Source organism: Rhinatrema bivittatum, chromosome 9 (genome assembly GCF_901001135.1).
Source record: "Rhinatrema bivittatum chromosome 9, aRhiBiv1.1, whole genome shotgun sequence".
Taxonomy (NCBI): Eukaryota; Metazoa; Chordata; class Amphibia; order Gymnophiona; family Rhinatrematidae; genus Rhinatrema; species Rhinatrema bivittatum.
The window spans coordinates 260,537,681-260,609,769 of record NC_042623.1 but is presented as its reverse complement, the minus strand read 5'-3'; positions in this window follow the sequence as shown (position 1 = coordinate 260,609,769).

The window sequence follows — 72,089 nt, the reverse complement described above, 5'->3', positions numbered from 1 at the left end:
CACACTATCTCACATGAACTAATATTCTTTGGCACATTGGGCATTCAAGTCCTCAATCTGGCCAGACCAAGACAAGATGGCTTAGTATTATCATTCATAATTACGAACCAGTGTGCACAGTGAATGTGTGTTGTCAAAGGCAGGTGTCATCCTGAGCTCTCATTGCTCAAGGCTAGTGCCACAGTTGATGGAAATGCTGGTGTTTAAAAATCAATATGCCTTTAATTGGGTTTCTAAAATGTCCATGTGAGTGATAAGATGACTGAAAGTACCTTCAAGGTCTTGTTGCTTCATTTCCTATGTGCCAAGCCCCTGATATACTACATTAGGGGTCTTGCTACTACATGTCTACTTGCCATGCCCCAGATGTACCACCTGAGGATTCTTGTTTCTACCATTATACCTTCCTGCCAGGGCCCACATATACCACTTAGGGGTCTTGCTGCCACTTTGCCTAACTGCAATGACCCATATATATCACCTTAGGGGTCCTGCAGCTACATTGATTACCTGCCATGCCCCAGATATAACACCTTAAGGGCCTTGCAGCTACTGCTCTGCCTATCTGTCATGCCCCTGATATATCTTCTTAGGTTGAGTGGCAGTAAGACCCCTATCTGCCATGCCCTTGATTTTTTTACCTTAGCCTACTTACTGATACTCTGCCTACCTGTCATGCCCCAAATGTACCACTTTAAGGGTCTTATTGCTGCTCTGACTATTTTCCTTGCCCCTGATATACCACATTAGATGTCTTGTTGCTACTACTTTGCCTATCTGCTTTGCCCATGATATACCACTTTGGGGCTCATGTTCTTAATATGCCTACCTGCCATGTCTATGAAGTACCAATATATGAGTTTTGATGTGTCCATACTGTTTGCTGTTTGGATCTCAGTCTTGTTATCCCACCATATTTCTTTGTTGGTTATACTGAGATGTTTTATCCCCCCCAAAAAAAGTGTGAAAGAAAAAATGTTTCTCTTCTCACCTCACCTCTTTTACTGGTTCTTAATTTTGTACTATCATCTACTGGATCAGCCTAGTTCTGCCACCCTGATTGTTTGTTAGATACACTGGGGCACTTTGTACCCAGAAAAAAACAAAGGGAAAGAAAAAATTCAGGTGTTTTTCTTCCAACCATGTCTCATTATTTTTCATCTTGTTGACTCAGACTTTGTGCTATTTGTGATGGGCCACATGCTGCACTTTGGGGATTTAGATAATTTTGTGCTATTTTCAATCCTCCACACCATGCCTTGGTGGTTTAGACACCTTTATGCTGTTTGCAATTCACTGAACTGGCACTATACACAATGGGGCCTTCGAAACCTCTGCTCAGCTTTCAATTTCCCATATTGTACATATTGGGGGCTCTGATTTTTTTATGCATACTTGACTTGGGAGCTTTGTTGCCTTCATGCATTTTGTGATTCCCAGCACTATATCTTGTGAGTCAGCACTCACTGATATGTATTACCTCTACAGTTACCACAGTTAAGAAGTAATGGATAGTACCATAAGTAATTAAATGAGGCAATCACAGTTTCACTATACTGGCTGTGTTTAACACATGTATGACTTTATCTGTACAGTCTGACAGAAGCATATGGTAGTCTATTGTTAGGATCAAAAACATTCCTCCTACTGACAAAGGTATCCACCATTCCATCTGTCTTTCAGCTTCTCTTCTAAATCCCCTTCCTCTATGATAATTACTGATTTTTGGTCTTGCCCTAGCCATTCATTGCTTTGCATGCCTGATGTACCACTCCTCGACATTTTGATATCATTATTTCTCTGTCTTAGCCTTTGAGGCAGTGGCATAGCTACGGGTGGGCCTGGGTGGGCAGTGGCCCACCCACTTTCAATTCAGGCCCACCCAAAACAAGGGAGAAAAAAATTAATAAGACCGCGGAGCAGTCTGTGCGCACTGTGTTGGTGGGGTCGAAGAATAGAAGAGCGGCGCAGCTAGCCGCCACCGGAGACCAGGCCGACGGGGGCCGAAGAAAAGAGACCAGGCCAGCAGGGGCTGAAGAATAGAAGAGCAGTGCAGCTAGCCACCACCAGAAGACAAGGCCAGCGGGGGCCGAAGTATAGAAGAGCGGCGCTGCCAGCCACCGCCGGAGACCAGGCCGGCGGGGGCTGAAGAAAAGAAGAGCAGCACTGCCAGCCACCACTGGAGACCAAGCTGGAAGGCTGAAGATGAGCTGTTCAGCTGGGGGCCTTTGTGTGTGTGTGTGTATTTGAGATCAGAAGGGTGCTTCTGTGTGTGGGTGGTGTGTATGTGAGAAAGGGAGGGTGCTTCTGTGTGTGTGTATTAGAGATGTGAATCGTGTGCCCGATCGTCTTAACGATCGGGTTCGGCTAGAGGGGGGAAAAAATCTGATTGATTATTTATTTATTTATTTATTTTTACTTTTTATATACCGAAGTTCTTGTGGGAATTACAAATCACTCCGGTTTACATAAAATGATGAACTGCCCAACAGCGGAAGGGGGCTTTACATTTAACTGTAGAACATAAGGAACAATAAAACCGGATGTCATCATGGGTGATGTGGGTGATGTGAATCGGAATTGGTTCTGATTCACATCATTATTTTTTTTTTTTTTTGTGAGGCCCGACCTTTAAAATTAACCCCTTACCTTCCCCCACCCTCCCGAACCCCCCAAAAACTTTTTACGATTACCTGGTGGTCCAATGGGGGCACGGGGACCGGTCTCCCACTCTCGGGCCATCGGCGCTATTTTGGCTGCCACTCAAATATGGCGCCGATGGCCCTATTAAAAAAAAAACCCCACCCGACCCTTTAAAAATGACCCCTTAGCTTCCCCCACTCTCCCGAGCCCCCCAAAATATTTTAAAATTACCTGGTGGTCTAGTGGTGGTCCTGGGAGCGATCTCCCATTCTCGGGCCGTCGGCTGCCACTCATAAGGATGGCGCCGATGGCCCTTTGCCCTTACCATGTGGCAGGGTATCCGTGCCATTGGCCAGCTCCTTTCACATGGTAGGAGCACTGGATGGCCGGTGCCATTGTTAAAGATGGCGGCGGCCATCTTTACGACAGTGGCGGCCATCTTTAAATATGTAAAATGTTTTGGGGGGATCGGGAGGGTGGGGGAAGCTAAGGGGTCGTTTTTAAAGGGTTGGGTGGTTTTGTTTTTTTTTATCGGGCCATCGGCGCCATTTTTGAGTGGCAGCCAAAATGGCACCGATGGACTGAGAGCGGGAGATCGGTCCCCTCGCCCCCACTGGACCACCAGGTACTCGTAAAAAGCTTTGGGGGGGTTCGGGAGGGTGGGGGAAGGTAAGGGATTCGTTTTATAGGGTCGGGGTGGGTTTAGGGGCTTTTTTGGTGTGCTGGTTTTCCCCGCCCTCCCCCTCCCCGATTTATGATTTTTGATGATAAATCGGGGGAATTTCTATTGTATCACGACTCTTAACAATTTTTGACGATTTAAAATATATCTGACGATTGTTTTAAATCATCAAAAAACGATTCACATCCCTAGTGTGTATGTGAGAGTAGAATGGTGCTTCTATGTGTGTGTATGTGATGTGTATGTGAAAGTAGAATGGTGCTTCTGTGTGTGTGTATGTGATGTGTATGTGAAAGTGAAATGGTGCTTCTGTGTGTGAGACAGGGAAGGTGCTTCTATGAGAGTGTAATGTGTATGTGAGACAGGGAGGATGCTTCTGTGGGTGTGTATGTGAGAAAGTAATTTTGCTTCTGTGTGTATGTATGTGAGAATGGCATTGTGCTTCTGTGTGTGAGACAGGGAAAGTGCTTCTATGAAAGTGTAATGTGTATGTGAGTCAGGGAGGGTGCTTGTGTGTGTTAATGTGCGTGTGCGAAAGAGAGATGGAGCATGTGTTTGGCTGGCTGTGGCTGTGAGAGAGGGGGCATGTGTGTGATTGAGAGCTTATGTGTAAGTAAGAGAGAGCGAGAGCATTGTGTGATTGAGAGAAGCTGGCCAGAGAGGTGACGTGTGTATGTGTGAGAGAGACTGATCAGGGAGATAACTGGTATGTGTGTGCTTGTGTGTGTGTGAGAGAGAGAGAGACTGGTTGGGGAGATGATTGGTGTGTGAGAGACAGAAACTGGTCCTGAGGGTGTGACTGGTGGGTGTGTGTATGTGTGTGTGTGTGTGAGAGAGAGAGAAGATACTGGTTGTGATCCCTAAGGAAGAGGACCGTGAGGACAGCTTCAGAAGCTACTGCTGCTTCTGGTGTGGCCTGCAAGGGAAAGGAGTAGGAGAACTGCTGGAGAGGGTAAGTAAAGGCTTTTTAAGTTAATTTTTCTTGATTGACTACCATTTTAATTATTGGGTAGTATGTGAAGTGGCTGCTTTTTTGAAATAATTTATTGGTGTTTGGTAAAGCTTTCAAAATTTGCATGAGTCTTTAATTATTGGATATTCTATTCATCACCTGTTTTGAAATTATATTATTAGTAAGATTTTACTATTATGATGATTAATAAATCTTGATTTTATTGCTTGTTTCATGAGAAATTGTGACATTTTTGTTTTTCCATTGTTGCACTGTATAGTAGGGATGTGAATCATTTTTGTGACAATTGAAAATATCGTACGATATTTTCAAACTCGTCAGAAATTGGGGGATCCCCGCAATCGAAAGGAAAACACCACAAAATTGTTTGTGGGGTTCTCTTATCGTTTTGTTATGTTTGCCCCATTGCATGTCTTTGAACTCTTCATGCCACCTTTGGTGCCATGTCAACATAGTCTTGATGCATTGTCATGCCTTCACCCTTTTGATGATGTCTAGCCACCAGTTTCATTAGAAATGATTAGAAAGTCCCAGTTTGGAAATCAAAAATAGACTGTATTTCTTCTCTTATTAACTATAATGATAAATGAATGAACAAATAAAATACACAGATATTTTTTTTTCGTTTGAAACTAATACAACAAATGGAGGTGCCCTACAAAATAAATGAAGGAAATGAAACAACGTTTTTTCCTCCAAACGTCCTTATGGGTTTTATGTTCAAAAGATTGCCTCCTCTTACACATAAGGGAAATATAAACAGAAAAATAAGGAATTAGCTGATCATATATGTTGAAAAAATACCTAGGGAATGTGACTTCCCAAACCCAAGGCACTTATGTAAAAATATTATCTTCATAATACTGCAACTCATTTAAAAAACAAGTCCAAATGAAGGCAAAAGTGGGACAAAGGAAACTAATACCAGTGGCATGACCCCCACCCTCACCAATGCTGCATGAGAGGGGCAAAGCAGCACCAAGTATGCCATGAATAGCTCAAGGCTCAATGAAGGGCGAAAAAAGCACCAAAAAAGGCAGATAATCTCAAAAGACAGTGATAGAGGGTGAAAACGAGGCAATGTGGGGTGCATCAGTCATCTGATTGGCTGATGTGTAACAGCTAGTGCCCACTGGCCAGAGTCCATCCACTCTTGATTGACTGAAGGGCACACCTGGCCAGCTCACTTGGTCAGAGGTTCATCACTTGTTTCTGAAACATCATTCTGCTTTGTGTCTGGTTTGCATTGTCTGTGCACTGTAGACATCTCGCAATTGGCTGGACATTTTTTTTTTTTTTGTTTTTAACTTTAGTTCAAACCATCTTCTTGGCCTCTGACTTTTCCAGTTTGGCTTGTACCTACACTGACCTATCTCCGGCTACCCTTATATGCTTCTTCCTGTTGCTGTGGTTTTCCTTTGATATGAAGCTTGCAGAAATTTACCTAGCTGTCAACTGCCAGATGGCTTTGCAAAGCCTGTAGAAAATATGTGACAGCAAGGAACTAGTGAGCTTCAAAGGTCAGGAAAACAACTATTTCTACTCTTCAGGAAAAAAGGCTAAACTCTTGTTAAAAATTCTATGTATAAGATGACTAGTCCTATGAATAAAAACATACAAGTAAATTGATTGCTGTGACCACTAATGAAAGATCCTTTGCTGAATGGTTAGATAGAGCTGCTGAAAAAAAAATTGGACTTGTCAGAAGGCAAACTGAGGTTGGGATGAAGTGGTGGAGGTTGGGAGCAATATGCTTGTATATAAAATGTTTAAATATACCTGTATATTTTGTAGTGTGTAGCCCATGCTTGGATATAGAAGGAACAAGTTGTGTAGATGCTTTTGTACCCATTTTAGCAAATTTTCATAGAGAAACTACCTACTAAGCAGCTTGTAAAGAATCAAGCCCTATCTGCATAGTTGGGAATGATATATGGGTACATGTTGTATCATGAATTATATGGTACAGGTAGGAGCAAGTAGATTAATTTCCCACTGGGATTTATGCCTCCCTCTCTTTTCCTTTCCCCTTTCCCTTAGCTATCAGTTTATCTATCTGTTTACTAAAGCATAGCAGATCATATGAAATGCTTGGGAGAACAAGTTTGAAAATATGAAATGTGTCCTTGAAAAACAATTCTTAAGTGATTTGTTAGAATCGTTTAAGATTCTTCCTTTATGAAACATAGATAATCAAGTAAATATTTAAATACACTGACCTTCATCTATAAGAAAAAATATGATTAATAAAAGGCATTTTTTATTTCCCTAGTACTTCTGCAGCATTGCTTGATAATGTTCAGGATGTCTTCCCTTTTCATAGTGCATAAAGGGGTAGGCAATTAATTTGCTGTACAATTATGTACTTTGCCATATCAAATACATCAGAAATGCAATATATTGATAATTGATTATATTTTGATGTTAAAATATCGCCATCAAAGGAATGTGTCCAAGTTAAATGCCAGCATTTATTGGAAAACTTCAAATAGACAGTTATATATGTACAGCAGCACACTGAGTAATATCCTTTTTGAAATCTGAATCTTGTCCCTATTTCGAAACATAAGTTATCCAAAAGCATGACTCTGCATAATAAAGTGAAACTATACTAGAGTGAAGTGCTTATTGCAAAATCAGGCAGAATACTTTGGTAAGTGGCTTAATACTCAGTTCTCATAGTACTCGTAAGAACATGTGTTCACACCTGATGAAATGTATTAGTATTATGCTTGAAACCCAAAGCGTGTTGCTTCTGCATCTATATATTATTTTAACCCTTTTTTTTCCAGTGGTTGCATTCTGTCTTATTCACAGAAGATGGTATTTAAAACCTAGAACTCATGCTTGGGAAAACGTGTAATTATCTCTATTTCTTTATTTTCTATACACATCACCTGGACCAATTCTATCGGTGAATGGATAAAGTACTGAGTTATATAATGAAAGTAAGCATTTGATGTTTTGTTACATGTACCACAATATCTCCAAGGTGATTTATTAATCACTTTTCTAATGTGCAAAATCATGGAAATAGAGAAAAAATAATACAAACTAAAAAATATATGCAAGCTGGGCACAAACTAGGAGAAATAACTAAGAGTCATTGTGGACAATCTGTTGAAATCCTCAGCTCTGTGTGGCAATGTTTAAAAAAGCAAGAAGGATTTATTCGGATGGGACTGGAGAATTAAAACTGAGACTCTCATAAAGCCCCAGTATTCATAAATGATGTGACTGCATCTTGAGAACTGTGTGCAGTTTGGGCTGCTAATCTCAAAAAAAGCTATAATGGAACTCAAAAAGGTACAGAGAAGGGCAATAAAAAGATAAAGTGGATGGAACAGCTACCTTATGAAGAAAAGCTAAACAGATTAGGGCTCCAACTTGGAGATGACTGAGGGAATTGTATAGAAATTTGTAAAAAAAAAAAAAAATAAATCATGAGTTATATGGAAAAGATAAATAGAGAATGGTTATTTAGCCTTTCAAAGAGAATTAGGACTAGGGGGCACTCCATGAAACTAATTTATAGGAAATTTAAAACAAAACTGAGGTAGTATTTTTCAGTAAACATACAATTAAGGATGGATTTTAAGAGTCCACATTAAAAGGTCCATTTATGCGGGTATGCAGGCCAAGCCTGAGCAACTAGTATTTTAAAACAGTCCAATTATGCACGTATATGCGTGTGCATGAGACATCCAAGTGCAGAGAAAAGGGGCAGAATTAGGACATGTCAGGGGCATTCTGGAGCAGAACCAAAATTTATGTACATAAATCCGGATTTTAAATCCCACATCCGCAGCATGCATCGGGCTTTTACCTGCTTTTACTTCTGTTCTTGATCAGGTGTAAGTCTAGGCATATGTGGGCGCACATGTCCTGTTTTAAAGTTACTGTCCCTGCATGCACATTAAAATGATCTAGAAAGATGTTTGCACGAGCCCATTAGAATTGTAATGTAGATGAAAGGACCTCATGTACAAGTAAGGCTTTTATTAGAGATGAACTTCGTTTTTTCGTATCGGGTCAGATTTTGGTTCAGGCCGTTGAAAATTTCATTTTCCCGTGGATCGTTTTTTGGCGGCATGGATCAGGAAAAACGAGTCGGGAAAACAAATCGAAAAAAAAAAACGAATCGGGGGGAAAAAAAAAGAATTGGAAAAAACCACCCCAACCCTTCAATTTTACTTTATTACACCCCCCATCATCCCAATCCCTCCCCAAGACTTACTAAAAGCCCTGGTGGTCCAGCAGGGTCCTGTAAGTGATGTCTCCCTCTCAGGCCGTCGAGTCTACCATGAATCAAAATGGCGCCAGTGCCCTTTGCCCTTACTATGTCACAGGGGCTACCGATGCCATTGGTCGGCCCATGTCACATGGTAGGAGCACAAGATGGCATGGGCCGTCCATTGCTCCTACCATGTGACAAGGGCCGACCAATGGCAGCAGTAGCCCCTGTGATAGTAAGGGCAAAGGCTATCGGTGCCATTTTGATTACTGGCAGCTGACGGCCTGAGAATAGGAGATTGCTCCCAGACCCCCACTGGACCACCAGGGACTTTTGGCAAGTCTTGGGGGACCCTCCTGACCCCCACCGTTGGTCCCTGTGACATAGTGAGGGCAAAGGCTATTGACGCCATTTTGAATACTGGCAGCTGACAGCCTGAGTGCAGGAGAGCAATCCTGGACCTCCACTGGACCACCAGGGACTTTTGGCAAGTCTTGTGGGGAATAAAACGGAAAATGTCATAATGCCTCTATATCACTCCATGGTGAGACTGCACCTTGAATTCTGTGTACTATTCTGGTTGCTACATCTCAAAAAAGATATAAATGCGATAGAGAAGGTACAGAGAAGGGCAACCAAAATGATAAAGGGGATGGAACAGCTCCCCTATGAGGAAAGGCTGAATGCTGTTCAGCTTGGAGAAGAGACGGCTGAAGGGGGATATGATAGAGGTCTTTAAGATCATGAGAGGTCTTGAAAGAGTAGATGTGAATCAGTTATTTACACTTTCGAATAATAGAAGGACTAGGGGGCATTCCATGAAGTTAGCAAGTAGCACATTTAAGACTAATCGGAGAAAATTCTTTTTCACTCAATGTACAATAAAGCTCTGGAATTTGTTGTCAGGGGATGCGGTTAGTGCAGTTAGTGTAGCTGGGTTCAAAAAAGGTTTGGATAAGTTCTTGGAGGAGAAGTCCATTAACTGTTTTATCTAAACTAGTAATAAAATATACCTCTGTAATATGTTTAACTTAGGGAATAGCCACTGCTATTAATTGCATCTGTAGCATGGGATCTTCTTAGTGTTTGGGTGATTGCCAGGTTCTTGTGGCCTGGTTTGGCCTCTGTTGGAAACAGGATGCTGGGCTTGATGGACCCTTGGTCTGACCCAGCATGGCAATTTCTTGTTATGTTCTTAAGTTAGTAAAGATTGTATTTAGCATGCAAATCCAAACAGCACTTAATGTCATATGCGGAGAGGTAGAAATACAATGTGCTCAGTAGTAGCAAAGATGGTAAACCAAAAAATCTATGCTGTGCATGGCAATACCATGTAGAAATCCTCCTTGTTAACTAGTTCCTTTTCTGTGGCTCAGTTAGCAAGGGCTGTTTCATTCGCCAACTTCAGTGATCCCCACACACAGAGAATGAAGAGGCCACACTGCCATTAGGAGAAGATTTCCCCAGATTGCAGGAAATGTGAAAGGAGGAGTAACATTTGAATTATGCTTTACAATTATCAAGGTGATCTCTTATATCAATCCCACTTTGGAAAGGATAGGGCTTTATAAAAAAAACATGTTTAAATATCTGTCTGGCCACATATAAAAAAAATATATATATATGTAAGTTATCAATGCAACTTCCAGTCACATTCTATCTTTCAAGCTGATGACTCAAATCCATACTTGCAAATAAATATTGTAAAAATAGATTTGAACTTCTAAACACTGTTTTATCTAAACTAGTAATAAAATATACCTCTGTAATATGTTTATCTTCACATTTTAACTTGACAAATGTGATTGTTCCGCTGTACTGTTAGCCTTGGTTATTCCAGAAGTGTTTATCACAGATCATGGGTCTTTTGAGCATGGTAAAATACTATAAAACCAACATAGAGTAAAAAAAAAAAACCACAACAACTCACGCACACACACACCGAAAGCCCTTAGTTTATCTTTTGCCTTCATCTCATTCTCCAGGAGCGGCACAGCCCAATATGCGAACTAGGGATGTGGGTCCGCAAACAGAGCCCATCCCACTCACGGCCTAGAGTAGTAGAGACTCGGCGGGCCACCAGCAGAGCCTATCCCGCTTGTAGCCAAGAGGAGTAGAGACTCAGCGGGGCATGAGCAGCAGAAACACAGTGGGCCATGAGCAGCACCAAGGGCATATTGGCCTATCTGGGGATTGGGCATACCTCGGTGAGCCGGTCGCACTGGTCATATGGTCTTCATCTCAGCTCCTGCTGAGATGAAGTCGTGGAACAAGTTCTTTTTCTGGGTCTGCAACACCTGATGCGGCCCACGGGAGGTGCTGGCGGGGAAGCAATGGAGCCCAACACATCACGTCCCAAGAGAGGTCTCGGCGGGGTTGCGCAGCCCAAGGGAGGTTTCTGCGGGGCCGTGATGGAGCCCATCCCAATGCAGCCTGAAGAAAGACCTACAGGCTCAGCAGAAGGATGCATCTGGCAGTTGCAGGGCTGCTTCCTCCCACTTCCCCTCCGGCATTAAATGAGCAAGCGCGGGGGCAGCCAAGATCCAGAAGAAATGAAAATAACTGAGAGGGAGATGTGTGTGTGTGTGTGTGTGTGTGAGAGAGAGCTTGTGTTTATGAAAGAGAGAGAACCTGCATGTGTGTATGAAAGAGAGAGAGCCTGAATATATGTATGAGAGTGAGCCTGAATGTATGGATATATGAAAGAGAGAGAGCCTGCATCTGTGTAGGAAAAAGAGAGAAGCCTGAATATGTGCATGAGTGAGAGCCTGAATGTGTGAGAGAGCGTGCCTACATGTCTGTATGAGAGTACCTGCATGTGTGCATGAGAGAGTGTGTACAAGATAGCAATGGTGTTATTGAGAAAGAGGGAGGGAACCTGTGTAAGGGTGCGTGTGTGAATGAGACAAGGAACCTAAGCGTGTGTGTAAGAGAGGGGCCCTGTCTGAGTGAATGAGGTTGGGGCCAAATCCGGGGCCTGGACTAGGTGGAGCAGGGCGGGCGCAAGGCAGAAGGTTTGCCTGGGGCACCTAATAGCCTTGCACCGGCCCTGCATTTCTCCTTTTCCTCTCCCCCCCCCCCCCACCCTCCCCCATGGTGTGCTAATCTCTTGGAAATTTCTCAAAAATGAGGCAGCAGTGTTTCAAAAAACAATTGCTATTTTCTTTAACTGCTTCTAGTCAGCTTGGGAGAAGTGATCACTTTATTGGAGACAAAAAAAGAATGGGTTAAGCTACAGCTAATCTCCAACGGGCCCTGAAACTATGATTAAAAAAAAAAAGCAATACGAGTATCAGCTCAGCAATGATGTTATCAGATCTAGGTCAGTGAAGTTTAAAGAAAAACAAAGGAATATAACAGATATGGAAAAAATGTAGCCAGAATCTACATTGTGTGATCTAGGAGAACCTGTCATCTATTTTGCTTTTATGAGAAATTTTGTAGCATCCCTCTGTGTAAATCTAGGTCACTAAATTATTCTTTCTGGAATCTTCATCCACAACATCCATACCTTCATTTTAATTTAGTGGTCCATCTTTAGAACTCTACTGATTTTTTAATAAAAGTAATTAATATATGACAAATTCTATATATTATATTTTAAGAAGAGCATATACCTTGCAAACATGAAAACATGCCTGACAGCATTATTAGAAATTATAATACCCCAACATATTCCAACCTAAAATGTCCAACTTAAGGGCAAAATTCATGAAGCTTTTCTCCCATTTTGAGTCTGTGGGAAAAACCCAGGGACGGTAACTTTTAAACAGGAACACAGGCACACGGCCATTTTATAACATACCTGCATATATGTGTGCATTTTATAAAATAGTCTGACCATGCACACAGGATGCTCGCCTATGTGCACCAATGCCATTTCTACCGCATAACTGGGGGGATTTTTAAAAGCCATGAGCGCCGATGCCATTAACTATTTTCCCAGTGTGTTCCCACTTTTCCCAGTTAAGGGATAGGACTTCCAAACCACCCCATAGTTTAATAACCTCCCTTGTCCCCTGTTAGACCCGATGCTTAAAACCCCACTGATCCATCTAGAGTTTTTGTTTTGCAACTGACACATTGTCCATAGCAGAAGTAAAGTTATGTGGCAGAGGACCCTGGTGCACGCTTGTGAGCGTAAACATGTACGCACTAATTTCAATGTGAAATCCAGGAATGCACATGCCCCACCCAGACCACACCCATGCCCTGCCCCTTTTTTCAGAACTTTTCAGTTGTGTGTATAGCGGCAAGTGTGTGCAGATATGGGCTGCTTTTAAAATGCCCTTGGCGTGCACCAGCCCAATATATTCAAGTGACTTCCAGCTTTGGAGTGTGCCGGGCTTTTCAAACTCACCTTTTAGTGAATTAGGTACTAAGAGCATTACAGAAGATGATGAAGGTCTCCTCCCCCTCCACACAGTGACATTCACATTCACACACACACTCACACTCACACTCTTACACACACACACACACACACACACACACGTACACAGAGGCACCAAATGAGATTAAGTTATTTTTGAAAGAAGTCTCATAGCTGTTTAATTGAATTTAAGGACTTTATTTGAGGGGCAATATTCACAAACTTGCATAGCAGCAAAGTACAGAAAGGTCTCAGACTTAAACACAATTGGCTCCTGAAAACTGTTTCTTAAGTCCAAACATTGTAAGTCAAACCTGATTGTCCCATGAGAACAATGTTATAAATAGTGGATTGGTTTCAGCACCAGAGCCAAAGAAATTAGTTTCACCAGAATAACCCAGAGTGTGGTCATATATATGGAATGTAGTACATGATAGGACAAAGGCAAACAATTTTATTGGTCAGCTGGCGCCATTTTGACATGAGCACACTGGATCCTAGCGCCCTAGAGGGAGCTCCATCCCCCCCGGACCATCAGAGCTTCTGAGGTAATGACTGGGAGGGTTAAGGAGTAAGCTAGGGTGGATCTGGGTTTGTTGGGGTTCTTTTGCTAAATGGGAGGAGTTTGCCACGGAAGGAGCAAGGTCTTGCTCTGGAAAGTTCTAAATGTTTCCATTTTTCATTTTGTCTGTCTAAAGGGCAGCAGTGGAGCATGGGGAGCTTCAAGAGAGGTCCTGGCATTTTGGAACACTTGGGGGGGGGGGGGGGGGAGAGGTTTCAGGCCCCTCCCATCCATATCTTTAAATCATGGCAGCCCCATAACCCAAGGCTGCCATCATACAGGTTTTCAAGGGCTCTGCTAAACCACAGTATTTCCCCCACACATTATTTTACCTCTGGAGAAAACACCACAGAGTTTACAAAACTGCAGTACTGAGAACCACAGCTTTTAAATCCTGCAGTATTTTTCTCTCTGGGAAAAATACCATAGCTTAGTAAAAAAGGCCCTACATTTGTATCTAAGAAGATGATCAAGAGACTTGTCCAACATCACCAAAAGAACCAGTGGGATTTGAGCACTGACTTCCATGGTTTATGAGGTAGCTGTCATAACCACTAGGCTTCTCCTCTAAATGGTTTTCAGCCCTTCTTTTACATATGACTTTATGGGCCAGATTTTAAAAGGGGTTATGCTCGTAAATCAGGAAGATTTACGCATGCCGGGCCTATACCCCAGGACACGTGTAAGTCCCGGGGCTTGCAAAAAGGGGCAGGGCAAGGGTGGGGTCAGGCTCCTGGCAAAGCAGCCACGCAAGGGGGTGCACAATTGTGCACTTTGCGAGTGCCGAGCCGCGCTGCCTTCTCCCGTTCCTTTCCCCCTAGCCTGACCTTCCCACCCTTTCCCTAAACTTTCCTCCCCCTAGCCCTACTCTAACCCCTCCTGACCTTTCTTACCTTTTGTGCCTGCCTTCAGCCTGCCGGCATACAATCCTCTGACCCAGCGGCAAATGGCTGCTATGTCAGAGGCCTCTGGCCCCGCCCTCACTCTGCCCCAGACCACCTGCCCCACCCACACCCTGCCCCCGACCACCTTTTTTTGCAAGCCCCGGGACTTACATGCGAGTCGCCGGACCTTTTTAAAATAGGCCCGGTGTGCATAACCCTCCCTACGCGCGTACATCCTCTGGATGTCTGCACGCTGAGGTAGATCTTTAAAAAGTATGCCAGATTTTATAACATACGCGCATAGCCATGCATATCTTATAAAATCCGTGGTCGGCTGTGCAAAATCGGCAGCTTGTGCTCACCGAGCCGCACAGCCTGCCTCCGTTCCCTCCGAGGCTGCTCCGAAATCGGAGCAGCCTCGGAGGGAACTTTTCTTCCATGTCCCCCCACCTTCCCCTCCCTTCCCCTATCTACCCCACCCCACAGCCCTACCTAAATCCCCCCGCCCCACCTTTGTTGAAGCAGGCATAACTTGTGCATGCCGCCTCGGCATCCCCCGGCACAGGCCACAGTGCCGGGGGACTCGGGATCACCCTCCCGGCCCACCCCCGAACCGTCGCCACGCCCCCGGACCCGCCCCAGACTGCCCACTGACCGCAGACACGCCCCCTCCCACCCCTTTTATGAAGCCCTGGGACTTACGTGCATCCCGGGGCTTTACGCGCGCCGGCGGCCTATGCAAAATAGGCCGCCGGCGCACAAGTGCCCTGCGCACGTAAATCCAGCAGGATTTACGTGCGCAGGGCTTTTAAAATCCAGCCCTTAGTTCCTAATCTCCTACCCCCAAACCACCTTCTCATATTAGTCTGTATTCTTGAATAATCTCGTCAGTAAGCACATCATATCATTGAATTCTTCTCAGAAGGAATTCTCCAGAAAAGACCACAAGATCTCCCATATTGCATTTTTGGTCCAATCCTCCCCCCAGCTGCTTTATGGCAAATGCCTACGAGCATACCATTGGCACGCCAGCATCCATAGGGTAATAGAGATCCTGTTGCATCAGAATGAACCGACAGGCCCTCAGACTCACTTCAGCCTGTTCTCTCAACATTTTAATTTAGAGAAGACCTGAATCTCTCAATCTGAGCACAAGCTTGAATTGACACAAGGTGCTACTTCTCCATATATGGTTACCTTAAAGAGATAAGCCAGTAAAAAAGTGCCATACTGCTCTGTAACACCATAATCCCAAACACAATCAAAAGTAGAGGTTAAGTGAATATATTGGAAAAACTTAAAAGGCCACATTACTAGAATTTAGGATTTGGGTCATAAGTGCATAGGAGCCTGAGCTATGCCCAAGGAACATTTATTTTTATACTGGCTAAATATAGCCACCAATTAAATGCGGGGACAATTTTCTAACAAGAGATCTAGCCACTTAACTGTATGATTAAGCAGCTAAATTCCTTTGGAAAATTGTATATAAATGTACTAATATGTACTAATAAATAGTGCTCGGCTAATCAGGTGTAAAACCAAGCAAAAGTGAGACTGCATCCAAAAGAAGAGGCAGATTGTGCCCAATGGTTACAAGAAAACAAGAGCTTGCAGCCCCTAGTTAGGAGAGGGATTCACAGTCATTGCTGAGGGTGACAGCTGGTGGCCAGAGTAGGATACTATGATGCTGCAATCCTGAAGTTGTGAATGAATGTGCTTGATGCCAGGATCCCAGCACTGGTTCTAATTGAGCTGGAAGAAATAGGAGACTGGAGGAACAAGCAGTAGAAAATAAAAAAATGAAAAATAAAAAAAACTACAAAAAAAAAGAAAAAGATTGCATCAAGAAACCTTTTGAGAGGGGAGTTTTAAAACTGCAAAGAAGAAAACCATAGTCATGACTAGTTTAGATACCTAGCAATGTTTCATGAGAGTTAGTAGAGGTAGCTAGAGGATACTTTTTATTAACATTTTACATCTAGACAATAGGGATGCGAATCGTTTTTCTAACAAACTGAAATATCGTATGATATTTCTAAATTCGTTATATAGCAGATAAAAAAAGAAACGATCACTTTTCCCCCCGAATTTTCATCAAAATCGTTTTTCGGGTTATTGCTCGCTAACTCATGTTAGCGCGCACTAACAAAAAACATTTATTTTTGTTATTTTTTGTTTCTTTTTGCTATTTTTTGTTAGTGCGCGCTAACTCATGTTAGCACACACTAACCTGAAAACCGATTTTTCTCGAAAAAAAAAATGGGGATCTGCGGGAAAACGAGATTTTCCCACGGCCATACAAACCCAAAAGCGGGAACAATTGGGCACCTAATTCACATCCCTACTAGACAAGTTAATACCCTTCATGACACTCCATTTACAAACAAGACAAATAGGGGCAGATTTTCAAAGGCTACGTGCGTAACCTGAGAAAATCTTCCCCTGCGTGTGCCGAGCCTATTTTGCATAGGCTCGGCAGCGCGTGCAAGCCCCGGGACACGCATATGTCCCGGGGCTTTCGAAAATGGGCGGATCGCGGCGGGGTCGTGGGCATGGCGGCAGTCTGGGGGTGGGGCCAGGGGCATGGAGGTGTGGCCAGGGGGCGGTTCTAAGTCCTCCAGCACAGCAGCCATGCCGGAGGTTTGCCCGCCAGCAGCTGACCAGCGTGCGCAAGTTAAGCCTGCCAGAGGCAGGGTGGGGGGGGGGGGGGATTTAGGTAGGGCAGGGGGGGTGGGTTAGATAGGGGAAGGGAGGGAAAGGTGCGGGGGATCAAAAAAAAGTTCCCTCCAAGGCCGCTCCGATTTTGGCGTGGCCTTGGAGGGAACGGGGAAAGCCATCGGGGTTCCCCTTGGGCTCGGCGCGTGCAAGTGCACAAGTGTGCACCCTCTTGCGCGCGCTGACCCCGGACTTCATAACATGCGCGCAGCTGCGTGCGCATGTTATACAATCGGGCGTAGATTTGTGCGCTGAGGGTTGTGCGCACAAATCTACGCCCGCGCATAAGTTTTAAAATCTGGCCCATAGTGTTTATTGCTCCAACAGGTGATAATCACCTGAAAATAATATTGAAACAATCTAAAACCAAGTCCTTTAGCTAATGTAATATAATTTCAAGCAAAATGTTCTGCAACTCAGCAAGTGACATTTTAGAAATCACAATTTGGAGGACTCCTTGTAACCATACTACGTGTTTCTATTTCTCAAAATAGTACAAGCACGTTAATAGAGAAAATTAAGTCATTTATTACAGAATGCCCCCAAGACACAGACATTCTCCAAGTGAACTCCATATTTCTCTGCTGCAACGTAAATCAATTTCTAAAATTAGGTGAAATTGTTTGCAACAAAAACATTGCTGCCTGAAAACCATAGGCCTTATCACTTTATCTTTTATATATTATTAATATATGTAAGTTAGTACCTTTTTCGCAATGCTATGTTGTTAGAAAAATAATCTCAACCTTTTTATTGATGTCTGTTCTCAACTGAAATGATCTTTAGCACAGGCTGTTAAAGTTTAGCCACGCAATCTCTACTTATATAATGTTCAAAGTACAAGTCAGTCTACACAATTATTCCTCCATGATTTTCTAAACCCAATAAACAAACTGGACAACCATATGAAAGTGGAATGATGAGGTTTCTGCTTTTTTAAATAAATATTACAAAGGATTTGGAACATTCTATAACCAGATAAAGTTTAATTTTAATTGAAATTCCTAGCAGAAAGGGGAGCATAAGAGCATAAGACTTGCCATACTTGGTCAGACCAAAGGTCTAGCATGCCCAGTAGGGATGTGAATCGTTTTAGGACGATTAAAATTATCGTCCGATAATTTTAATATCGTCTTAAACCGTTATGGAACACAATACAATACAGATTCTAACGATTTATCGTTATAAATTGTTAGAATCGTGAGCCGGCACACTAAAACCCCCTAAAACCCACCCCCGACCCTTTAAATTAAATCCCCCACCCTCCCGAACCCCCCCCCAATAACTTAAATAACCTGCGGGTCCAGCGGCGGTCTGGAACGGCAGCGGTCCGGAACGGGCTCCTGCTCCTGAATCTTGTCGTCTTCAGCCGGCGCCATTTTCCAAAATGGCGCCGAAAAATGGCGGCGGCCATAGACGAAAAAGATTGGACGGCAGGAGGTCCTTCCGGACCCCCGCTGGACTTTTGGCAAGTCTCGTGGGGGTCAGGAGGCCCCCCACAAGCTGGCCAAAAGTTCCTGGAGGTCCAGCGGGGGTCAGGGAGCGATTTCCCGCCGCGAATCGTTTTCGTACGGAAAATGGCGCCGGCAGGAGATCGACTGCAGGAGGTCGTTCAGCGAGGGTTCCGGCGCCTCGCTGAACGACCTCCTGCAGTCGATCTCCTGCCGGCGCCATTTTCCGTACGAAAACGATTCGCGGCGGGAAATCGCTCCCTGACCCCCGCTGGACCTCCAGGAACTTTTGGCCAGCTTGTGGGGGGCCTCCTGACCCCCACGAGACTTGCCAAAAGTCCAGCGGGGGTCCGGAAGGACCTCCTGCCGTCCAATCTTTTTCGTCTATGGCCGCCGCCATTTTTCGGCGCCATTTTGGAAAATGGCGCCGGCTGAAGACGACAAGATTCAGGAGCAGGAGCCCGTTCCGGACCGCTGCCGTTCCGGACCGCCGCTGGACCCGCAGGTTATTTAAGTTATTTGGGGGGAGTTCGGGAGGGTGGGGGATTTAATTTAAAGGGTCGGGGGTGGGTTTTAGGGGGTTTTAATGTGCCGGTTTTTCGATTTTTCGATTTTTAACGACCCGCAGGTTATTTAAGTTATTTGGGGGGGGGTTCGGGAGGGTGGGGGATTTAATTTAAAGGGTCGGGGGTGGGTTTTAGGGAGTTTTAATGTGCCGGTTTTTCGATTTTTCGATTTTTCGATTTTTAACGATTTTTCACGATATTTTACCCCCCCAAACGGCAACAATACGATTCCCTCCCCCTCCCAGCCGAAATCGATCGTTAAGACGATCGAGGACACGATTCACATCCCTAATGCCCAGTACCCTGTTTTCAACACTAATCTTTGCACTCTTTGAAAGAGTAAACTACTGATTAACATTTACTCATTCCACTCCACTTATTTTACTGACCTCTATCATATCTCACCTCAGCCATCTCTTCTCCAGCTTGAAGAGTCCCAAACTCTTTAGTCTTTCTTCATAGGGGACTCGTTCCATGATAGTGGACAGAAAATAATGACCAGTTGGCTCAGTTGGAAGTTCCTATCTACAGTGGTTAAGCTAAAGAAATATCCTGCTGTCAGTCATGCAAATCTGTCCGCAGGATGCTTTTTAGATTTAGTTCACACTTTCTTATTGGTAACTCAAGGCAAGCTACTTTCGGGTATTATAGATATTTCCTTGTGCCAAAGGGCTTACAGCATAAGTGGGTCATTTACTAAAGGTTTTTTTCCCATTTTGTATCTATGGGAAAAATGCTTAAAGGCTAATTTAAAAAAAAAAAGTGTGTCCATGCACACAGGTATTGGCACTCGAACAAAGGTACGCTGACATTTTAAATCATGCATGCACTTGCATGTGTGTGTTTTCAAATACACCAACCATAGATAAGTATGCTCCTAATTTTAAGAGATTACTTGAGCACAGCTCATAGGACTTTGTTTGCTTTTATGAGCATATGTAGGTCAATTTTAAAACATGCTCATGCGAGGGACAGCCTGGCTTTTCCAATAAGTCCAACAGTTTGCCCAGTGAATATCAAGGTCTTCCACAACCCTTGATTTTTCATCCTGTATGGCTCCCCCCCCCCCCCCCCCCCCCAGTTAACCCAGATCCCTTACTCTTTCCTTTAAGCCCTAAAATTTGAGATCTACAGAACTGATCCTCATCTGGAGCAGAGGTAAAATAACATGGATAACAAGCCGATGCACACTGCGGTCTTCAGTTTCAAAATATGGAGTTACGCAGGGCCCCGCCCTGGAATGCCCATACTCCACCCAATCCCCACCCCTTTTCTGTCTTACAATTGATGTGCGCATCAGTATTTACGTGCATGCCTGTTTCTCACGAATGGCCCACATATGTGCATTTTTGTGCAAGCAATGCTTTTAAAATCTACCTCTTAGTAAATAGGGCTCTGAGGCAATGGAGGGTGGAATCATTTACCCAAAGTCCCAAGGAGTGTCAGTAGGATTTGAGCCCTGGCTCCCAGCCTGCTTCTCTAACTATTTTGCCACTCCTAACTCTTCTTATCAAACTCAGTTCTGTTATCTTTCCTCCTTAGTAGTACTCTGTCATTCTAGATTGATAAGCATTCAGTTCCCATACTTAATCCAACATCCAGGTTTTTTCATAATGTCTTTTCTCCATATTAGCAACACAACATAAATGTTCCAAACTATAAAATGAGTGAAGAAAAGGCGAGAGAGGGTTTCCCCTGCTCAGAGTGGATAGTGGCCCAGTCCAATGACCTTGAGTCCACCAGCCATACATTTTCTCAGGCTTGGCTTGGCACAGTACTCAATTACAAACCAGCCTGGACCTTCAAATGTCTCTGACCTTATCTTGCCAATACGAATGCCTCTTTTACCAAACTGGGCTGTGGAGGGGCGGGCGAGCGGGGGTGGGAGGGCAGAGAGTGATCAGAATGTTCCCTTCATAGAAACAGAATATGGTAGAAAAATAAGTACTTGTAAGTTCTAGTTAATTTGATGTACTAGAGTTCAATTGATCTGCCTTTCATGTCACTTCTTTGCAGCTACAGGTTTTCTGTGCTTATTCCAGGATTTATAGATTTCTGTTGCACCATTTGCTACCGCCATCTCCACTGGGATGCTATTCCATGCATCCACCACCTTTCTGTGGAGTAACATATTATGAATTTATTCCTGAGTCTATCCTCTTGAATATTTATACCATGACCTCATGTTTTAGGACTTTCTTTCTGATGAAAAAGGTTTGCTTCTTTTGCATTATTTATATCTTTTGGGTATTTGAATGCCTCTATTGGTATTTTCTCTCTTCTAGGGTATACTTACTGTATTTAGGTCCATGAGTCTCATCAACACATGAAAATGATCCCTCATTTGCCCTTGCCCAACTAATACTTAACTGTGGACTTACATTTGATTGTCCAATGTGCCTCAGTTACTGTACATGAGGTAAACACCGTTTGGTCTGTACAATCCTGGGTAATCAGTAAAAATTGATTTGTGCCTGATTGTGACAGGCCCCCAGTTTGCCAGGTTGTGGTTATTGATGGGATTGATTTATGAAAAATCTTCTGGATCAGTGAATGTCCTTAATTCTAGAAATTACTGTTTGTCATTGTACAATTGTGATAAATCTGTGTATTTATATTTATTGTTAAATATTTTGTGTTCCATTCAGAGCATTTCCAAAGAAAGATGGATAATGAATAAATAAATAAATTACTTGATAAATATTTCTTAAATACAAAGATGTATTTTAAAGCAAAATCCATATTAGATCCTAGGACAATTCAAAGTGAATTCAAGGAGACTTACTATGCATTTTTTTAATGCATGGATTATCTTCAGAGTTATCTGATCTGATATAGATGTTTTTCCAACCACTTTGGTTCCAGATTAATTTTCCAGGCTCAGGTGGGAAAAATGTATCTTATCTGAGTTTGATAATGAGTTATATCCACATTTAAAGTTGTGGTCCTTGGAGCAAGATGGCTGCTTGAATTCACACTAAGGATGCTGATCTTTTTCATGTTTCTTTTTTGCTTATTGAGTATGGCTCTTAAGAGAAAAGGAGAGATGAGGACTTTCCCTGCCAAGTCCACTCACCATCCTGTCTAGCAATCTATCACCTTGTTTATGTCTGGCATGCCCTGTTGTACCGAGGAGGTCCCTGCTGCAGTTCACTGAAGGAGCGTTGTTTCTGCCAGGGGAGGAAGTTTCCCCTCAGCCCCTGGGAGCAGGATCTACCACCAGATCAGCAGACTAGCACCTCTGAGGAAGTGACACCAGTGCTGGAAGATGACATGCTCCTATCACCTACATGGAAGAGGACCAAGCAATTTGCTGTGCCCCTGTGCCTCACCAATTTGGTAGGCTTGTATTCACCCAGTTTGTCGGCAGATGTTTGTGGAGATGTGGCTTCTTCTTCTTTGAAATTTCCTCAGCTTGGTGTTTCCTCTTTATTGACCACCTCCAGTTCTTCAGCTGCCTGTGCCAGGTGAGTTGGTAACCAAGCTGAAAAAATGTGCTATAGTTACCTTAGATGCTATTTAGGAAGTAATAGAGCACTTTGCAAAATTTCTAAGTGTTTCTACTTCCAAAATTGATCCTGCATTATCTAATTTGGATCCCCAGGTATCGAACCATGAGACTAGATTTTAGGATATTGCAGAGCAAATCAGCTCTCTATCATGGGATGTGGGAAAAAATGCAAACTGTGCAAGCCACTATGATTCAGGAGTATGGTTCTAATTCACATTGAATTTAGTTCTTGGAAAAAACTCTTCATGTAGAATGGATTTACATTTTTTGAATTTTCCAAAATTTATAGGTTAGCTTCATTTGTTGACCTTAAAAAGGATTTTCTGGAGGTTTTGAAGATTGTTCAGGATAAGTTTTCCACAATAAGTAAAATTTCCTTTCTTTCTGCTTTGTCTTGCTCTACTGGTTCAGTAGAGAGCAGTTGTGGAGGCTCACCTAATTTAACAGTATCTCTAGTTAGGCTGTGCTTCTCTAAATGTTCCTTTTCTCTCCTGTATTCTTTCTGCCCACCTCATTTTGTTCTCTTTATAAATGATTAGGACTCATAATTTTCCTTTTTTTCACTTAAGATGCTTGAATAATGGATATTTTACTTTCTTTGCATTTGGGTCCTGCTATTTCTTTCAAAGTTGTATGTTTTGTTTATTAAAATGTAAAAAGTTATGGTCCTTCAAGGGCTGTAGTGAATACCTTTTCACTATGTTATGTAGAGAGCCCTACTGGGACTCTACTAAGAGGGTTATAGCATATTTGAAAGGGGAAACTAATGTTGGTTGGGTTTTAGTTCCCCCATGTGGGAGGCTGAAATGGTGGAGTCCATAGAGTATAAAATCCCTTGTCACCAGTTTGCAGTGTGTATTTTTGGTGATCCCTTATAGGAGGCATGATATTTCTGTTTCTGCTCTTGGTCTTGTTGTATTTTCTTTTGAGTAAGGTCCAGGCCTCATGGAAGATTGTCTGAAACTGGAAGGGGAGAAAGAGTGCCTTGCACCAGCTTTAATGATTGCAGGATTTGTCCCTTTTGATTTGGGGTAAAGGAAGTTTTATCCACCCTTCCTTTCACCATTTTGGTTACATTTAGAGCTGTTTTAATTTTTACCATCTGCTTGATTTCTCAGGAATCCAGGTACTTGTAACATCTATAACATAAATGTGTAACATCTAAAAGGAGTTTTGGAATCTCTTACCTTAAGAGATCCATTGGTCCTTGGAAGCTCTGAAGGAATGGATCTCCATTCATTCCTGGGGTGGGAGGAGACCTTGGACATCAGAGAAGACCAGTGACACTCATTAGGTGTTAACAATTAATATATCATCTAGACATTGAAGAGAGGAGAATGGATAAGAAGTGATTTCAGTACATCAGGATGAAGGTATGAGACTTTACTCCACTGGATTTAATAGTCCTAGCCACTAAATTTTGGGAGGCAGCTTTAAAACTACCTCTCCAATTGGAAAGGAACAATATTACAAGATCAAATTAACTTAAATTCTAAAGTCACAGATTTCTTGGATAAGACCAACGGTATAAATGGACTGTATTGAATAAGAAACTGTACATGAACACTTTAATCATTTAAAAGACTTGAAGAACAACGCTCAGGGGTTTGGAAAATAATTTCCTCCCCCCTCCCCCCCAAACTGACAGAATTCTGGACTCAGAGGGGCTTGATGTCAGAAAGTTTGTAGAAGTCCTTAAATATAAAAGTGCTCCTTGAGGTTCTGTGTGCGACAATCAGCCCAAGGGTTACACTTATTAAGATCCAAAGGATCAAACAAGTTAATATTTTAACATGGAGAATAAACATGAAAATGAGTTAGTATGCAAGATAAAATGGCTCTCCCTGTACGTCTCTCTCTGCACTCATTTGTTGCATTAAGTTTAACTGTGGAAAACAGGTTTTGTTTTCAACGATAGCTTCCTTTCCTGCAGCCTGATTTAATGATGCACCAAATTTAAAAGTAACAAAACTGTCAACAAAACATTGATTTACAAAAAGGAATATTCAAGCATAAACTGTCTGAGTAGATAAAATTCAAACAAGTTGCTATTAAAGAGTACTGTAATCTAGAAATAAGTGACACGGTGTTTCAAAATGAAGGTTCAATTTTTCAAGTTAGCAGTTTTACTGCTATAAATAAAATATCACAGCAAACGCATTTTGTATTTCTGGCAGTGTTTGCCTTAGATTTTCACAAAGGCTTATTTTTGACAGACTCTACAAACCGATGATTGAAGAAAGGGAAAGACAAAATAGACCTATTTCAAAAAGGACTTTTCCCTGCGGAGATCCCATGGAAAGAATCTTTATTGTATAAGACCCAGTGCAGCTTAAAGACTGAGATATGAGACAAAAGCTATAATCTTAATTATAATATCATCTGCAGCTTATAATTGTTCTAGTATGAGATTGCTACTGTTCTTCTTCCAATATGGGACAGAGTTATTAAGGAGGTTCTCTCATTTTGGGTATACAGCAGAAAAACATTAAATGTAGTCTGTTCTGTTATACTACAGCAAGCAAGATGATAAATATAGGAAATTGCATCCAACAGATTCACAGTTATATTCAAGACAGTATTAGGAAGGAAGCAAAGCTTCAATAGGATGCAGACAATTTATTTTCAACTTGACATTTTGTCTATATTATCTTCGGTTCTTTTGCACCTTCTGTTAGAAAGAGTAAGGTACAAAGCTGATACAAAACTGTTATTTAAACAAAATCTTCTTAACCTGAAAATCTAACTACTGCATAATGACCAAATATCTTTAGAGCAGAGGAAATTCTGTTTCATGTGAAAACTCTGCCAAGGAAACTGCTAAGAGGCAAAGACATAATTTTGGAGAAGGACAGCAGTCAGCAGAAGTGAGGTAAGCCACACACGCTCTGCCCCCTGCTGGCCTGTCAGGCCATGGATGTTGGAAAGTGAGGGGCAGATGAACTATAAGCCGCCTTCTTCTGGAGGGGAACCTAAGGGGTGGGAGACCAGGAGAGGGGCTTTCTTCTTTCAGGAGTGGGGGATCGCAGTGTCAGAGAGTCATTTTGCTTTCTAGGACATTCTTTCCCTCTTGGTTAAAACTGGTAATAGTGATCTACATTTGTTTTTTTAAATAAATGTGTATTTTATAACATAAAAGTAGATTTTCAGTTTGTTATAAAATGGAACAAACTGAAAATCGACATACCCACAAATATTAAACATTTTCAGGTATTTTCAGTTATTTTCAGTTTTAATTAGGCCCTTCCTCCCTCCCTCCCCCACCCTGAACTGACCAGGGATTCTTCGACCCTCATTTATCTTTTCTACAGTGTCTTCAATGTAGAAAGGGGCTGGCACAATCCCCAGTCAATCCTGCCCCACTGTGTTGCTCTCACTGAGCAATGGTCCTAGCCGATCCTGAGGCTTGACGCTATTTTGTTGTTCAGCCATGTGCTTTATGACTATAAAACATTGGTGATGGTCTCGAGTTCAGACTGTATCATTGTGCTTTAGCAACTGAAACAATATTATTTGTTGCGCATGTTCCTGACCAGTATACCTAACCTTGCCATGCATGCTTGATATACTAACAATTACAACCACAGAGCAAGACTTCCATTTCACATGCTGAAAATGCCCTTTAAATCTAAGTCCTCCATCTGCATCTTGGGTATTGTGGGCAGTTCTGGACACCCCATCTGAAAAACGACATAGCAGAACTAGAAAAGTTGCAGAGGAGATCAATAAAACTGATAAATGGAATAGCTCTGCTCTGATGAGAGGTTACTCAGGTTAGGGCACTTAAGCTTGGAAAAGAGATGGCTGAGAGAGAACATGATACCATTTGATAAAATCATGAATAGGGTGGAATGGGTAAATAAAGGATGGTTATTTACCCTTTCACATAATACTAAAACTAGAGGACACTTCATGAAACTAACAACCAACAGATGTAAAACAAATTACGAGAGAGTACTTTCTCACTCTGCATACAATCGAACTTAATTTAATGTAGACAAGTGCAAGGTGATGCATATGGGGAAAAATAACCCATGCTATAGTTACACAATGTTAGGTTGCATATTAGGTGCTACTACCCAAGAAAGAAGACTAGGTATCATAGTGGATAACACATTGAAATTGTCGGTTCAGTGTGCTGCGGCAGTCAAAAAATCAAACAGAATGTTGGTAATTATTAGAAAGGGAATGGTGAATAAAACGGAAAATGTCATAATGCCTCTGTATCGCTCCTTGGTGAGACCGCAGCTTGAATACTGTGAACAATTCTGGTCGCCGCATCTCAAAAAAGATATAATTGCAATGGAGAAGGTACAGTGAAGGGCGACCAAAATGATAAAGGGAATGGAACAGCTCCCCTATGAGGAAAGACTAAAGAGGTTAGGACTTTTCAGCTTGGAGAAGAGACGGATGAGGGGGGATATGATAGAGGTGTTTAAAATCATGAGAGGTCTAGAACGGGTAGATGTGAATCGGTTATTTACTCTTTCGGATAATAGAAAGACTAGGGGGCACTCCATGAAGATTGAATGTAGCACATTTAAAACTAATCATATTTGACTATGGAAATATATTTCCTGCTTTTTCTGTTTTATGTAAACCGGTATGATTTGCATTTGATGTAAGAATGTCGGTATATAAAAATTAAAAATAAAAAATAATCAATGAAAATTGTTTTTCACTCAATGCACAATTAAACTGTGGAATTTGTTGTCAGGGGATGTGGTTAGTGTAGCTAGTGGCGCTAGGTTTAAAAAAGGGTCCCATAAGTTCTTGGAGGAGAAGTCCATTAACTGCTATAAATTAGGTTGACTTAGGGAATAGCCACTGCTATTACTGGCATCAGTAGCTTGAGATCTACTTAGTGTTTGAGTACTTGCCAGGTTCTTATGGCCTGGATTGGCCAGTGTTGGAAACAGAATGCTGGGGTTGATGGACCCTTGATCTGACCCAGTATGGCATGTTCTTATGTTCTGTAGAATCTATTGCCAGAGAACCTGGTCAAGGCAACTTGCAGAGTGGGGTTTAAAAGAGGTTTGGACAAGTTCCTGGAGGGTAAAGTCCATAAAGAATTATTAGCCAGGTAGACTAGGGAAATACATTGCCATTGCTGAAAGTGAGTAGCGAAACAGATATACTTTTTGGGATCTGATGATACTTGCAATCCAGGCTGGCCACTGTCAGAGAAAGAACGATGGACTTGATGAATTTTGGTGTGACTCAGTATGGCACTTATGTTTTGTGGGCTTAGTTTATAATATGATAATGACTAATTAGTCACTGCCATTCTATTTTACTGTTTTGTTTATGTTAGAAATTTTAATTTTAATATGCTTGCATATGCACAAAATAATCCTAGTTTTGCCCTGTATTGGGAGTTTGTACATCAGGTGTTCTTCAATGCTTGCACTGATAGCAGGTAGTATGTGCAATAATCTTGATTCACATTTAATACATAGGTCAGAAAGATAGCAATTTACAAAGCCATTTTGTTGTGTACCTGTCTGAAAATTGTCCTCTTACGTCTGGATATAAGTATATTCATAACAGACATGCTTTTAGCTGGATTAAAAAGAGGCAATCTCGGAGGAGGGGAAGAGGGGCACTGTGTTTAGTTTAGGGGAGTAAGACAACATGGACACATGGATTTCCATAACTGCACACTCTATTTTGCCTCCCTCTGCCCCCAATTTGGCTGTTTTGCAAAAATAGCAGATGCAGAGCATGCAGGTGATTTTAGCACATGTGTATCTTATGCTAGCTATTTTTCAAAGATAAACTCTCTTGATAGTTTCTTTTTGATAATTAGTGGCAAGTAGGGGTGTACACACACAAAAAAAACTAATTTCATATGGCATCCCATTTTGTGATTATACTATTTGGGGTTTCCATCTGCATCCTTTATTATTTTTTTTGTTTCATTATTTAAAAATTACAATCCCAGGACCCACCCCTAACCTTTCCCCTTTATGAAAATATTCATCCCTCTACCAGCTGACCCCCTAGCCCACCATAGCCCACATTTCTGAGCTCCCCATGACTCACCAAAATGTTCCTGGTAAGTCTAGTGGGGACCCGGGAGTGATCTCCTGCTGCTGGGCCTGGCAGATGTGATTATTTAAAAAAAATATACACCTTTGCTTCAACTTTAGAAATGGGCACCAACTATATATACAAGAAAAACTCTTTTTTATGTAATATGTAAGTACTAAAAATATATTTTTTGAAGAGCTAGGTGGTTTCATATAACTTCCACTGTGACTGCCCAGGTAATCAGTATAACTATGCATTGCCACCATTCAGAACTATATATGTACCTATCTTTAAAATCTGCTACATACAAAGTGGCTACTGAGGATGCCAAAGATAAACCCATTGGGACACCATGGGTCTGATGAAATAGCCTTGATCCAAATTGAAAAAAAAATTATTAGACAGCACAACTTTAATTAATTGCTCCAATAACTGAGATGATGTTCAGTGTATACCCGATCTATTTTGTAGAGATTGTCTCACCAAATCTAATGCCTCTCGCTGGGGTATATTGGTGTACAGTGCTTAAATGTCCATGGAGACCAACCACATAGTATCAGTAGAAACTTGTACTGATTGTAATAACATTAAAAAATGTGACAAATCATTAGCATAAGTCCTTGATTGTTTTACCAGAGACTGCAAAAACTTATTATCAAAAACCGCAGGCAGTTCTAAAACTGTCCCATTTAATTATACTATCAGTTTAATAGGTGGCGCTATGATGTTCTTATGAATTTTAGGTAATTAATAAATTACAAGAGTGGTTTATGAGTATACAAATTATGTTATACTGATTACCTGGGTGGTAACAGTGGAAGTTATATGAAGCCACCAATGTTCATATAAAAAATTTTTTGTGCTCACATATTGCATAAACATTTTTTTCATGTATATATAGTTGATACTCATTTCTAAAGTTCAAGCAAAGGTGTATAATTTTTTTAGATTATTGTGGGTTTATGTTACACTTTATATTTTGTAGATTATTCAAAATGGAACATATATAAAATTTCACTCACCACAAAAAGTGGGACAACACAAACAAAGAAGTGATTGATTATCATACAGCACTGGGTAAGAACTCACTTCAAAATCCCAAGAGTGTGCTATTAACTTTGTAATCATAAGTCATTCAAATAAAAATTTTTTTGAAAATATTTTTATAACAATGCTAAAAAAAAACTGCACTTATCTGAATGTTGAAGATGCCGTGAATCTCCATACAGGAGAGGAAACAGTGTGTCTGATGTCCACAATATTTTGAAACACATTTCTTCTTAGGGCTTTTTAGGGCTATTTGAATGACTTGTGATTACAAATGTAATAGCACACTCTTGGGATTTTGAAGCACATGCTATGAGTGCCTATCCAGTGCCTATCCAGTTCTTCTTTGTGTTGTCAATCTCACAACCTTTGTGTTGTCCCACTTTTTGAGGTGAATGAGATTTCATATATGTTGGATTGAGTTGATTCTTACACTGTTGGTTTTATTTTTATTTGGTTCTGTTACACAAATACCCTGATGGCTACTATGGATTGGAACAATATTTTCAGCTATTCAGTTGAACATGTGGCTACTGTTGTCCAGGAATCATCTTTGTTTTCTGATTATTCAACAAAAACCCACTTTCAAGGTGATTTATTGGGTGAACTTACAATGCTCCACAAGCGGGCAGCTCATGCAGAATTTCATGGGGCTACAATGATAGAGTATGTTAAACAGCAGATTATTCCATGGGGTCTACAGATTAATAAAGAACCTCTGATGTTTACAGATAATTCAGACTTTCTTTCTAAATGGGCAGCAATATTGATCAAATGCTCCTTGGATTTGATGCTCTTAATTATAGATTATATGAAATCAACATTTGAAGACACTAGGGTTCAGATTGTTGCAGTGGAAGAAGATTTAAAGTAGAAGACCACCATGGATGAGTTTACAGAATCTTTAGAGGAACTGCAATGCAACACTGAAAAATTTGTCTGATATCAAGAAGGGGAAGATCACTAAGTTTCATTTGGATGAACAGGATTAGCATTCATCTAAAGTTTACCCATGGTTGAACCGGGCATCCAATCTTAAATCTACACCTAAAATTAGGAAGGTTACTTTTGCTTCATCAGATGATTAATCTAGTGGCTCTAATGAAGATTTGATGCATGAACATCAATCTAGACAAAACAATTTTTTACATGGGGACAACATCCATTCAGAACAGGATGTTCACAAGGAAGATCTTACCATCAAAGACAGCGGCAGGAAACACTATGACACAAGCCTTTCATGCGGTCACAAACAGCACAGAATCAGCAGTTATCAATCTGTCTACTTATGGTTTATCACTTATTGAAGAACAAATATTGAATAAGGGTTTGACCTTTGTTCCCATGGTATTACATGATCTCTGAATGCAGAATTATTTTACTCATTTGTTTCACACCCTGCAAAGATACATTATTTTTTTCTCAAACCCAGAATAATAAGATTGATCAATCTTTGGTAAAACCATGATACACTTGGATTCCTCCTGGACCCATAGATCCTCACATACTTACATTTCAAAATTTGGTTTTACGGGATCTTGAGAGGGTGGCACAGGAGGCATGTCACACTTTTTAAAATTTGACTGCAGAGGAGAATCTAGCATTTTGAGGTTTGAGCTGTAACAAAGACATCACCATAAAACCAACTGATAATGGTGGTGCGATTGTTCTGGTGAACATGGTGGATTATATCAGAAATACACAAGCAATTAAATGACAGGAAATTTTATATTCAGCTTGTGACGGATCTCACAGGTGATATACAATTGAAGGTACAAGCACCTAAACAATTAGGTTTTTTGACTTCTAAAGAAAAGTTATTACTACAAGTAGCTTTACCTCGGACTCCTGTTATTTAAGGTATACCAAAAATTAGGGATGTGCAGTGGGACCGCATACGTTACATTCGGTATTCATATTCGTGGGGGGGGGGGGCAGATACGTTGCATTTGGCAAGGGGGGGCCTGATCCGTTCATGCGTTCCATTCTTATCCGTTTCCCAGCTAAAATGTAATTAACTACAACTCCCACCCTCCTGACCCCTCCCAAGACTTGCCAAAACTCCCTGGTGGTCCAGCAGGGATCCGGGAGCCATCTACTGCACTCACGCCGTCGGCTGCAGGTATTCAAAATGGCGGCATTAGTCCCTGTGACATAGTAAGGGCAAAGGCTATTGGCACCATTTTGATTACTGGCAGACGACGGCCCGAGTGCAGGAGATTGCTCCCGTTCCTCTGCTGGACCAACAGGGACTTTTGGCAAGTATTGGGGGATGCTCCTGACCCCCACAAGATTTGCCAAAAGTCCCTGGTGGTCCAGCGGGGGACCGGGAGCAATCTCCTGCACTTGGGCTGTTGTTGGCCAGTATTCAAAATGGTGCAGATATCCTTTGCCCTTATTATGTCACAGGGGCTACTAGTGCCATTGGTCAGCCCCTGTGACATAGTAAGGGCAAGGGCTATTGGTGCCATTTTGAATACTGGCAGCCGACGGCCCAAGTGCAGGAGCGGCCTCGGAGGGAACTTTCCTTCCACCTTCCCTCACCTTTCCCTCCCTTCCCCTACCTAACCAACCCACTCAGCCCTATCTAATCCCCCCTACCTTTGTTGGCAGATTTACGCCTGCCGAAAGCAGGTGTAAATCTGTGCGTGCCAGAGGGCTGCTGGCGCGCCATCACCCGACCCGGGGTCTGGTCCGGAGGCCTCGACCATGCCCCCAGGCCGGCATCTCACCCCGACATGCCTCCCGCCCCACCCCGAAATTCATGCCGCCCACCCGACATGCCCTCTTTGCAAAGCCCCGGGACTTACGCACGCAGCCGATCCTATGCAAAATAGGCTTGGCGCGCGCAGGGGGGGTTTGGGGTAGGTTTTTGGGGGGTACGCACATATCTTACGTGCGTACCCCTTTCAAAATCTACCCCACACTGTTTCCTCTCCTTCATGGAGATTCCCGGCATCTTCAGCACTCAGATAAATGCAGTTTTTTAGTATTGTTATAAAAATATTTTCAAAAAAATGTTTATTTGAATGACTTATGATTACAAAATTAACACCACACTCTTAGTCTTTTGAAGTGAGTTGTTACCCAGTGCTGTATGATAGTCATTCAATCACTTCTTTGTTTGTGTTGTCCCACTTTTTGTGGTGAGTGAGATTTCATATATGTTGCATTGAGTTGATTCTTACACTGTTGGGTTTATTTATATTTGGTTTTATTATTCAAAATGGTACAACCAAAAAGAGCAACACCTCCCAAAATTAATCCAAAACCCAACAAATATTTGAGATGCAAAGACCCAATAGTCAAAATATGTAAATATTAACAATTTTCGTATATCTGTTATTAAAGGAAGGGACGATATAAGAGCATGAGGTGTACAAGTTTTAATCCACTGTTTCTTGCCCACAATGGGCTTCAAACAGTATTAGTGTATAAAACACCTTGAATTCAAATCATGAGGAGAGCAGCAAGTAGAGTTGTGAATCGGAATCAGTTCCGATTCCGATTCCGAATCACATCGCACATTTTTTTTCATGCGGCCCGATCAAGTTTTTTTTTATCGGCTGCGCCTGAGCCGATAAACAAAAAACCCTCCCCAACATCACAGGGTAAGAGCACTGGATGGCCTGCACCATTTTTAAAGATGGCGCCGGCCGTCAATTACTTTTACCATGTGACAGGGGCCGGCCAATGGCACGGATACCCTGTCACATGGTAAGGGCAAAGGGCCATCAGCACCATTTTTATTAGTGGCAGCCGATGGCCCGAGAGTGGCAGATCGCTCCTGTGACCACCACTGGACCACCAGGTAATTTAAAATGTTTTTTGGTGGGGGGGTCAGGAGGGTGGGGGAAGCTAAGGGAGCTGTTTTGAAGTGTCGGGGTGGGTTTAGGGATTGTTTTTGTGTGCCATTTTTCCCGCCCTCCCCCAAAATGATAAGAGAACCCCACGAACAATTTTGTGGGGTTTTCCTATCAGTTTCGGGGAGCCCCCGATTTCTGACGACTTTGAAAATATCATATGATACGATTCACATCCCTAGCAGCAAGTAATAAAATAAAAACATTCCGGCCAGGTAGGTTAGGTTTAGGGGGTGGAGAGGAGAGGGGAAGGAAAAGGAAGGTTAGGCAGGGGATTAAGGAAGTTCCCTCCCAGCCTGCTCCTTGGAGTGGACTGGGAAGGAACTGGGGAAGCCCGGATTGCATTTTCATGAGGAGTTTATAAAAGCCCCTCCCCCTTGCGCAGCCACATGATTTTATAACATGCACACGCCAGTGCATGTGCAGGAAAGCATGCACACAAAGCCGCCTGAGTGCACATATTAAATTCTACTCCTTAGTGTTTTGCAACACGATTGCACCAACTTTATTTAGATTAAAAAGTCTACCAATTAAAATTTCACTGGTTTTACCCTGTGATATTCTCAGTAATTCATCAACTTGCTACTTCAGCAAACACTTTAAATTTTACAGATCACCAGACTATATTCCACCGGTTCACCAAATCACATTTAACTTAACCACTGAAGCAGTTTTGCTTATTCAAAAATGTTTTAATGCTTTACTTAGCTGAAGAGTTGCATCGTCTTGTCTGAGACGGAAACTCTACCAACTCAAATTTACTGACTAAATTCACCAACTTTACACAGCCATGTTTCACATATAGAAATGCCTTCTTCAAGAGTTCATTAAAGTATTATCTACAATAAAAACAAACATATTAAAATTATTTGCATTCACTAAAAACACATAAAATAAATTAAAACACACACACAAACATACCACTATTTGAGAGGATGCTTAGCTCCAAATAATGAGCTCAAACCGAGCCGTTACTGCTATTTATTTCAAAGGAACTAAACACCTTTTGCATTATTTACTAGAAATAATGTCCGATCAGATGTCAATACAAAATGGGCGGTTTTTTAAAGGGTTACGTGCTTAAGTTAAGTTAAATGGCACGGGCCATCCAGTGCTCCTACCATGTGACAGGGGCCGGCCAATGGCACGGATACCCTGGCACATGGTAAGGGCAAAGGGCCATCGGCACCATTTTGATTAGTGGCAGCCGATGGCCCGGGAGCGGGAGATCGCTCCCGGGACCCCCACTGGACCACCAAGTACCTGTAAAAAGTTTTTTGGGGGGTCAGGAGGGTGGGGGAAGCTAAGGGATTAGTTTTAAAGGGTCGGGTGGGTTTAGGGGTTATTTTTGTGTGCTGTTTTTCCCGCCCTCCCCCAAAACAATAAGAAAACCCCCACAAACAATATCGTGGGGTTTTCCTATCGTTTTAGGGGAGCCCCCGATTTCTGATTATTTTGAAAGTATCATACGATATTTTCAATTGTCCGAAGCCCTATTCACATCCCAATTAGGAGCTATTGCTCAGGAAAGCGATCTAGGCATCATAGTGGATAATACTTTGAAATTGTCGGTTCAAGGTGCTATGGCAGTTAAAAAAGCAAACAGAATGTTAGGAATTATTAGAAAGGGAATGGTGAATAAAACGGAAAATGTCATAATGCCTCTGTATCACTCCATGGTGAGACCACACCTTGAATACTGTGTACAATTCTGGTCGCCGCATCTCAAAAAAGATATAGGTACGGTGGAGAAGGTACAGAGAAGGGCAACCAAAATGATAAAGGGGATAGAACTTCTTCCCTGTGAGGAAAGACTAAAGCGGTTTGGGCTGTTTGGCTTGGAGAAGAGACGACTGAGGGGGGATATGATAGAGGTTTTTTTTTTTTGTTTTGTTTTTTTCATTTTTTATTTTCAGTTTCAATAATACATATTTCCACTTTAACATGGTTATCAGAAATTCAGAAATCGGGTTTTATACAATTTGTATCCAAATATCAAATTTACCAAACAGTAAGTTCCTTTCCTGCGTTACTAAACCAGAATAGAAGTCCGATACATGAGCAAGTCTCCAATTATAATATTACCAATAAGATGAGAGTAAACAGAACATTTATTTCTATAACCAACTATATTAAGAAGCAGATTCTTCCCTTGGGTTACCTCGGGCCTCCAAAAATCTCTCTAGATGTTCCGGTTCAAAATATACATATCTATAACCTTCTACATTCATAATACATTTGCAGGGGAATCTTACAGCGATCTGAATACCAAATGTTCTTGCTTGATTTGCTAACAGCAAGAACTTTTTTTCTTCTCAGTTGGGTTTCCTTAGCTAGGTCTGGATATATCCACACCTTTTGACCAAAGTATAAAGAGGTTCTTTTGGCCAAAAATAATTTCAAAATTTTATCCCTTTCTGATGAAAGGTTAAACTTCACTGTAAGAGTACCCCTTTTTTCTACCTGGGAACTTAAAGAGGTTTCTATAAGTTCTGTTACATTCAGGGATGTGTCAAGCACTCCCTGATTTGATGTTTCCTCATTTTTCCAACTAATAAAGTAAGCATTTGATATAGATGGTAAATTTTCAGATGTTAATGATAATACTTCCAGGAAATAATTTCTTAATTGCTCTTTAGGAGATATTAGCTTACATTTCGGAAAATTAATAATTCTTAAATTTGTGTATCTAATAGTATTTTCCATATTTTCTACTTTCTTAGATAAATGTATTTCTCCCTGTATAATAGATAACTGTGCAGATTTAATTTGCTTCATTTCTTCCTCAACTTTTGCTAAGGTATGAAAGAGGTTTTTAAAATCATGAGAGGTCTGGAAAGGGTAAATGTGAATTGGTTATTTACTCTTTCGAATAACAGAATGACTAGGGCGCACTCCATGAAGTTAGAATGTGGCACATTTAAAACTAATCAGAGAAAATTCTTTTTCACTCAATGCACAATTAAACTCTGGAATTTGTTGTCAGGGGATGTGGTTAGTATAATTAGTGTAGCTAGGTTTAAAAATGAGTCCCATAAGTTCTTGGAGGAGATGTCTATTAACTGCTATAAATTAGGTTGACTTAGGGAATAGCCAGCACTGCTATTACTGGCATCAGTAGCTTGAGATCTGCTTAGTGTTTGGGTACTTGCCAGGTATTTGTAGCCTAAATTGGCCACTGTTGGAAACAGGATGATGGGCTTAATGGACCCTTGGTCTGACCCAGGGAAAAGAAAGCAAAAACTGAAAATGTAAGTCCATAAGTAAATAATACAGTATGTAGAAGTGAAAAATATCCCAAGTCGTTTGTAAATCAGCAGCCGTGAATCCCTTTTTCCCCCCAACATGTTTTCAAATATTAATAAATGCAACTGATAATATCCCGGCTACTCTTGAAAGCTACACAGACATGTATTGTTAGTTCAATAAAAAACGATTCCTGTTTCACTGGACTAATGTCAGACATATGTTTCTGTTATTCATTAGACAAACATACCTTCTTCCCAGCAGTCTCTTTTTTTCCCTCCACTTCTCTTACAGTATTACTCGGTCTCTAAATGTACAAATTGATCCCTCAAGGCAAAACAAGACTTTTACATTTGACATAAATCTTTTTTATGAATTTTGGCAATATCAAGAAGGAATATTTTTGCTGCAGTGCTTTCATGCAACATATTTCAGTGTTACTTCTTTGCACTTATGGGATGGAATTAAAAAATATGCTAAATTTAAGACTGATATATTCAAGAAAGTGATTTAAATATATATACTTTTTAAATCTCGACAATAATATTGAAGTCCAAGAGTATGCAATTGCTAGGAAAAAGGAAGAGATGTAGCAAAACTATGTAATATACCTCCAATAATCTAGAGAAATGAGGAATATAGAAAAGGCTGAGTTTTTAAACAGCAAGTATGGCAATCTTCCATAAAAGGCCCCTTGCAGCTCTGAAACACTTGTGGAACGAGGCACTTTGTTCATGCAGAAGAAAAATTATTATTATAGGTCTTGATTCTACCAATGTGACAGGTGCAGCAGTAGGCAAGCATCAAGAGAAATGAGCCTTTTTACATTGTTTTACATTGCTTAAAGTTGTAAACGTGTAGGACTTTTACAGTTATTCTTTCAGACTGTTCAATGACACTTGTATTCTGCGTTACTGGTCCAGCCAGAAGGAATGCTCTTGGTTGATGCTGAATGAATGAATGAATGAATGAATTATGCGACTGTCAAGTCTGGGAAGTTCCATCCTTGGTTTTTTTTTTGCTTCCTGCCATCCCCCTTAAATCCCATTTAATTTTCTTCCTTTTTCTCATTCCATCCGCATGCACCTTTTTTTTTAGTAAAGCATCATCCAAGTTAAAAGTTAGTCTACCATTTTGCCTCTTCATTAACTGTTCCTGCTCCTGTTCTATTTTCTTTCATCTCTCACCCCCAAGCTTGCTATCAGATCATTTGGTCTCTCTCTTTACCTACGTTTACTCACATTTGCTCCCATTCTTCATCCCTTCTGCTTTTTCCTGGCCCCAAGATCTAAAGAGTCTTTTCATTCCCAGCTGACATATCACCCTGTGATTTCAATTTGCTCCCAATATTTGTTTACTAAGCCTTCTGGTATTATTAACCCCCCTCAAAGGAAAGTCTCCCTTATTACTTCTTTCTTTCACTTTTCTTCCCTACTTCCCAACCCTCCCATACTGAGAATACTCGATGAGCTACAAGGGATGAGACTATGGTGAATGAGGGGGTTACTTGTATGGAAAAGAACCTACACTCCCAGATCTCTACCAGAATCAAATTTCTGCCTGCAGGAAAGATCCACTTACTGGATAGGAAGAAACAGATCAGCTAGTTTGGGTTTGTAGCTCCCCCATGTTGAAGTCTAGATTGGTGTTCTCAGCGGATAGTAACTTTTAAACAAGAGCATGGGCACTTGTGTGCACCCATGGATGTGGATATTTTATAACATATGTGCATATCTGCATGCATGATATAAACTAGGCTGAGCGCACGTAAATGTGCATGCAATTTTAAATGGGAGCGCTCCTATGTGCGCAAATGCTACTTCTACCATATAAATGGAGGGATTTTTAAAACCACATGTGCTGACGCAATTGGCCACTTTCCCAGTTTGTTCCCAGTTCACCCAAGTAAGTGATAGGGCTTCCTAATCCCCCTAGTTAAATAGCCCCCTTCTCCCCTGTTAGCTCCGACCTTTAAAAGCCTGCTGATCTTTGTATTGTTTTTTTTGTTTGTTTTATGTGTTACGAGCGCGAGGAGCGCAGTCACCTCTAAAGCAGGAGTAGTGAGCCCTTAGGCCACAGCGAGACTCAGGGAGGAGCCCCGAGTCACACCGTGGGAGGTGAGCCGGTGCAAGCATGGAGCGCTAGGCGAGGCATAGCTGAAGCAAGGAATAGAGAACAAGGTCTGACCCTCAACCGGACCTGCATGCCCACGGCAACCTACAACGCAATGTTGATTGAGGAACGGTCCTCCAACTGTTCCAAGCCCTTTCGGACCTGCCGCTGGGTAAAGGCATTCGACGGCAGGCCAGACTGGGGACGAGGGCAGACAGAGTCCTTGGAACACAGAAGACATCACAGATGAGGGCTGAAGCGAAGACATCTCAGATGAGGGCTGGGAAGGAGGACATTGGCACTGTCTCTCAGGGCGCCCTACACAGCCCACATTCATGGACGGACCCAATGAGCTGGTCGCGGACCACCCTATCCCATTGCGCACCCTACACAGCCCGAGGAGGCTGGTCATGGACCACGCTGAGAAAGAGACAAGCGCAGAGAAGAAGCGGGATACTGCACTCCTGACAGTCTGAAGCAAGTAGAAACATCAGGAACTGGATCAGGAACAAACATCTAGGAACATCTGGAACCAACATCAAGGAAACAGGCAGAGACACAGGACTGGGAGCCGTCAAGACAAGCGAGACCTGGATCAGTCAGACCTGGATCAGTCAGACCTGGATCAGTCAGAAACCACAGGCAACTGTGGAACCCAATCTGAAGGCCAACAGGAACTGAAGTGAAGGTCCTTTTATACTGCTGTATGCAGGCAACTCCCTGGGAGGAGTTCACATGGACCGCTCCTCACTGGCCCTATAACTGAAGAGGAGTGCCGCGGGCCGGCCCCTAGGGAGAGGGCATGGCCCGAACCAGGAAGTCCAGGCAGAGCCAAGCAAGCCACAGGCAGGCCCCAAGAACATCGAGGCCTCCCAGGCCCTGGAGCAAATCCTGGATAGTACACAGGCGAGGCGAGGTGAGGCCTCCAGTGGAAAAGGTAAGATGCCTCCTGTGGCGCAGCACAAGAGGGATCGCAACATTATGACTTACACGCCATCCATAGCAGAAGTAAAGTTTTGTGACAGGAGACCCCAGCGTGCACTTGTGCACATATGTATTTATGCTCTGGTTTCAGTGTAAATCCAGTAATGCCTATGTCCTGCTCATGACCCACCCCTTTTTTGGAAAAAAAAAAATGTTTGCATGCAGTGGGAAATAGGCATGTATCAATACGGTTTTTAAAATCTGCTTGGCACGTGCCGGGTTTGGTGTGCATCAGGCTTTTAAAATTCACCTTTTAGAGAATATGAACCTCTGCCTCCATTTTAAGGTGTGGATTTTTTAGCTGCCTCCCCCCACCCCCGGGGGCAGCATGACTGGTTTGCTGTTCCCTTTTCACTATTTTTCCTGGTGGAGTACTCTGGGGTCTCTAGGACTGAGACCGACTACAGAAAAAAGACAGCGTGCATTCCGCTACTTCTGAGCCAAGAGTTTTAGAAACCTTTTTTTTTTTTCTGTTGTGAGGAGGGAGTGATATCCACCCTTCCTGGCTCCATTTTGGGTTTTCCCTTTTTTTCTTTAAGAACGTTGAGGTTCCTGAGTACCCCAGAGCCAAGAGACTCAGTTTTTCTTTAACATAGGAAGTGGTGTCTCTGGAAGAACCATTAGTGTCTGCAGGGAGGAATGACTCCACAGTCATTCTCAGAGAAGAATAGAGAGGAAGACCAGTGGCACCGCCCAGGAGCATCCGCTATCGTCTCAAAGGAGATCTAAGGAGAGACAGAGGAGCCATCATGTACATACAGGTAGGAAAGATGGAGGGAGAGGAACTTGATGTATCAGCACTAAAGGTATAGACGTTGGGACTTGAAATGTTTAGTATAAATTTGGATAGAAATCCTTTCAAATGGTGATTGGGAAGAAGCTTAGAAACCACCTTATTAGTTGGAATAAAAAAGGAACTAAAATCATCAATTGGAAAGGAGTGAGAACTAAATAATGGATTAGACTTTAAATAACAAATGTGGATAAAGTTACTGGAAATAGGTCACAAATGTATTAAGAAGTGCAAAAGTGTAAATATTTGAATTTGGATTTATGACAGACTGTAAAGAATTGCTATTAACCTTGTTATCAGTAAAAGTTATGTTGGAAACTATTGCTGCTTCCAGAGTGCGTGTTGCTATAGTTTACCACTAAACTCTTATCAGTACTGTTTACATGAATTTTACAATGGTATTTCAGTAAAAGCAACATATATGGCCTGAAATAATTATTTTCCCCTTGCTTATTTGGGCACTCAGGTGAATTAGAATCAATGGGAAGACTTGAACCCTACTGTTTTTGAGGTGTGGTTTCTGGGGCTTTTATCTGGGACCATCAGCCCAGGGATTACACCTAAAATATGCAAGGATTTTGTAGCTGGAGAAAATTCATAAAGTTTTTTTTCCTTATAATTAAATAATGTTTAGAAATCCTTTCAGATATCATTTGAGAACAGATATAGAAGTGTTTGGAGGTTTCATAGGGAATTATTTTTAAGTCAGATGTACTATGCATGTGAAAGAAGATGAAGGGTCTTCAATTCATCTTTATTTATGTGGTTTATATGATGGAGTATTGATTTGATACTTTTCGTTTTTGATGACATCAGAGTAGGAGCATATTTATTTGGCATCCTATTCCTCTTTTCCAAATGTATATGATGCTAATGGAAAAAGTGGGATGTAGCAAACCTAGAAAAAAAAAATGTTGATGGAATTAAATTAAAACAGATAAACCCCAGTTATACTATATTGTTAACATATGCAATACCTCTCCAGCCCTATTTTCCAACACTAAATGTAAGCTGGTGTATTAAAATGTTGTTCTAGGATTTGAGAAAAATGATCATTAAATTATTGACTGATCCATGTGAGGACTTAATGGGGAGGGGAGGGGTTAGGCTGCTTCACTTGGTAGAATCTATTCTTCGTGTTGAAATAAGTTCGGCATATGGCACAAAAACTACAAACTTGTTTTTCATGGGTACTTTTTTTTATAAACACTATCACACTGTGCAGCATTGAACTCATGCATATATGCCATCTAAAAGTTTAATGATTTTTCTCCTGTGTGGTGTTCATTCCGTACAACTCAATAGATATCCTAAGGTTGCAATGCCCTTCAAGACAGAAAAGAAGACTCTCCAACATATAAATGCACATTTTACAAGCTATCTGTGAAACAAATAAATGTCCATTTTAAAGTACTGATGCAAGTCATGAAATATATATATATATATATATATATATATATATATATATATTTGGATTCAGACTATCATTATGAAGTGATTGTCCTTCTCTAATTTGCAATTTGAAGACATTCTTAACAAGTAGTGCAGCTGAAAGGCAATTGTAGCTTACATTTGGGATGCTGAAGCATATGCATCATAAGAGATTTGTTAACATTTAAACTGGGAACTATGCAATACATTTAAGAATAGCTTATTTGTCTTAAAAAATACTGCAAAGGGCTCTTTTTTCAAGAGTTAGATAAATATTAAAGCAATCTGTTGTGTGTGTGTTTGTTTCATCAAGTTGCACATGTTGATATATTTGCATGGTATTTAATACCAGGTAAAGATGGCAATTAAATTGTACACAGAAGAAATTAAAAGCTGAGATACCTTAGATAAGCAAGCAACTCAGTAATTGCGTGAACATTTGTTTTGCTCTCTTTTCAAATATGATTGGAACATGGAGGGGCCAAACAAATTTGCATATGGTCTTGAAGAAGCGTGTGAGGTGAATTTGTGAGTAGATTGATGGACAGGAGAGAGGTGGGGGTGTCAGGAGACTTCAGGAAGGAACTCTATAAAAGTGCAGGGGAAAGAGGAGAGGGAGGACAGAAAGCCTGGACAGGGGTGCAACCAGAACAGAGTGGTACAGAAGGGAATTCAGACAAGGAAAACACATTACAAATCAAATGGAGGAACACAGGATAGTGCAGCAGGGGGAGAAAGGAAATGGAGGAGACCTAAATAGAGCAAAGAATCTGTAATGTCTGTCAAGAAGGTAAAACTTTTTGAAAAGATAGCAAAGTAAGAAGCGGTGCAGGATGGGGAAGAGGAGGAGGAGCAGCAGCATGCTCCACCACAAAGCAGGGGTATGAAAATGACAATGGGTGTGGCATTTCACTTAAGAAGAAAAGATCTTGCAAAGCAGTAGGCCCTTGAGAACTTCAGCATTCATTTTGGCCGAGACACCCCTTGGAAAACCTTGTCACAACAGGAGCACTTTGAAAACAAATTGCATAAGAGGTCTGCAGCCTCAAAACCACCTCCAGGACAATAGCCAACAAGATATTATTAACCAAGTCCTCCAAGAAAAGGCAGTTAAAATATGTGCCAATTAGAAGATGAGAGATAGCCATGCCACTCCCCTTGGCCTCATACCACTGGAGCAACACCTTGTGGAAAAGTATGGTCTGGCCTCATCACCAACCTCCCAGAATCCGTGGATAACTGGATACGGTATTTACAATATATCAGGAGAGACCTGGTGAGTTTCCTGTACCAGAAGAAGTACAATAGAAATACACAAGAGTTCTGTTATATTCCTTTGTAGTATTATCCTACAGGTCCTAATACATCTATGGAAGATGTAGGAAGTTCTATATCTTTCAGATGGAGGAGCTTTGGAATAGCTTTGGGGCCAACCTCATGTGAAACTTTTGTGGGGAGGTAGGGAAAAAATTGGACCTGGATTCTTAGAATGATTGGGAGGGTGTGATGCTTTGTCAAGTTCCAAATATTTAGACCACAATTGCAACTTACCATTTTTGCTTTGCCCAAAGTATCCTAGTTTCAAAATGTTATGTTGTTCAGAGGAAAAAAAACATTTAGGGCCTCATTTTCCAATATCGCATGCAATACCAAAAAGTGTTGTTACCTTATACTAATAAGCATGTGTATCGCAAATTGTGATAACAACTATGCAACACGCTCAGCGCAAATCACGCTATTAACCCAATTTGAGCTACATTGCCAGTATATATTGTGGTTCATGATGTTTCCAGACAGCCTGTTTCAGTATGCTGCAGGCCAGGGGAGAGAGAGAGAGAGAGATTTAGTGCCAGCAGCTTGGTTCCACTCTGGTTAAGGTGGAGCCCATCCTTTCGGAAAAGTCTCCCCTTTCCCCAAAGGTTTCCGCAGTTCCTTACAAAGCTGAATCCCTATTCCCTGCACCATCATCTCATCCACGCATTGAAACTCTGGAGCTCCGCCTGCCTCTGGGGACCTGCACGTGGAACAGGAAGCATTTCAGAGAATGCCACCCTGGAGGTTCTGGATTTCAGCTTCCTACCTAAAATCCTAAATTTGGCTTCCAGAACCTCTCTCCCACATTTTCCTATGTCGTTGGTGCCCACATGTACCATGACAGCCGGCTCCTCCCCAGCACTGTCTATAATCCTATCTAGGTGACACATGAGGTCTGCCACCTTCGCACCAGGCAGGCATGTTACCAGGCGGTCCTCACGTCCACCAGCCACCCTGCTATCTACATTTCTAATAATCAAATCACCAACTATGATGGCCGGCCTAACCCTTCCCTCCTGGTCAGTAGCCCTGGGAGACTTGTCCTCAGTGTGAGAGGACAACACATCACCTGGAGAGCAGGTCCTTGCTACAGGATCACTTCCTGCTACACCAGGGTGATGTTCTCCTACTGATAGACCTTTCTGATCCAAGGCAGCACTGGGACTGCCAGACTGGATTTGGGACTTGGCTACTATGTCCCTGAAGGTCTCATCAATGTACCTCTCTGTCTACCTCAGCTCTGCCTCTGGTGGGGGAGAGGGCTGCTTTGAACCTCTCATGCTTCCTTGGTGTGATGGTGCCTCTCTTTGTGCTGTTTGGTCCCTTTATCAGTGCTCTGTGGTTTTTCCCGTCACCTTTTCTGCTTCATTCCCCTTCATGGTGCCTTAGGGTGTTGATGCCACTCCTGGTGCCACTTTGCCTCTCATGCTGTCGTCAAGGGTTCATGCCAGTGTTGTTGATGCCCTCTTTTAAAGCTTTGGGATATTCTTCCCACTCTAGTTTTCTTCTTTGTTATACTGGGGTGATTTGTCCCAAGAACAAAAATGTGAAAAATAAAATGCCCCCCCCCCCCCCCGTAGTCAAATGAAGAAATAAAGACATAAGAGAAAAAATACTGAAGATGAACCATTTAGATGTTCAGAGTGTGGAAAAAGTTTCAGTAGCAATAGACCACTCCTGCAAAACCAGAATATGGGAAAAACTTTCTTAATAAAGCAAACCTCACAAATACTAGGAAAGCCACACCAAGGAGAAAGCATTTTCATGATCTGTTAAAGTTTGTCAGAAAGCAAATTTCAGAAGAAACCCAAAAATGCCACCCAGCTGCTAGAACAAGTTCAAGTAGGGCATGTAATAATAGCTTATATCATGAAAATGGCACTTATCACTTATCACAGTTCATTCTCTAGCATTAAATCTGACAACTGGCAAGTCCTTCATCCAAATAACTGGCAATACCATTGCAACTCAACTCTGCCTCCCTACCATGTCCCTCATGCTACACCTTTGGGTCTTTCTGCTACTCAGTCTTACTGCCAAACCCAAGATCTTACATCTTGAGATCTTACTTCCATTTTTTTTTGGAGGGGGCTGTTTTGTAATTCTCATGTTCCTTTGGTCTGGTGATGCCACTCTTTGTGGTGCTTGGTCCCTTTATTAATGGAGTTATTTCTGCCATGTTTTCTGCTTTGTTCCCAATTCATGAAGCCTTAGGATGTTGATGCCACTCTTGGTGCCACTGTGCCTCTCATGCTACCTTCAAGGGTCCATGCCACTGTTGTTAGTGCCCTCTTTTGGAGCCTCTGGATCCTCTTCCCCACTCATGCTGCATCCTTGCTCCTCTGATGATGGATTGGAGAACTCCTGCCACTGCTGGTATCCCTTTGCTTCTTTACAGAATCTTAAGCCTATTCATGCTACTTTTTGTGCCACTTTGCTACAGTCTAAGTACCTTGGAGTTCTTTCTCCCTTCTGAAAACTTCTTCCCACAAGTTTCATGAGAACTAATGAGATATCCCCAATTCTGGATCCCAAAATAAGCTGCAATGCCTCATCCACTGATTTTAATGGTAAACAAATGAAACGAAATGGAGAAAAAATAATTTATTTATTTTGTAACTAATGAAACAAACTGAGGTCCCTATGAAATGAATGAATGAACCAAAACAATGTTTTTCCTTCTGCACATCCATACTATGCGATTTCAAAAGCAAAAATGAGTGAATAAATGATGGCTCAGTAGCCCTGCCTAGAAGTATGTTTTTGCATCTAGGGGGGGTCATGGCCCTGCTTGACACTGGTGGTGGCTACAACAAGGAGAAATAGACTTCCCCATCCTGACTTTTCTCCAGCTTCCTGCCAAACTTCCCTCTCCTGTTCCCTTTCACAGCACCACTTAATTTATCCCTATCATAATAATACATCACCCAACCCAAAAGTAGAGGACAATTGTATTTCCCTCCAGAATATTTTCAAGGGCCCATTTTTGGTGACTGATTTCTGTTTAATGGCCCCCATCATAACTGTGTTGTATTAGACAGATGATTATTTCTTCCAGTCTTAAATCCTTCATCTTTAGATAGTTATCATACAGGTGGTAATAATTAAATATTTCTACTCAGCTAAATATATGCTTACCCATGTAAAAATGTATTGTTTTTTGTTTTTTTTTTGCCTACTCCCACCATCTGTTTACGGGTGATAAACACACTCGGGCAGATTTTAAAAGCCTTGCTCGCCGGCGTGCCAATTTTCCATAGGCCGCCGGTGCGCGCAGAGCCCCGGGACGCGCGTAGGTCCCGGGGTTTTTGGAAGGGGCGTGTCGGGGGCGTGTAGGGGGCGGGACCGAGGGCGTGGTGCCGGCCCAGGGGTGTGGTCCAGGCCTCCGGACCAGCCCCCGGGTCGGAGGACTGCGCGCCAGCAGTCCGCTGGCGCGCGTAGATTTACGTCTGCTTCTCTCAGGCGTAAATCTATGGACAAAGGTAAGGGGGGGGTTTAGATAGGGCCGGGGGGGTGGGTTAGGTAGAGGAAGGGAGGGGAAGGTGAGGGGAGGGCGAAAGAGAGTTCCCTCCGAGGCCGCTCCGATTTCGAAGTGGCCTCGGAGGGAACGGAGGCAGGCTGCGCGGCTCGGCGCGCGCCGGCTGCCCAAAATCGGCAGCCTTGCGCGCGCCGATCCAGGATTTTAGAGGATATGCGCGGCTATGTGCGTATCTTATAAAATCCAGCGTACTTTTGTTTGCGCAGCGATCGCGTTGTTTTTAAAAATCTACCCCACTGTTTCACAACACACATACTTTTTTACTTGCACGAGAAAAGGGATGTAGTTGGGGAGTATTTTCACATGCATATTTTGCACCTGCTCCCAGGCAGGTTACTAAATATGTGGGTGCTTTTATATCCACATTGTGTTCAACAGCCAAATTTTCAAAGATAAACTCCATGAGGTATTTCCCTGTGAAAATCAGCTTTCAGTCCCATGGGGAGTTTCAAAATTTCCTAGTTAGGAGGAAATGTTCACGTAAAAATAGCATATATGGGTGAAGTAGCATGTGCATGCATATTAGAGATGTGCTTTGGGTAAAAATTTCGTGTCAGGCTTCGTTTTGGGGCCCCCTCACAGGAATTTCATTTTTCCCACGGTTTGGGGTTTTGTTTTTTTTTTTTTTTTTTTTTGGGGGGGGGCGATTTCTGGGTTAGTGCTCGCTAACTCCCATTAGCACTCACTAACTCAAAAATGAATTTTTTCCGAAATTTTGGAAAAAGTTCAATCATTTTTCTGTTATCCTGAACCATTCCAAATTAGTCAATTTCGTTGACATTGCCTAATTCGGGAAAAAATGATTGCACATCCCTAATGCATGTATACTATTTTATAAACATCACGTGCACACATATTTTCCATTTTGCCTGTAGATTCTATCAGCAGAAAAAAGGGATGGGCTAGGGACATCCTAGGTCATGGTTCCAAATTATGTGCAAAAGATAAACGTGTATACATTTTCAAACATACTCATTGATAGACACAAGTGCTCATTGATTGACCCAAGTGAAATCAGAGTTTGCAGCATTTTTTGGATAGGAGGTCTGCTGCACTGCTGGGGGTTCAGGGCAAAGTGCCAGAAGTCTATGTGAACTGGAGACAGACTGGGTGAACTGACAGAGGTATCGGCGAATTGGTGATTCAAGTATGCATAAAAATATTTTCAAAATGGCACGTGTGCAGGCATACTTTATAAATGAGCTGCCTCCATGTATCAATCCCTCTGAGAAAAATACCATGCCTTAGTAAATGAGGCCCTGAGTTTGGCAAATATTGCATTTTCTTCATGGGGTATTTTATCTTTATAAGACAAATTAAAAATTGAAGGAGGCAGATTGGAAAGAGTGAGCCATATGATTAAAATGGTGCAGACTGGGAGGGTGCAGCATTATTAACATGGTCTATGTGATGGTTCCACCTTTCTCATCTTTATATTTATTTGATTTAATTCATATAGCATGAGTAAATTGATGAATGGCATAAGCTTGCAACATTTTATTAGGTGAGGATATAAATCATCATAATCATCATTTCTGTTTATTTATGACGTGCTTTTCTAGCCAGAGAGTTCAAAGTGTGTTATTGAGCTGTTTTACAGTATGATGCGCTACAGGGCAGATAGTGGAGCGGTCTAAACTCGATTTGTGAGCACTGAAGTAGAGAGTAAGCATAGCACAGAGTAACAGTTTAATGCAAATACAGAATCATTACAGAGGTGAATAAAGAAAAGAAGCTAGGTTAATAGGTGCAGCTAGAGGAGAGTTCTTGTATTAGACATTAGGCATAAGAGAGGGTGTCAGTTTAGGGTGAATACACTATGTGCCAGACTTGAGAATAGCATGGAAGGCAGGTTGAAATCAAGTAAAAAGTAATTCAAAGGAGCATCAGATTCAGGTACCAAACAAGGGACTACATTGATTTTGTTTGGTAGTGATGGTGGTAGGAAATCTAGTATGGGTTTTCTGAGCAGTAAAGAGACAAAGCATATAGGGTAGCATTCAGTGGGATTTGAGTTGATTGCTCCAAAGGCTGCCTCAAATAGCCAGATTTTCACTTATATATACTGTGTTAATTGAGCAAGAATGGATGCTCAGCTAAAAAATGGAATATCAGAATTTTAAATGCATTTGGGGAAATGCATAGGTCCCCTTAACTACATATATTTTTTTGCAGAGGATTTGAATGCAATCATAGGTAAAACCCTATTATCCAATGTACATGGGTAATATGCATTGCTGAACAAATATGCTGGGTATCTGAGAGCCCTTAGCACCCTATCATTTCTTTTCCCTCTCCCCCTCTTGTCCCATGCAGAGAACAGGATAAAAGGTGATGATGCTGGAATGGATAGAACGCAGAGAACATTAAAAAAACAAAAATCAGTTCTGTCCTCTAATTCAACCCCTCCCTTAATTGTCATTCCCCACCAAGCTACTACCTGGGCAAGATTTCAGTAACTTGAGCATTCCAGATAGTCCAATTCTAGATAATGGAGCTTTTACTATATTTTCCAATTAGACAAAGATCTATCTACTGAAAATCTTTCTAAGTTATACATTTGGGTGAGTTCTGCAGATTGTCCCTCCTAACAGAATTCTTACAAATCCTTTTTCTTGTATGGCGGTGCATAAACCAGGACTTCATTATAAAAGGTTAATTAAAAAAAATAAATCTTCAGAACATTAACTTTCAAGACGCTGCATTGTGTACTGTATTATGGTGATGTTTTGACATTTAACAGTAGAATTGCTAAGTTACAGTATAATATGGAAGAACACGAAATAGATAACAAAGAAATGCTGCACAGTAAGTGTATCAAGAATTACAGGCTAGGCATAAAAGAATTTTGCTGCATCAATAAAAGCAAGACTATCAAAGTCAAAAGTAAATTGCTCAAAATCAGTTTGAAAATTCCGTAAAGTGATTCTCTATATAATTTTCTATGGTATATTGGGAGCACTCAAACACATAGCTACAGTTCTGTAATAGAAAATTTGATAAAAACAAAGGAAACTACACAGGACGTAAATGATGTGTAGAAGGTTCACTAGAAAAATGATGAAACAGAGAGCAGAAGGGATATCTGTAATTTGATCCAGAAATTGGTAACGGTTCAGAGAAAATGACAAGTTTGGGGATAATTGTTTTCCCATAGTTGTTACTCGGTGAAAAAGGAATCGTTATCTAAAATGAAAAAAAAATGTCAAGACAGTTTGGGATGAAACACATTAACTTTGTGATCTAAAATAGAGACCTGATTCAGATCACAGGTAAAAAGTTTTAACATAGGATATAAATTAATCAACTGCTGTTGGAAGTGTATCAGACACTAGTGCATAGTAAGTGATCACTGGAAACAATTTTAGTAAGTACACGTTCCATTAGTAAATGTGAAATGCCAATTATATAAAACCAATTTTAAGTAGCATATAACTGCAACCACCACTTAGAAACATAGAAACATGATAGAAAAAGACCATGTGGCCCATCTAGTCTGTCTATCCATCCAATTCATTTAGCATTATAATTCTCACCACTTCCTTAGAGATCCCCTGTATTTACACCATGCTTTCTTGAATTCAGATACTGCTCTTGTCTCCACCATGTCACCTAAGACACTGTTTTACACAACCACCACCTTCTCCTTAAAGAAATATTTAATAAGATTATTCTTGAGTCTATCCCCTCATCTTATGACCCTTCATTCTATAGCTTCCTTTCCATTGAAAAAGGCTTGCCTCCTGTGCATGGAAATCTTTGAGATATTTGAATGTGTCTATCATATCTTCCCTATCTCGCCTTTCCTCTAGGGTATACATGTTTGGATCTTTGTCTATTTCCATATGATTTAGAAAAAAAAGACCACTGATCATTTTAGTAGCCGCTTTCTGGACTAACTCAATCCTGTTTATATCCTTTTGAAGGTGCAACTCGAGAACTGTACACAGTATTCCAAGTGAGGTCTCACCAGGGACCTCTATAAGGGAAATATATCACCTCTCTTTTTCTGCTGATCATTACTCTCCCTAGGAGGCCAAGCATCTCTCTGGCTTTTACCATTGCTTTATCCAATGTTTGGCCACCTTAAGGTAATCAAATACTAGGGATGTGAATCAGATCCGGAATCGGTTCTGCAATCGGAATCGTGTGATCGGGATTGGGATTGGAATCATAGCCATTTTTTTATAAGCTGTGACCGATCCCAAAACCGATAAACTCACCCTGATCCCTAAAATCAAATTCTATAGAATCCCCCCACCATTCTGAGCCCCCCAAAACTTTCTTTAAGTACCTGGTGGTCCAGCGGCTTTCCCGACCCCCCCCCCCCCAAAAAAAAAAACGTTTGTAAAGTACCTGGTGGTCAAGCGGGGATCCCGGGAGCGATTTCCCACTCTCGGGCCATTGGCTGCCAGTAAACAAAATGGCGCTGATGGTCCTTTGCCCTTACCATGTGACAGGGGCTACCGGTGCCACTGGCCGGCCCCTGTCACACGGTAGGGAGCAATGGATGGCCCGCACCATGTTTAAAGATGGTGCCAGCCGTCCATAGCTCCTACCATGTGACAGGGGCCGACTAGGGGTGTGCATTCATTTGCAACATAATGGCAAGCCGCAACGTATAGGACCATATTCGTTGTATTCGTGGGGAAGTGAAATGTATCGCGATTCCCACGAATACAACAAATCTTCACTGAATTATTTGGCCGACTAGAGTAGCGAATTTAAACAAATTCCCCACCCTCCTGACCCCCCCAAGACTTACCAAAACTCCCTGGTGATCCAGAGGGGGGTCCAGGAGCAATTTACTGCACTCACGCCGTCGGCTGCCAGTATTCAAAATGGCGCCGATAGCCCCTGTGACATAATAAGGGCAAAGGCTATCGGCGGCATTTTGATTACTGGCAGCCGACGGCTTGACTGCAGGAGATCACTCCCGGACCCCACTGGACCACCAGGGACTTTTGGCAAGTCTTGGGGGACCCTCCTGACCCCCACAAGACTTGCCAAAAGTCCCTGGTGGTCCAGCAGGTGTCCAGAAGCGATCTCCTGCACTCGGGCTGTCAGCTGCCAGTAATCAAAATGGCGCCGATAGCCTTTGCCCTTACTATGTCACAGGGGCTACCGGTGACATTAGGAGGCAGAGCACAAGAGGAGACAGAGACTAGCTGAAGCTTTGCCAATAACAGTCCAGGGTTTCCGCAGGTTGAGCCCTTGGGTACCCGGACTGCTTGGACTTAGGTGGACCTCGGATGGTCTCCCGGAGAGGTAGTGGAGGGGTATACCCACCACGAGCAAGGGTGCCCAGCTAATGTAGATGTGATGGACCAGAGCCGAACTGGAAGCTCTGGAGACCTCAGGCCGTTAACAGCTCAGGAAGGTTCTCTGAGCGAGGCAGGCAGCGCCTGCGGGTCTAGTCAGGTGAAGGCCATGGGTGGATTCCAAGCAGGTTGGTCTGGTAGACTCAGTAGGCCAGAAGAGAGTGTCCGAAGGAAGCACAAGGGTCAGAGTATCAGTCCAGAAGTGGTCAGCCAAAGCAGGGGTCAAATACCAAGGTCAGTCCGAGTGTAGTCAGGGCAAGTGAGGGTCGGTTTCAGGCAGCAGACAAAGAAAATGGTCAGGCAGGCAGTTGTCAGTTCTAGGCAGCAGACAAGAGAGTAGTCCAACAGGCCAAGATCGGTACCAGAGATCAATCCAAGGAGGTACTACCTGAGTATAGATACAGGAACACACGGAGACTCAGGAACAAGGAGATGCTGAAACAAGGAGACACTTGGAACACAGGGCTAGGCAAGCTTACTACACCACGGTGTTGACCCGATTGCCAAGGTGAGGTCTTGGGGACAGGGCCTCGCTATTTATAGTCGGGCTAAGTGATGTCATCACTTTGCGTCCAGATCTGGTTTCCCCACGCTTGGCCCTTTAAATAGAAAGACATCTGCCGCGCACGCCTAGGGGTGGGGCCGAGGTGGCTGAAGATGCGGAGCCCTGTCAGGAGCTCTACTGTGAGACCTGCAGAGAGGAGGAGGCCAGAGAGGGCCGTGATGAGCGACGGAGATGGGAGTTGGCAGCAGCGGCGAGACTGGAGCTCATCGAGGGCAGTGCGAGGTGAGTAGGCCCGGTCACGGCACCTATGGGCCTGGGACGCGCAACATCTTCTAATGCATTACTCTGCATTTATTAGCATTAAATCTTTACTGCCAGACCCTTAGACCATTCCTTGAGCTGGATTAGATTCCTCCTCATGTTTCCCACTCCTTCCTGGCTGTCCACCTTGTTACAGATTTTGGTATCATCGGCAAAAATGACAAAACCTTTCCTGACAACCCCTATGTTATGTTGCTCACAAAAATGTTGAAAAGAACAAATCCAAGGACCAATCCTTGAGGCACTCTGCTGGTTATAAACCCCTCCATAGAGAACATTCCATTTACCACTATCCGACCTTCATTGCCTCTCACTCAGCCAGTTTCTAACCCAGTCAGTCACTCCAAGGTTGCACAATTCTATAAGTCTTCTGGGAGGAAACTCACCTCAATCTTCATTGTAAGATGCCTACAGAACACTTTCATTGATGATCCAGGTGAAACCTTATTGAATTATGATGTTAGAGCAGTAAATTTGCCCTTGAGGCAGATGCAACTTTAACATTAAAACACTGTCTGTGTTGGGTGTTTTGGAACAAGACAATAGTGTTTCAAATTGGTGATGTCCTTGTTAAGTGAGCATCTCTAAGTGTTTTTCAGATTTCATGCTTTGAGTAGCACAAGTTTAAAAAATGTTTATATGCAAATTTAGCCCATCATTCATCAAAATGTGTTATGGCATTAACGCACGTGATAACGCGTTAACGCACGCATTAATGCCATAATGCATGCAAAAAGTATGGTATTGCATGGTGCAAATGCAAATTGTTGAGGGGGTGGGATTGGGGGAGGAGTTTGGGCAGGATTTAGTTAAATTAGGGGCAGTATTGCACCGTGCAATTGCATAATGCATGCTATCACACAGTTTTAATGCTAGAAATAACTATGCCTTTTCCCCTGGTGTTAGGCTGTGTGATATACCTGAAATGGCCATAGCACAATTTATGATACGTTTTTGGAATAGTATTTTGGCCATTTCTGGGCTGGGGGGGGGGGGAAGAGAGCCGCTGGGGAGGCCCTCACTGTGTGCACCTATTTATATCTCTATAGGAGGGTCACCTAATAGGTCAAGGTGAGGTGTTAGTGGTGGTTTAGGGTTTAAGGACCTGTTCATATGTAGAGGGAAATGAACAAAAAGCACAGTACACCTTGGTGAAGATATGACATCATTTGGAGTGAAGAAAGACTCAAAAAGATGAAATTCTCTGTTATCTCACCCTAGCCTGATTGTACCCTGTTATAAAGCCCATCACGCTAGGGTGAGAGAACACAGTTGAAATTTCATCTTTTGGAGACTTTCCTCACTCCAAATTACATCAGGATTTACATTCAGACAACCAACAAGGACTGAATTGCACAGTCTGGGTAAACAAATAAGCGTGGGACTAGCTTGCTTATTGCTATGGTTACTATCCCAAACCAGTTAAGCCTGATACTTCACTTGGAATGCATATCCAGCACAGCTCACCGCTTCAACAGCAGGGGGGTGAAGAAAAGAGGATTTATATTCAGACAACAACCAACAAGGACTGAATTGCACAATCTGGGTAAACAAATAAGCATGGGAGTAGCCTGCCTATTGTGGCGGTTACTACCCCTAACCAATTAAACCAGATACTTCACTTTGAATACATATCCAGTGCAGCTCACTGTTTCAATGGCAGGGGGGAATGAAGAAATAGGATTTACATTCAAACAATAACCAACATGGACTGAATTGCACAGACTGGATAAACAAATAAATGTGGGAGTAGCTTGCTTGTTGAGGTGGCTACTACCCTAAACCAATCAAGCCTGATCACCTTGAATGCATATCCAGCATGGCTCTTTGCTTAAGCGGCAGGAGGGGAATGAGGAAAAGAGGATTTACTTCCAGACAACATCTAACAAGGTATTGATCTGAGCAGTATGAGTATACAAACATCGGGGTAACTTCTCTTTACGAAGGTGACTACCCTCAAACACTAAGCCTTATACATCACTTTGATGCAGCTCCAACACTGTTCTCTGCATCAATGGTGGGGATGGAAGGAAACTGGAATAAAAAAGTTACCAATAAGGGCCCTGAACTCAGTGGTTGGGGTAACAGAAAGGTATGGGAAAATAAGTGTAAGAGCTTGTTGAGCAGACTGGATGGGCCTGTTGGTCGTCTTCTTCTGCCATCATTTCTATATTTCTAAATCTTCACCAAGGTGTACTGTGTATGTCTCACTCTACATGTGAAATTGGCCCCTAAACCATAAACCCCCACCAACACCTTACCTCGACCTAGTAGATGGCCCTCCTAGAGAGATATAAATGCTCTCTCTTTCTCATGAAAAATAGGGATTGTGACACAGTATGTTTATTGCACTGTGTGATAATACTGATGTGAATCAGCAACTCAAAAATTTCCATAAACACACCCCCTTTTTCCTTATCAATGCATTAGTAACACTTTTTGATGAATCTAGGGACTGATCTATGATTAAACCAATGTGAAATTTACAATACAAATGTGTTCACATAGTTATGAGGTAATTATTAACCGAATGATGGTAATAAGCAGCACTATTATATGAGTAAGAGGTAGTATTTGGTAGTGGTGGTTCCATTAGTAAATGTACCATAAAAATGCCTGCTATTAATGCAAAATGTATCTCTTCTAGATTTATTTCAAGGGAATAATATTAAATCAGTGTGCAGAGCTAGAGGTCTATGAATTAAAGCTTAGTATGTATGACTTAGCTTGCTATGAACTTATGCCCTTGGCTGCATGATAAACTAGTCTAGCAAGACAGTGTATTTCTGCTAAAATTAGCTCATACATAAAGTATATCATATGTAAAAAAGGCTTTCACTTGTGTGATAAATTGTGAACTATATTCTCCTTCACATGCGAATGGTGTGCACTTGCTAAAATCTAAAATTTAACACCTTCCTCAGACAAGATGTTAAGAACATAAAACTTACTATATTGGTTCAGACCAGGGATCCATCAAGCTAGCATCCTGTTTACAACAGCGGCCAATCCAGGACACAGAACCTGGCAGGATCCCAAGGAGCAGATAGATTCTAAGCTGCTTATCCCAAGAATAAGCAATGAATATCTGCAACTCCACCTTAATAATGGGTTATGGACTCTTCCTCCAGGAACTTGTCCAAATTGTTTTTAAATGCAGCCTCACTAATAGCTTTTACCACATCTGGTAACAAATTCCAGATCTTAATTATGCATCGAGTAAAAAAATATTTACTCCTATTAGTTTTAAATGAATTACCTAGTAACTTCATTGTGTGTCCCCTAGTCTTTGTACTTTTTGAAAAAGTAAACAACTGATTAACATTTACATATTCCATTTTTCTCATTATTTTATATCATCTCCCCTCAGCATCTCTTCTCTAAGCTGAAGAGTCCTAATCTCTTTAGCCTTTGCTCATCGGGGAATTGCCCCATCCCTTTTATCATTTTGGTCGCCCTTCATTGTACCTTTTCTAATTCTGCTGTATCTTTCTGATGTGATGACCAGAACTGCACAAAATACTCAAGGTAAGGTGGCACCATGGAACGACAAAGAACCATTATGATATTCTCTGTTTTATTTTCCATTCCTTTCCTAATAATCCCTAGCATTTTAGTTGCTTTCTTGGCTGCTGCTATGCACTGAGCAGAAGATTTAAACATGTTATCAACAATGACGCCTAGATTCTTTTCCTGGAACCTTGCATTGTGTGTAGCTAGAATTTAGGTTACTCTTCTCAAAAAGGTGAATTTAAAAATCCTGGCACATGCCGAAACAGGAGATACATGCATATTCAGACCAGTGCATGCCAGACTGTTTTTAAAAGGTGCCCACATATGCGCATATCTCCCACTACATGCACAAAACATTTTTCTCAAAAAATTCACAGGGCGTAGGTATGGTCTGAGTGGGGAATAGGCATTCCTAGATTTCTAAATGAAACCAGTGCGTAAATACATATGCACACAAGTGCACTCAGAGGTCCCGTGCCACGTAAATTTACTTCTGCTATAGATAGCGTGTAAATAATAAAATAAAAAATCCTAGGTATGTCAGCAGGGTTTCCAGGGTCTGGGATAACAGGAAAGAAGGGAAGCTATTAAACCTAGATGGTTTGGAAGTCCTATCCCTTCCCTGGGTGAACTGGGGACTGGTGGAACTGGCAATGACATGGATGCATGCCCCTTTTAAAATCTCCACCCTTAAGTGGTGGAAGCAGGATTAGGATGCACAGGCACATGCCCACTTAAAATTGTACTCATCGTTTAGTCTATTTTATAACATGCGCATATATGTATGTATGTTATAAAATGATCAATCACAAACAAAAGGGATTGATTTCTGCTGATACTACATCTAAGTCTTTCACCATTCTTCAGAATGTTTAAGACGTATCCAAAAAATGCTATTTTAGAATTATTAAGATAGAATTTTAAGATGAAAACGGGATCGCATCAGCAAGCCTTTTGACGACGTGCCTGGTGCTACCAAGCCGTCCGGTCTTATCTATCATTTGCGACCCGTTTGATAGAAAATGTTTAGAAAATGTTCTTGCTTTAGATTGTGCTCAAATAGCCCTTAGAAGAGTCTCATCAACTCAATAGGGTCCCGGATATAATACTATTGAGTAGGGATCATTGAAAAACTGGTCCCCCAGTGGTTGAATGCAGGAAATACATCAGGTTTGGCACTTATCGCAGAATCTGAAATGGTATCACAATATGCACTAACTTAGCTCTTTGCACAGTAATTATCGCAAATTGCAATAAATACTATATTAGCATAAAACACGCCCCTTTTGCTATCGCATGCGGTATTTACCGCATTTTGATAAATCCAGGCCATAGTGACATAATATGGAACAACCACATTCTGGCTAAAGAAAAAAAGACTTCCCTAAATATATGAAACATCATGAGAAACCAGGGGCAAGTACATAGTCAATTTCATTATATTAATTAATTTCAATATCATTAATTTATTGATTAAAAATATTTTTATTCACATCTTCATAAACACAATATCAAACATCATATACCATGTACACCAATTTAAATAAAGTTACCAAGCATGTATCCTGTTTTAATTTCTCAAAATATTATTTCTCAAATACAAACTTCACATTTAATTCAGAAATCCCACCCATAAAATACATACATACACATAAACATGAAGTACTTCCTCACACATCAGACTAACATATGAAAAAAAAAAATCTGACCATATTGCCTAGCATAAAAAATGCCTTAATATAAAATATACTCAATCATTAGCTTCTTCAGATGTTACTCTCGGCATAAAGTGGCTAATAATTTGAAGTAATCTTACAAACCCAAATGACTAAATATATCACTATTTCAAGCCCAAACACTACTAATGATGACAATCCCATGAACCAGCAAAGTCTGACAAAAGATTAAATTTCAATCCCGGTTTCATCGACTGTCGAAAAGATAGATTTCATTCCCAGTAGATTTTGATCCTATTCCCAGTAGATTATATTCCTGATTAGGGCCCAAGTTTTGCCTTATACAAGGCTGCTTCATGGAAACTAAAAAACAAAGACAAAAAACAGAAAAAAATAATTCAATATATCACAATATTACAAAAATTTAACTCCCATACATATCCATGTACTTACCAATGATTCAAACGAGTGCTATATATTATCCAATGCACATATATGTGTGGATTATCACCACTGAACACTGTTATGCAGAGCTAACATCAGCATCAACCACCAGCTCTAAATCACTGTAAATTTTAAAAAAAACAAATATAAAAAAGAAATCCTTAACAAAAAATGTAAAATAAAATAAAATCCCCACTACAACTAGGTAGCCGATCACATACCTTAACATAACAAAAAACCTTAAGGCCTGATTTTTAACCCCCCTGTGCATTAAAAATGGGGGTTATGTGCATGACCCAGCCATGTGCATAACCCCCATTATGCACACAAGAGCCAGGCATCTATCAAGGGGTGGTCCCAGGGGCCAGGAGGGGTGGGGAGGGGATGAATTGGAGGCTGCCGATACAGCAGCCATTGGCAATCCACCAAGATATTTGATAAAGGTTAACAAAAATAGATTTACCAGTTACATTTGGTAATTCCACATGAGTTAAATCAAAATATTGATTGGGGTATTTTTCTGTAAGTTACATTTTCCCTATCAGTATGTTTAGAGTAAAGATGGATGGCTGTGTGTTTTCTCTCTGCTATTTGGGAGGGTGAGCTGTGATTGGTTGTTGATGTTGTTTATTTGGTTGTTTTCCATTGGTGGATTTGAATTGTGGTTAGGTCTATAAATATGGTATTAGCAGTTTGTTTTATTGTGGTGGCTTTAAGGTCTGATGGAGTGAAATGATGATATAAAATAGTAAGTATAGATAAATTAATTTATATTTGGACTAAATTTGAATTAAGATTTTTGAGGCAGTGTCTCATGATTTTTTTTGTTGTTTTAAAACAGGCTTCAGTTCTTTGAAATCTGGGTGAAATAAAAATGGACCGCATTAAGCCTTTGTAGTAATATTTCAAGTTTTTTTGTCATGCTGACATTAACTCTGGGTAACAGCTTTCAGTGGAGATAGTCCACGCTTATATGTTATTGGATACTAATTTATAGCACTCGTTTGAATCATTGGTAAGTTCATGGATATGTATGGGAATTAAATTTTTGTAATATTGTGGTATATTGAATTTTTTTTTTTCTGTTTTTTGATTTTGTTTTTTAGTTTCCATGAAGCAGCCTTATATAAGGCGACATTTTGGCCCTATTTGGGAATAAAATCTACTGGGAATGAAATCTATCTTTTCGACAGTCAATGAAACCGGGATTGAAATTTAATTGGATTTTGCTGGTTGAGGGGATTGTTATCATTGGTAGTCTTTGGGCTTGAAATAGCAATATTTTTAGTTATTTGGGTTTGTTAAGATTACTTCAAATTATTAGCCACTTTATGCTGAGTAACATCTGTAGAAGTTCTTATGATTAATTATATTTTATATTAAGGCATTTTTCAAGCTTTACCATATGCTCTGTTTTTTTTTTTTTTTTCGTATGTTAGTCTGATGTGTGAGAAAGTACTTCATGTTTATCTGTGTGTATGTATGATTTCATGGATGTGATTTCTGAATGAAATGTGAAGTTTGTATTTGAGAAATAATATTTTGAAAAATTAAACACAGGATACATGTTTAAGTTTTAATTAAATTGGTTTACATGTTACATTGTATTTTATACTATGTGTATGAAGATGTGAATAAAAATATTTTAAATCAATAAATTAAGGATATTGAAATTAATTAATATATTGAAATTGACTATACACTTGCCCCTGGTTTTTCACTGACTAAAATATTGCCATGTCAGTTCTCTAGAGTTTATCTCACTGTCATTGATTTTTCTCTAAAATGGTAGTGCCTACTACACTGGTGTACCTACACATAAGCCAACAGACCCACAATACAGAGTCTATGAAAGAGGAATGTATGTATTAAGGAGAAGACTGAGTAACATCGATGCAGAGTATTGTAGATTCATATTTAGTGAAAGTATTGAAAAGATTTTGACTTTCATTGACAGCAGCAAACAGGTACACACCTAGGGATACTAATTTTATAACAGGGCACTTAGGGCTATAGTCTGCAGATAGACATGCAAACTGTTGTCTGAATTTTCAAAACGGAATTACATACACAAATCCTCTTTGAAAATTAGGGCCTCATTTTCCAATATCGCAGTGGTAACGCATGAGGGGGCGTGTCCCATGCAAATAAGGCATTTTTCGTGCAGCGGGGAAACATCGCATGACGCAATGTTTTCGCCATTCGCGGAAATGGAATCGCGAAAACATCGTGCACCGCGATAAAACAACCAATGAATCTTCGCAGTACACAAAAGTGTCCAAACAGCCTATTTCCACTCCTAGGTGCTGCAAGCAACATGTTATATGAAACTGAGCACTTGGGGAGGGAGGGAGAGAGAGAGAGAGACAGACATGCTATAGTGCCTATGCCCTAGACAGGTATTTGTAGCCCTATGGGAGGGCCACCTAGTAACTCGAGGTGGGAATTAGGTATGAGCGTAGGGGGTTGGGGGCCACTTTCACATTCAACATGAGACGTACGGAAAGAACAGTGGTCTCTAGTGAAGATTTGCTGGCCGTCGGAGTGAGGAAACTCACTCCAAGAGGAGATTTGGGCAACGTTCTCTCCACCTAGCTTGTTGTTGCCCAGGTAGAGTGTCCATCAAGCTAGGTGGAGAGAACATTGCCCAAATCTCTTCTTGGAGTGAGTTTCCTCACTCCGACGGCCAGCAAATCTTCACTAGAGACCACTGTTCTTTCCGTACGTCTCATGTTGAATGTGAAAGTGGCCCCCAAACCCCTACGCTCATACCTAATCCCCACCTCGAGTTACTAGGTGGCCCTCCCATAGGGCTACAAATACCTGTCTAGGGCATAGGCACTATAGCATGTCTGTCTGTCTGTCTGTCTGTCTGTCTGTCTGTGTCTCTCTCTCTCTCTCTCTCTCTCATGAGCCGTGCGATAACACCTTGGAAAATGACCCCTTTAGTGGGTCTGGGTATATGTACAGACATTTATACTTGCTAGGGAGCAGGTGTAGATATATAGTCATACATTTATGTGTAAATGCCTTCCTCATCTCAACCCTGTCCTCTCCCAGAATTAATCTTTCTGGTGCACATTAAAAATATGTGCAACGTCCCTTCTGCACGTACTTGTACAGGTCCCTCCCCTCCCCCCGAGCAATTTTCTAAATCCAATTTATGTGCATAAAACCTTCATCCTTTTTTGTAAACTCAGGCCTAAATGAACAGAGGATACACTCTGCCCCTGAAGTACATTGTAACTCACACTTTATATTGTATAAACCGTAATTGTTATGCTATCTAGCCTGGGGAGATGAGCAAAGCCCTTTTACCTCTTCTAGTCTTTGATTCAGGCCTGACAGGGAGATGTTTCATCTTGTTTTATCCCAATCCCAAGTCGAACAATATGTTAACATGCATGTTGCTGTCACTCTTTTCCCAAAGTACAAGTAATCATATTTCATTTTCATATCCATGACAGAAGTTATATGTTTTAATTATTTATGAGATTCATCATAAAAGGTAAGCTAAGTTGTGCTGAATTAATCAACCTCTATGTCTATTGCATGTATAGTGCTTCTTTGGGTTCACATTTTAGTATTTTCAAGGATGTCTGCTTGCGTTCTTTCTCACTGGTATCTTTCTGAGCTAATTCTTTGCCGACCAATTCAGAAGCGTGTGCACGAATTCATTCTTCTATGAAAGACATTCCCTATTGTGCTGTTCATCTATCCCTATAGAACAAATAGCAAAACAAGGACACAAAGAAACATAAAAGGGTATTGATTAGGACCAGCAAATCAAATGCAAACCTCTTTTCCCAGCAAAGATTTCATTCTCAAATGCACTGATGAAGACTCTGTTTTGTGCAGAGCTTGTTTCACTGTGGTCCTTGACCACCTACCAAAAGCTTATATATAGGTCTATTTAATAGTGTGTGTTAATACTACTGTAAGTTATCAATCTATAATGACTATTACACTTTTTTGTTCTTAATACTAGGCATACATGCTTACATTTTTTTCCTTTCTCTTTGTTTTTCAATGTTTCAGTTTTCTATATCATTTGTGGTTTACTTTGTTTCTTTTATTAGAAATACAATTAATTAAATGAAATGGAAAACAAAACAAAACCAAACATAGGGTCAAGGTCGCCCAAAAATCACGCTGTAAAAATTTTTAGAAAATTGAAATTCCCCTCTCCCTCCCTGCCTCACCATCACCACACACACACACACACACACACACACACACATGGAGCCTTCTTATCCCATCTGTAGAAATCCATATGGGTCAGGATTAACTCTCCAAACTAACCAGCTTTAACCAATTGAGACTTTCCTGATAGGAAAGGTCACCCTTCTCTATACTTTTACCAATGCAACTATATATTTTTTTTAAATGTGGTGACCATAACTGCACACAGTATTCAAGATGCGGTCTCACCATGGAGCGATACAGAGGCATTATGACATCCACCATTTTATTCGTCATTCCCTTCCCAATAATTCCTAACATTCTGTTTGCTTTTTGACAGCCACAGCACACTGATCCAATGATTTCAATGTATTATTCACTATGATGCCTAGATCTCTTTCCTAGATGGTAAATAATATGGAACCTAACATCGTGCAACCACAGCAAGGGGTAATTTTCTCTATATGCATCACCTTGCACTTGTCCACATTAAATTTCATTTGCCATTTGGATGCCCAATCTTCCAGTCTCACAAGGTCCTCCTATAATTTATCACAATCTGCTTGAGATTTAACTACTCTGCAAAATTGTGTTATCTGCAAATTTGATCACCTCACTTGTCATGCTTCTTTCCAGATAATATATAAATATATTAAAAAGCACCAGTCCTAGCACAGATCCCTGAGGCACAGTGACCATTTTCCACTGTGAAAACAGACCATTTAATCCTAGTCTCTGTTTCATGTCTTTTAACCAGTTTGCAATCCACAAAAGATTATTGCCTCCTATCTCATGACTTTTTTGTTTTCTTAGAAACTTGTTATGAGGGACTTTGTCAAACATTTTCTTTAAATCCAAATATACCACATTTACTGGTTCACATTTCTCCACATGTTTATTCACTCCTTCCTAAAGATTTTGACTGGATAAGTGCAAGGTGATGCATATAGGGAAAAATAACCCATGCTATAATTACACAATGTTGGGTTCCATATTAGGTGCTACAACCCAAGAAAGAGATCTAGGTGTCATAGTGGATAACACATTGAAATCGTCGGTTCAGTGTGCTGCGGCAGTCAAAAAAGCAAACAGAATGTTGGGAATTATTAGAAAGGGAATGGTGAATAAAATGGAAAATGTCATAATGCCTCTGTATCGCTCCATGGTGAGACCGCAACTTGAATACTGTGTACAATTCTGGTCGCCGCATCTCAAAAAAGATATAATTGCGATGGAGAAGGTACAGAGAAGGGCTACCAAAATGATAAGGGGAATGGAACAGCTCCCCTATGAGGAAAGACTAAAGAGGTTAGGACTTTTCAGCTTGGAGAAGAGACGACTGAGGGGGGATATGATAGAGATGTTTAAAATCATGAGAGGTCTAGAACGGGTAGATGTGAATTGGTTATTTACTCTTTCGGATAGTAGAAAGACTAGGGGGCACTCCATGAAGTTAGCATGGGGCACATTTAAAACTAATCGGAGAAAGTTCTTTTTTACTCAACGCACAATTAAACTCTGGAATTTGTTGCCAGAGGATGTGGTTAGTGCAGTTAGTATAGCTGTGTTTAAAAAAGGATTGGATAAGTTCTTGGAGGAGAAGTCCATTACCTGCTATTAAGTTCACTTAGAGAATAGCCACTGCCATTAGCATTGGTAACATGGAATAGACTTAGTTTTTGGGTACTTGCCAGGTTCTTATGGCCTGGATTGGCCACTGTTGGAAACAGGATGCTGGGCTTGATGGACCCTTGGTCTGACCCAGTATGGCATTTTCTTATGTTCTTATGATTTCTACCCAACAAGATTCAACTGTGCATTTAGGGGTAGATTTTCAAATATACGCCCAATTTTATAACATGTGTGCACATGTTATAAAATTGGGGGTTGGCACGCACAAGGGGGTGCACAATTGTGCACCTTGCGTGCGCTGAGCCCGCGCCGAGCCACGCTGCCTTCCCTCCCAGGCCGCTTCGAAATCAGAGCGGCCTCAGAGGGAACTTCCCTACCCCCCCCACCCCATCTTCCCTTCCCCTACCTCCTCCGCCCTTTCCCCCTCTACCTTTTTCTTTTTTTTCACTGTTGTTTGAAAACTTACTTCAGCCCCGGGGCTGAAGTAAGTTGCGTGCGCCGGCCAAATGCCGGCGCGTGATCCCAGCCACAGCAGCAAATGGCTGCTGTGCAGGGAGCCTCTGACTCCGCCCCAGACCACACCACCCCTTTAGTAAAGCCCCGGGACTTACACGCGTCCTGGGGCTTAAAGCGTATTGCCGGGCCTTTTGAAAATAGGCCCGGCATGCGTAACCTTTTGAAAATCTGGCCCTTATTGTCTTGCAGGATCTTTATCCTGTTGGACTTTATGACATCCCACACATAAAGCTCCATCCTGCCTCCAAGTTTCTTCTCTTTATCATTGCAATATAATTTGAACCCCGGTATAGCACTGTTCCATTGGTTATCCTCCTTCCACCTTGTCTCTGAGATGGCAATTAAGTCTGTCATCATTCACTGCTAAACACTCTAACACTTTCATCTTACTTCTTAGATTTATAGCATTAGCATACAAACATTTCAAATTGTGTTTTTTATTTGTATTAACATTCTGCTAAGTTATTAGGGATAATTTGGAATCTTTTAGCTTAGGTGATTCTTTACTTATAGGCACATGGACCATTTTTCTTGTTATTGTAACCTCTCTTTTGGGATGCTCTAACTGTAATTCTTCATTAGTATCTTTCAAAGATACCTCCATCCGAACCATGCGCTGCTGAGCAACTGTCAGTGTTCCCCTTTGTTCTAGTTTAAAAGTTGCTCTACCTCCTTTTTAAAGGTTAGCACCAGCAGCCTGGTTGCATTCTGGTTAATATGGAGCCCATCCCTCTGGAAAAGAAGCCTCTTTCCCCAAAAGGTTTCCTAGTTCCTTACAAAACCGAATCCCTCTTTCTTGCACCATCGTCTCACCACGTATTGAGACTCGAGCTCTGCCTGCCTCGGAGTCTGCATAAGGAGCATTTCAGAGAATGCTATCCTGGAGGTTCTTGTTTTCAACTTTCTACCTAAGAGCTTAAATTTGGCTTCCAGAACATTTTCCTATGTTGGTGCCCACATATACCATGACAGCAGGCTCCTCCCCAGCACTGACTATAATCCTATCTAAGGAGATGCATGAGGTCAACCACCTTCGCACCAAGTAGGCATTACCAAGTAATCTTCATGCCCACCAGCCTAACAGCTATCAACATTCCTAATAATTACATCACCAACTATGATGGCTGACCTAACCCTTCCGTCCTGGGCAATAGCCCTTGGAGACACATCTTCAGTGTGAGAGAACAGTGTATCACTTGGAGAGCAGGTCCTTGCTACAGGATCATTTCCTGCCACACCAGGTTCATGCTGACTGACTAGGAGACCTTCCTTTTCCAAAGCAGCTCCAGGGCTACCAGACTAGAGTTAGGACTTGGCTACTATATCCATGAAGGTCTCATCTATGCCTGTCTCAGATTCTCCAGGTCTGCCACTCTAGCCTCCAGAGATCAGACTTGTTCTCTAAGAGACAGGAGCTCTTTGCACTGGGTGCACAAATACAATTTCTCACCAGAGTGTATAAAATCATACATGTGACACTGGATGCAAAAGTCTGGAAGGCCCCCCTCTTGTATTGTCCTGAAAGAAGCAATTCATATCTCTTAGGAGAGGGTCATCTCTTTCCCACATAGGTGAGGCTCAGGCTATGGCAAGGCCAATAAAAAATGACAGAATATAGGTTACCTTGACATAGTCAGTGGGAAACAGGGATGCTTGAAGTTTAAGCAGCATCCAACACAGATTTGAAAAGCCTCTACATTTCACTGGATTGCCATCATACCTTGCTGGCAGAGGCCAATTCAAGGTGGGAGTTTAAAGCCATAGGGGCATATTTTAAATGTTACACGCGCGGGGTACATTTGTGCGTGCTACCCGGCACGCACAAATGTATACCCAATTTTATTACATGCGGGTGCTACCGGGCACGTTATAAAATACGGGGTTGGCGTACGCAGTGGGGTGCATGCTTGTGCACCTTGTGCTTGCCGAGTCCAAGGGGAGCCCCGATGGCTTTCCCCATTCCATCCAAGTCCGCTCCGAAATCGGAGCGGCCTTGGAGGGAACTTTTTTCCGATCCCCCCCACCTTTCCCTCCCTTCCCCTATCTAACCCATCCCCACTACCTTTTTTTCAGGAGTTACGCTTGACCGAGGCAGGCGTAACTTGCGTGTGCCAGCCGGCTGCTGGCGCACCATGCCCTGGCACAGGCCGCTATGCCGGAGTACTCGGAACTGCCCCCGGACCAACGGCACACCCCAGGCCCCGCTCCCGGACCGCCCATTTTAGAAAGCCCCTGGACATATGTGTGTCTCGGGGCTTGCGTGTGCCGCCGAGCCTATGCAAAATAGGCTCAGCGCGCGTAGGGGTAGGTTTTTTGGGGGTTACGCGCATATCTTATGTGCATAACCCTTTGAAAATCTACCCCATACTGTGGGTGGAGCGAAAGAAGGAGCAGAAGAACATGTCATACTGGGTCAGACCAAGGGCCCATCAAGCCCAGCATCTGGTTTCCAACAGTGGCCACTCCAGGCCATAAGAACCTGGCAAGTACCCCAAAACTAAGTCTATTCCATGTTACACTGATGCTAGTAAAAACAGTGGCGATTTTCTAAGACAACCTAATTAATAGCAAGTAATGGACTTCTCCTCCAAGAACTTATCCAATCCTTTTTTAAACACAGCTACACTAATTGCACTAACCACATCCTCTGGCCAGAAATTCCAGAGTTTAATTGTGCATTGAGTGATAAAGAACTTTCTCTGATTAGTTTTAAATGTGCCACATGTTAACTTCATGGAGTGCCCCTAGTCTTTCTGTTATCCGAAACAATAAATAACCGATTCACATCTACCCGTTCTAGACCTCTCATGATTTTAAACACCTCTATCATATCCCCTCTCAGTCGTCTCTTCTCCAAGCTGAAAAGTCCTAACCTCTTTAATCTTTCCTCAAAGGGGAGCTGTTCCATTCCCCTTATCATTTTGGTAGACCTTCTCTGTACCTTCTCCATCGCAGATGCGATGAGATGCGGCGACCAGAATAGTACACAGTATTCAAGGTGCGGTCTCGCCATGGAGCGATACAGAGGCATTATGACATTTTCCGTTTTATTCACCATTCCCTTTCTAATAATTCCCAACATTCTGTTTGCTTTTTTGACTGCCGCAGCACACTGAACCGATGAATTCAATGTGTTATCCACTATGACGCCTAGATCTCAATGTGTTATCCACTATGACGCCTAGATCTCTTTCTTGTGTGGTAGCTCCTAATTTGGATCCTAACATTGAGTAACTATAGCATGGGTTATTTTTCCCTATATGCACAACCCAATATCCTCTTCAGTAAACACCAAAGCAAAGAAATCATTTAATCTTTCCATAATGGCCTTATCTTCTCTAAGTGCCCCTTTAACCCCTTGATCATCTAACAGTACAACTGACTCCCTCACAGGCTTTTTGCTTCGGATATTTTTAAAAAGTTTTTACTGTAAGTTTTTGCCTCTTCGGCAAACTTCTGTTCAAATTCTCTCTTAGCCTGTCTTATCAATGTCTTACATTAAACTTGCCAATGCTTATGCATTATCCTATTTTCTTCTGTTGGATCCTTCTTCCAATTTTTGAATGAAGATCTTTTGGCTAAAATAGCTTCTTTCACCTCCCCTTTTAAACATGTCTGTAATTGTTTTGCTTTCCTTCTACCTTTCTTAATATGTGGAATACATCTGGACTGTGCTTTTAGGATGGTATTCTTTATCAATGTCCATGCCTTTTGCACACTTTTACCTTACTGTCCCCTTCCAGTCTTCAATTCAAATTTGATCATATTATGATCACTATTGCCAAGTGGCCCCACCATCGTTACTTCTCTCACAAAATCCTGTGCTCCACTGAGAATTAGATCTAAAATTGCTGCCTCTCTCGTCGGTTCCTGTACCAATTGCTCTCTAACATGTCCCGATGACACATTTACCCAGTCAATATTGGGGTTATTGAAAACTCCTATTATTACTGCTCTACCAATTTGGTTAGCTTCCCTAATTTCTCTTAGCATTTCACTGACGGTCTCACCATCTTGACCAGGTAGACGGTAGTATACTCCTATCACTATAGTCTTCCCCAACACACAAGGGATTTCTACCCATAAAGATTTGATTGTGCATTTAGTATCATGCAGGATGTTTATCCTGTTGGACTCTATGCCATCCCGGACATAAAGTGCTACACCGCCTCCTGAGTGCTCCTCTCTATCATTGTGATAATAGGTCCATCTGTATAAATACGGGCACAGACGGACTTATTACCATTTTTTCAAAAAACATCAACATCTTTTCAAAAACATTTATTTTGAAGCATACCAACATGCCTGCTCAAAACCGCAAATGATTAGAAGACCGGATGGCTCTGCCTATGGCACTGCACATTGTCAGGCTTGCTGATGTGGTTTCTCTTCTATAAAAAAGTTTCTTTCAACACACTCACGGTGATAGACCTTGATTGAATACCTTTTTAGTAACGAGTCCTTTTTAGTTGTTTTGTTATTTAATAGATAGGACCGGTTTGCTAGCTCTTTGTTCTCTTTATTTTATTGTAAACCATCATGATCTATGGAATGTGTGGTTAATAAATACTTTTCAAATAAGTAAATAAATAGATGATTGGAAGGGTGGAGGGCTTTTAGTACTTTTAAAATCTGTATTTGCATTAACAAACCATCGAGTTACATTTTAATTAAGCTGAGAAAGGTGAATTTGTTTCTACAAAAGATACATCATTTGCAGCTTCATTGTTGACCCTTATGTTTGTTTTCAAAAGCTCTTACTATAGTCAAGACAGTGGCAAAAATACGCAAACAAAATATGCTCTATTAAGCTTAGAATAGAAGAAAATATATGAATACTCCTTTTATAATGCTTATATCTGTTGAGTTTCTGGCCACTGCATGACCTTCCCTCTACCAGAGGACCATAGTGAGCCTGGCTCCAAATTACTAACAAATCTTTGGTCCCAGGCCTCTACCTACAGCATCCACGCCATCACAGGACCTCCATGAGCTCTTGCCCCTGGCTGGCCAGCACCATACCAAGATTCCAGCCTATTTAACTTTGACTCTCCCTTGCCTCAGTGCTTCAGCATCAAGTCCTTCTTGGCTCCCTGCTCTAGCCATCTCTGCCTTGTGACTTTCTAAAGCCATGCCTAGCTTTGTCTTGTGGCCTCAAGGCCTTCTGACCCCAGCTTGCTTTTGTCTTGCCTTGTGGACATCCGGTCTTCTGTCTTTAGCTTTGAGCTGTGGTTTGTGGACCTTCCGAACCTTCCTTGCCTTGTGGCCTGCACCAGGTCTTTCCTTGCCTTTGGCCTTCCCAAGCCTTGCCTAGTTCTGTGGCCTCCCTAGGCTTCTTCCTGATGCTAGGCCTCACTCTGCCTGGCCCCTTGAAGCTTTCCTGTATTGTTGCCTTAGGACTTTCTTGTTCCATGTTCTATATAGTCCTTGTCCTGGTTTGTCCTGTTTTGTCCTAGTGTGCCTTGCCCTTGTCCCTGTTTTCTTCCACACTTACTTGGACTCATTTTTTTTCCTGTTACAGTTCCACACATACCTGCAGTCACTCTACTCATCTTCACCCCATCCAGTCTGTTCCTGCTGTTCCAGTCCATGCTTACCTGCACTCAGATCATGTCTGTTCCAGTGTTCCAGTTTCATGTATACCTGCATTCACTCCACTCTTATCTGCACCCCTGTCCAGTCTGTTCCAGCTGTTGCAGTCCATGCTTACCTGCACTCAAATCCTGTCTGTTCCAGTGTTCCAGTTCCACATATACCTACAGTCGCTCCACTCTTACCAGCACTCAGTTCCAGTCTGTTCCTGTGGTTACCTGCATTCTGCTTCATAGCTCCATTCCAGCCTTACTGGATTGACCACACCTAGCCTCCAGCCTTCCCACCCTGTGCCACTCTCGGAGATGGAGTCCATAACGCTCCCTCTACAGCTGCCCTTCACAACATAGCTACAATTGAATCTCCATATTTTAAAGAATGTGGATGCACATTATCCTATCATCTAGACATCTAACCCATTGCCTGATTCCAATTAACATTGTATTTTAAATCCTCAAGACTGACAGAACAGTAAGAAATTAGACTTTTATTTCCCTTGCTATTATATCAATTTCATATCTATAAAATGATAGGTAATTGGCATAAATATTGTACAATGCAGTAATGAACTAGAATAAATAATGTACATTCATCATCAAATATGAAATGAATATCCATTTTAATAGAACATGCACTAGTACATTTGCCATCACAAATTACTATTCAAGTTAAGTGGATCAATAGAAATTGAATTATTAGAGTACTGAACTGAAAATCACAGGAGACTGAAAAAATAGTTAAGAGGAAGAACTTACCATATTCTTTTAGACTAATGGCTAGTAGATTAAAGTTCTTCATACAAAATCAAATGCATTTAGTGCTCATTGATTTAATTTATTGATAATTAGCTGCCCTAGTCAAGCGTTTTGCTATTTATGCAATATTAGCCATGGTATATGTGTAGAATGTTAGCTTTGTTGGCAATGTTTGACATGCATACAGCTATACTATTTAATGTACCAATAGGAAACATGTTGCCCACATTTATAATGAATATTAAAGCGTTATATTGAGTAAATTTTCATCATTTTCAACAAATCACTGAAGTTTAGTTTGCCACCATCTATAAATTACTCGACTATGTGTAATTTGAATTGATAGCATTAAATTAACATTCTATAAGCTTCAAGTATAATAATGTAGGAATGTGCAGAGACCAAATGTATGTATCAGTTCATTAATTTGTTTTGTAGGCCACTTTCATTCATTTCAGTGTTCAAACAAATAATTTGTTTATTCATTTGATTCTTTTTGCTTGCTTCTCATTAAAGACAATAGGGGAAGCATCACAGTCCATTTCGAGCATCAAAATTTTGTTTTCTAATCAATTCTAATGAAACGTGTAGGTAGATAACATCAGAGAGGAGAAGATTGTGGGACGGTGGCAAAGCGGCACCAAAAGCACCATGAATAGCTTAAGGCATCATAAA